Below are 53,516 nucleotides of genomic sequence, written 5' to 3'. Positions count from 1 at the left end.
CGGGTCTCTGCTCCCGCTCCCCATACAAGAACGCAGGTTATGGTGAGGCGAAAAAGGAACACCCACGGAGCCATAGGTAGGGGACTCATACCACTATATTCTCTCTGGCGGCACTATACTCTCAATAGAGGCTGGATCCACACTGTCCGCAAACCGCCATCCACGCTTGCCAGCCCAGTCGCCATCTTCTTGCTAGCCCCCATTCTTCCTCTTTCTTCTCTGCTAGCGTAGCCACAGCAGTTATATTAGTGGCCAATGGCTCACTGGTTACAGCTGACGGCCATGCAATCACAGTTGATGGCCATTTACTACCTGAGCCAGCACCTGTCTATGTGAGGCTGAGAGCCTGGAAACTATTTTCTGGGGCTCTGCCCCCACAGTGACGGTAACAGTGACGGAATCACCTAACAACAGCTCTCAGACCGTACCGCTGTCCTTAGCTGTATCCCTTCAGTGAACCTGAATTTGCTCAATTAGGACGCCCACAAAGTGTTGTTGGAAACAATAGAGAAATCAGCTGGGTGTGTGGGGGAAGGCGGCTAGAGAGCCCGGCCACAGCCACAGCCATCCCAGGGGGCCTGGGCGCCCACGGAAGGTCACCAGAAGTGTCACACGGGGGCGGGGGGCAGCCTTCACTACAGGAATCCAGCCGGTCACTAAGCAAATAGCCTGCGGGGTTCGCCTTTCTCCTTGGGTGTTGGAGCTGCTGCCTGTTTGGCCGGGGGCTGTGGAGGGCCCTGCGGGGCAGCTCAGCCCACGCGGCCGCCGCCTGCAGGGGTTTTCCCGGAGCGGAAGGCGGAGAGCTCGCCCAGTCCAGCCACGTGGGCAGCACCCCTGAGGGGCTTCAAAAGCGGCTACCACCACCCAGCGTCCTTCTTTACTGGCTCTGCGGCTGGGACAGAGGGATCAGCAGGTGCCACTGACGGCGCGAGAACAAACGCGCTGCGGAGAGGCCGCGACCCCGGACGCCAGCATCGAGACTGCGCAACCGCAGCCCAATGGCGGAGCCGAGCCAGCGGTGGGCGGAGCCTGGAGACGCCCCTCCCCTAACCCTTCCATCTCAGATCTGCTCCAGTCCGCGGGGCGGGCACGTGACTGTCCAGACCAATCGCAGCTCTCCGCACCCTGCCCCACCCCAGTGTTCCTCCTGGACACCAGCCCTGGCCTTGGGAAATGCAGCATTTGCATCCCTGAGGAAGCCAGGTCGCCTCGATTTTACTGTGCAGGTATTTCACTTGTACTTCATGTTTAATGGCTACGGAGACTTGTCACAGTGCACTTTAATGCAAAAACAAGCGATCAATTCTATGAATTTCCAAGTCTGTATCCTTAAGTAAAACAAACAGGAAGAGGGTGGATAAGATTAATTTGAATTTTCCTGGAAGTGATTTTTAATGTTTGTAACTTGATTACTTGAAACGTGATCTATTTGAATTTGTGCATACAAAAGCATAAAGTTCCGCTTTCTGCCTGCACTGACCACCAGCCGGATGAGCAGACCCTGCCTAGCACGATCAAGTCAGGAATGACATTCACCAACCAACCAGACACATCATTTCAGACAGGAGACTAAATTACTTGTAGTGTGGGAACCTCCAGAGGCGGAGTGGACACCTGGTTCCAAGCTGAGCCAGCCACGTTCCTGCTGCCCTCACATCCCACAGACAGCCACATGAGCCCTTCAGGAGAATTCCATCAAATACAGAATTTTGATTCTCTTCTGATTACTGTGAAAATTTCAGTACTTGTTGGTTTATGAGACACATTTTTCCATTTAGAACTGTGAGCGTTAAATACCAGGGGTGCCAAAAAAATGTCTACGCATGACTTGTATTCATCTTTTGTTATCAGTATATATTATTACAATTTTAATACATTTTTTTTCCTTTCTTAAAATGTGTCTACATCTTTTTGGCACCCTCTGTATTTACTCAGTAATCACAGCTCACCATAGGAAAAGGGATCTAAATGTGACCGTGCTCTGTGGGTGAGTGGGACAGCATTGTCACACCCTCTAACTACGTTAGGTGTCATTTGCACTGACGATGAACAAATTTAACGAAGGGCAGCCTTTCCAAAGGATGGTGGGTAGTGCTTTGCAATTTTAAATGTAGTGGAGACCTAAGGAGCCCACAAATGTCCACTTCGTTTTGGTAGTCAGCTTTGTTTTTTCTAGGTTAGGATTCTACACAGCCATGGCAGCCAGCATAGCGTGTGCTTCGTGACAGCACTGATTTTCCTAAGTGATTATTCCCAAGGGCCAGTCAGCTAGCACAGTGCCTAATACAGCAGAATGCCATGGGGCCATTGCAAACAGCCCCAGGAGAGAGGTTTCAATTTTTCATTCACAAAGCAAATCAAGCTCCCTAATTTGCTACAACAGGCGAAAAGCTCAGCTCCTAGTAGCCTGCACACGTCTGTTTCCTGCTTCCTCTTGTGACCTTCGTCTCCGCTGCAGGAACAGTATGGCTGCTTTTTCTAGTTCACTCGTGTTCAAAGAATTCGTGGCAGGCAGTGGTAACCATGGCAACAAAGGCCATAAATTCCTGGAAGTCACATTCGCCGTCTCCATCGTTGTCCAGTGTTTCCATGACTTTGTCCACAACCTCTTGTTCTTTGATTTCCTAAGACAGATAAGAGAAGTTGCCGGGCTTGTTTTAAAATGAAATTTAGGGCCATCAAAACAATGAAAAGTTGGCTGGTTTAAAAAATCTGTACAGAAACAATCTGAGATACAAAATGCAAAGCAGCATCGAGGTTTGTCCTGTGATGGACTTGGCAGGGGCTGTGCCTTCTCCACCGCACGTTAGGCCAGTGGGAGCCGGGCTGCTTGTGAAGGGAAGGGAACAGCCTGCAGAGCTCTCACTGTACTTAAAACAACACCTGGAAAGAAGAGCAGCACCTCGACCAGCCTGAGCAGATTGATGCAACTGTCTTGAAAATGAACTTTTGCCCCCAGGCTCCCACTGTTTCTGTGTGTGGAAGTCCCTGCATTGGAGGCTTCCTTGGAGTTTATGTTTTGAAAGTGTTTGCACTGAAGTAACTCTTGGGAACATGCCTAAATGTGTTAACTTCCTGTGTTCTTTTTGCCACTTGAGTTCCTTTCTAGGTGTCACAGGACTGTCCTGGTGGTTCTCAACCCAACACAGACACCAAGTGAACATTGTCACAAAGTCTCTGAGGAACACAGTGCGGGGCCGCAAGGGAAGTGGGAAGGACATGGCCCTGGACCCTGGGCCCTGCGCCCTGACAAGGAACTCCGGTGCAGCGTGTTCACCAGCAACCGGCCATAGAGCTCAGCCTGATGCGTCAGGTAAGATGCACCGGCTGCCAGTAGCAGAAAACGGGGAAGGCAGTGCGGTACTGCAGTTACACACTAGAGTCACCTCCAACCTGAATCACTGCTGTAAAACCCAGTGACATATTCTTGCAGTGCCCGACACACTTACCAGGAATGACTCGCCTTTTAGAAAGTGTGGCCCCCACACGCGGAGCTTTCGCTGTGTCTTACAATCAGTGATAATAGCAGTTACTGGTTACTGAGTTCCCACTGTGTGGGGAGCACTTGCTGGACACTGTGTTATCTCATCTTGGCCACCCTTTCTACAGAAGAAAATGGGGCTCTCCACTGGTTAAGTTAGAGGCGGAATTGGTGGCACTGGATGGATGGCTGACTGTGAGTGGGGCAGCCTAATGCCTGTGACAACCACCCCGGAATCTGACTTGGGGACGCCTGCCCCACCTGCCTCACACCTGCAGGCCACTTCCTCTGCTCTGGGGGGTGCCATGCACAGCGACGCAGTGTGTGGGGTGGGACCGGGGAACCCCACCAGCCTGCAGATGGCAGGTCAGCCTGCTGCTGGCAGGTGGGGCTGTCCTGCACTGAGAGGCTAAGCTGGCTGGGTATGCGGGTCCCCATCACCATACAGCAGGGCCCTGTCCTGGAGCTCTGGAATCTTCTTCCATTCAGCTCCTAGTGACACATGCGTGCACTGGTTCGCTGGCTGGCCATTTCCCCTGTGTGTCACTTCAATGACCTTGGTTCTGAGCACTAAGGGAAGGTCAGGCACCAGGTGGATTGTCGTTCATTGTCTCAAGGGCACAAGATGGGTGTGCGGTAGAGGCAAGAGGTGGCCAGTCCCAGCGCAGGAGCTGGTGGATGGGAAGTGAGTCCGGACATATGTCCGCCCAGGCCAGAATAGGACCTGCCTGCGGGCAGAGGCTCCTCGGGGGGCCTCCATGCAGCTTCCTGAGCTACGGTCTGAGCCTGAAGACGGTTCCTGTCCAATGTTCCGTATTCCAGGGAGCCCCCTCCCTCACGCCCCCGCTGAGGTGGCTGGTAGCCCTTCATTGATGTGCCAGGCTGGCTGCCTCAGACGCAGACGCCACGTCCTCGGGCCTGCGTGTCCCAAGAGTGAACGTGCCATGTGCTCAGTGAATGTTTGCTGAGTGAATGGCACCTTTTATCACTGCAGCGGATGCTAAACTTGGAATAAAGCCACAGTAGGCCCCTACCCCCAAACAGAAGCTTGTCTGGAACCACCTTCTTAGATGTTCACCGTGGCTGTGAGGAGTCAGTGGGTTTCCCACCCCCCTCCCCTCACTCCCACTGGGAAGCCTCAGGACCTTCTCAGGGAAGGCGGCGCTGTTTGCCATCTGTGCTCTTGCCTTTGAGGCGGGAGCTTGTCCTTGATGGCCCCACTGTCCACAAAATGGAAATGATGACAGTGGGGCCCGGTGGTGCTGGCCTTATGATGAGGACTCAGTCAAGCAGACAAATTTTCTGAAGCCACCTCGGGGTCCAGAAACGGAACGAGCCACTTTCAGGGCTGCTCAGAAGAAACTGTCCAGGTGGTCATATGAGTGGAGAGGACAGCACATAAACTGTCGTCTGAAAAGCAAGACTTACCTCCAAGAAGTGGGAAAGCTCATTGTTGATGAGCTCCTTGAGTTCTGATTTCTTCAGCTTGTGCTTGTCGCCCTCCCTTCCAGAATATCGATGGAAAACGTCAATGAGAGCCACCACGGCCTTCTCCAGCTCAGACATCCTAGGGGTCCACAGAGGAAAGGCGTCTACATAGAACAGTTATGGTGTTACCTCCACAGAGCTCAACCCACAGGAGGAGCTGGGCAGCCTTAGCTCATCTCCCCTTCCAGCCTCAGAGCTGGGCATTCTGGGAACTCGTGGGGTTGCTGCAGTTTCCCCAGCACTTCGGTCCCTCAGCTACATCGACAAGTTCCCAGGCCCTCTGGCTTCTGGTTGGGTTTGGCCAGTGGGAAACTTCAGCAAACATACAGAGACAAAGCAGTGAGTGAGTTCTGGGGTTGACCCCAGCCTCCCTGCTGGGCCACCCTCTGCCCCCGCAGGGCTCCAAGATGAGAGACAGTGCAGGGGAGCAGAGTGTCACTGCCAGCTGGTGACTGGGAGCCAAATGAGGCTGCAGACATCAACAGTACTTTTAGACTCTATCAATAAAGAATTAGAAAATGGGAGAAAAGTCCTGTTCACATATCAGCACACACATATTACTTAAAAGTAAGTTTAGTATGAAAAATGCAGGTCATTCCAGAAGAATTTGAGGATCGTGACATGTTGGAATTTGCTTCCCTTTGAATTTATATATAAATTGAACTCATTTGTAATAAAAATCTTTACTGGAAAAATAAACATGGTAGGATTGCCATAACCCTTTTAAAGAAGATCAGCATAAGGTACCTTCACCCACAAGAACGGACAGGCTGTACAGCAAGGCTGGCCCTGTGGGGACAGCAGACATGCAGCCATTGCAGGGCGTTTGTTTACAGCCGCTGGGGGGCTGCCTCAGTGGATGGGGACACGCCCCTTGGCCACTAATGACTGTTTCTCTGCAGTTGTCAATGAAGGAAACTTCCTGGTCCTCTCCTAACGTTCACCTTATACCATGGCCTGCATACCGCAGAAATGTCTGTTCTATCCTGAGGTCTGGACACATTTTACAAAGACACTTTTCAGTTGTTTCACAAAATAGACACAGCTGGAGAAATTTACCAACTTGTGGCCTTGAGTTCCAATCGGTAGAGTCTTAGCACTTTCATAGTTAAAAGTCAATACAAGAATTACATCTACTTGTTGAAAAATCATTCCTGTGTTGAATATGTCACATCTTAAAAATAAGTTGGAATAAAATGTTTAAGATTTTATTTATTTCTGATTTCCCAAGGAAAAGAGAATTGAGGATTTTTCATTGGCCCAATCTTTACTCAAGTCACCCTGTTAACCATCAATATGCTTTTCTCCTAAGTCCCAAAAAATCAGGTATGTCCCATGTAGAGAGAACATTTCAGATGGACTAAAATCTTTAACATTTCATACTTTCTTGTCCTTTGCAGTCAAGTTTTGAATTATTGATTTTTTTATTTTTTTTTGTAATGAAAAAAACAAAAACCTTTTCCTTCATTCTGGTGCTTCTCAAAGTCCATGATGATTTGGGGGAGAGGAGGTTAAATTATTATTATTATTTTTGAAGTATGACTAATGCGATTTTTTTAGAAGGAAAAGTATAAAAACATATTCCATATGTTTGAAAACACCATAAAATGTGATTTTTTTCATAACGATACTACAAATTAATTTAAAAATTTTCCTGTTACATTCTTTCCTTTGACTAACAAATGATGGTTTAAAGCTTATCTTTAAGAGAAATGGAAATCAAATATCCATGTTCCCTTTTCATTTCATCCTCTCATCATTTTCCTGCGTTAATCTTTTTATGTTGAAAATGAGAACTTTTGTGTTTCAACTCCTTGGAAGGCCCCATTGCGCATGATGTGAGGGTCCCCACTAAGGAAGGGGCACTACCTCCCTGAAAAATTATGAGATGATGAAATTTAACCCACCATAAACCCTGATTTCTCTGACCCAATTTGTAGTGTAAAGACCTCGCAGTTGTCAATGTAATTTCTGAGTGTTGTCCAGGGGACCCTGGCATGTCCCTTTGAGGGGGACTAGAACATGGAGCTCAATCACCTGCCCAGGACCAGGGCGGGACCACGGTGGAGAGAAAACATGTAAACGTGTATCGGCGAGGTAGGGCTAAACTGGCACCAGGTCGCTTGTCATTCTCAGCGGCAGACAAGGGGCCCCTTGTCACTCGTGTCCCCAGTGAGGGAACAGCCCTGCTGCTCCAAAGGGAAGAAGCAGTGTTTGTAGCACTTCTGGGGCAATGTCAGCATCCCCCCCCTCCCCCGCCTCCGACTTGGGGTAATAAACCGTGGGCTGAACGACCCCTAGCTGTCGTTTGAGGCCACCCGCACTTGAAATGCTGCCTTTATCCAAAGGCGCTTTTTAAACTCCCACCCATTCCCCACCCCACCCTCTCAGGCTCCTGTCCCCCACCCCCGACGTTGAAGAGCAGGGGCTCCCCACTCACGTCGTGGTCTTGGTGGCTCCTCCTGGTCACTCCTGGCTGCAGTGTCCTAAGTGGCAGGATGCTGGGCAGGGGCCGCATTTTATCCCTCCCTCGGGCGTGGGCTCCCGTGCAGCCCCACTGCGGGCGGAGGCAGCCAATGGGGGCCAAGGGCGGGGTGGGGGTGGAGGTGGGGGTGGGGGGGCGTGGGCTGCCAGGCCGGTACACAGGGCGCATTGACCAGGGGCCACCGGGACTCGCTGGGCCAAGGAAGAAAAGGGCCTGGGGGCAGGAAATGGGGAGTCAGCTTTTTGTGCTATTTTTGCTTTATTCATGAATATTGACGCTCTTCCGAAAGCGAGGTTGGGGGCAGGGGAGGAGAAAGACGGATTAGCTGATTCAAACAGCAAATGTTCAGCCAAGAACGGAGTGCAGGCTGGTCGCTGGTTCCCTGGAGAGGTCCCTGAGCCCCGCCTGTCCCCAGCTGGCCCGCCGACCCCACCCGCAGGCAGGCACCCCATGGACATCAGTGCCCGGAGTTGAGCAGGCTGCCTGGAGAAGCCACGGGGCCCCATCTGCAGGGCGTGAAACAGGTGGCCCAACATGCTTGAGGCTTTTAGGGGGAAATCCTTTAATGTGATGGAGGGCACAGCCCAAGGCCCCTCCTTCACCCAGGTGAGTCCGCAGACTGTCAGAACTGGATGCAGGTGCGCCAGACGTCCTGTCCAAACACTCCCACACAGGCGCAGGTGTTTGTGTCCTCACAGAGATGACGCCCCCCCCCCCAAGCATCTGTGTGGAACCAGTCCCGGACTGCCCACCACCCATCTTCAGTCGTACCCTGCCTGCCATTTCCTAGATGAAACCCAAAAGGTACACATTCTTTTAGGCAATTACACAAAAAGCATCGGCTCCAAGGTTGTCAGAGGATGCCTGAGGCAGAATCAGGGCCCTTCTGTGGATGCGGGTTTACAGTGGCCATGGAAAGAGCACAGAGCTGTCTGTGGACACCATTCTTTTGTTGTCATCTGTTTCCCTGGGAAATTCTTGATAGTCTGACACCCAGAAGCGTGCCCTGAAATAGCACAGAGCAATGAGCCTGGGGCCTGAGCTGTCCCCGCCTGGTCCTCCAGTCTGGTCCCCATAACCAGTTGACTGTGGAAGGAAAGCCCAGTTTCTGGTGGGCTGCAGGATATGCTGGCATCACCTCAAGTGGACAGATGCAGCATCTCGGCCCCACGCGATGGGACAGGGGACAACTGGTGAAGGGCAGGACTTCTAGCAGCAGTGGACTGGGCTGTCCACTGTCCTGGAGTGATGGGGCCAGGGTATGGATGGGTGTGAAGTCACGGGAGGTCACTAATGATCTGACCAGTTAGCAACTTAGAAGGGACAGGATTGGGAAACTGGTGACGAGGAAGGTCTGGGCAAGGCATGGGGACGGACCTCGAAGGAGCAGAGTCTGAGCGCATTTGTACCCCGAGTGGATGCCCACCAGCGGGCATGCAGGGGGAAAGTCACCGATCCTACAGGTACCAGCCAGTTGCACTGCCACAGCTGCAGGGCTCACTCAGTGTGTCCGTAGGCACAGTAGCGAGGTGGCAGGCATGGCCGTGTGCCTGTGCCCACAGCGTGGCTTACCCTGCAGCAGAACTGGCCTGGATGCTTGGTGGCCGGCTGGCTGCATTGGCCTCTTCCGTCGTGGTAGGGGCAGAGGCCTCCTCTCACTCTTGTGGGCTTGATGCCCCAGCCTTGCTATCCCTACCAGCACTGAGCACTCAGTCACCTGAGACTGGCCTGAACACTGCCCTTCACTGCAGTGGCATCTGTATGTCATCAGGGGACTCTTCACAGCACAGGAAGAGTGGCAGCGGGCTGGTGCCCTGACACTGACTGGTGTTCTCACCCCTGGCAACTCGGAAGCCGCAGGCCCCGCTGAGGGATGGAGTAGCTTCCCAGACAGTCATCCCAGCAGCTTGGGGTTGTGTCACAGATACAGCGGATACTTGGAGCCAGGGCCATCACATGTTGCTGTGTCCCCCACAGACACGCATCGGTCTGGGAGGTGAGCATTGCAAGTATGCGTGCTCCTGCCACTAGCACACTTAAGCAGCTCATAGAGTCCTGTGTCCTGTCCAGACTGATCTGAGTCTCCAGATAGGCCGCCTGCCCCAGGGGTCATAGCGATGCACCCGTTGATCGCTGACCAGAAGCTGAGACCACCACGTGTCCACCTGGGGCTCCTTATGCCTCTGAACCAGGCAAGCAAGGGTTGATCTGGCTTGAGTGATTGACCCCAGTTACTGAGGAGGCCACTGCAACACAGTGGAGGCGAGATGGCCTGTGGGCCTTTGCATCTCTGCACACGTCCATGGCCAGTAAAGGTTAATGGAAACTACGGCAACCGGAAAAATAAAACCCAGCAGGACTCAGGTCTCCGGTAAATGGAGGTTTGGGTCAGTCTACCCACTATGGCGCCCAGCCTTACCATCGACAAGGAGGCATAACATCAAGTACAGCCTCGTGACCAGTGAGTTCCAGCTTTTCAGGGGCTTTTCCTTCTTACCTGCGTGTTTTTCCTAACCACCTTCTCCTGTCCGTCCCCTGTGCTCACTTTATAACTGGTTGTTGGAGGGTCACACGTCAGCGTGTCCCAGGCGACTGACTCCCTGTGACTGAGCTGAGGAGGGAGCATAGCGGTTGCTGAATCTGTGCATCTTCTCATCCAGAGAACAATGCTTGTCACAAAGACGGCGGTGTCTTTTCAGGTAGGAATGCGACTGGATGGGGCTGCTGCAGGGAATCCAGATGTGTGGCTGGACACTGAGTGGCTGCGGCGCCCATGTGGGGACCATTGCCTGCCTGCATGGGCCATGCTCCGGGGCGCGGTGGGAGGCCCTGGAGCCCACGGAGGGGCTTCCTCCCACGCTCTGTGTCACTCCAGTGTCAGGGTCTGGCAGGGCATCCTGTGCTGCTCTGCTCTAGACACTTGTCCGCAGAGAGCAGCCAATGGTGACCGTGCAGCCGGGTGTGGCCCATGGCCACCTCGCTTGGCTCTCTGATGTGAACAGTGCATCTGCAGCAGCTGCCACTGCTCTGCATGTCCACCCGCAGCCTCGCCTGCCGGCCCTGGGGTGGCCACGGCATAGCCCCGGTTGCCCTCACGTGGCGCCCCAAGCTGGGCTCCCTGGGACTGTGTTTACAGCTGCACAGGGCTGGCTCCCAGCCTGCCTGCGAGGTAGCCTGTTACCTGTCCCTGCTTCAGAGGTGCTGGCAGAATACATGAGGCTCCTGGGTCAGCGGTTGCTCTCAGGAAAACCTACTAGGTTTACTACTCTTCTGTAAGTCTAAAATGACTTCAAAGTAATAGTTTTAAAACAATACTGTATGGGAAGACTAGACTTAAAAGAGGGGACACACTGGAGGAAAGCTATAGCACTGACGCCAGAAATCAGTGCTCATCTTTGGAATCTGTAAAATCCCCAAACTGATATTTCAGGATCTGGTTTGTTACCAGCACATACTTCCAACATCAAACACGGGTGTTTCCCCACACCTCCCAGCTCTGCGGCACCAGCTGGGGGTCACAGCTTAGCTCAGTCCTGACACCAGCCCCTGGAGCTTGTACAGAAGCCACGAGGGAAGGCTCAGTCGCACAGCACTGGCCCTCAGACATCAGCCGCAAGTCCTGACCACACGTACTTCTGACAGACTGCCTATAAATCAGGGGTCCCCACACCCCTCCTCAGATTCCATGAATTTGCTAGAGCGGCTCCCAGGCTCAGGGCACACATTTCTTAGGAGATTAGGGTCATAAAGGGTCAAACTCAGGAACAGATGGGAGGACGAGACGCAGAGGGTGAGGTCTAGGGGTGGGCTCAGGGTCCCTGGGGTACACTGCCCCAGAACCTCCATGCACTCACACACCGCATGCTCTCTGGACCCCGTCCTTTTGGGGTTTTATGGATGGAGGTCTCATCACCCAGGCGCGATTGAGTCAGTCACCCCTAAGGTTGGGGGTGAGGTGAAAGGCCCAGCCCTTTCATCCCTGGTTGGTTCCCTGGTTCCCCTGGCGACCAGCTCCATCCTGAAGCTCTCCAGGGACCTAGGTCCCCTCATTAGAATAATGTCAGGTGTGGCTAGAAGGGGCTCCTCTCACCCCATCACCTGGGAATTAGAGGGTTCTGGGAGCTCTGAGCCAGGAACCAGGATGAAGACCAAATAAATATTTCTTATATCACAAAATGCAATGTGATAAGACGTTCTAAATGTAAATAGCCTCCCTAGAAAAGGAATATGTACTATTGCCCAAATAATACAACTTAGGGAGACAGAACCAACAAGGGCTGGTTGTTGGATAGCGATCTCTACCTGGCTGTGCGTGACCCCTGGAAGAAAGGTGTCTGCTGAAAGATGTCTACTGAACGACCCCTCTGGCTTTGCCATCTCTACAGCCAAGAGCCATCTGCTTGGTGGGTGGTCATGGCACTGCTGAGAGTTGCGCAGCATTTCTGTCTGCAAAACTCTGGGGACAACTGGGAGGGGAGGACAGAGGCCCAGACCCTTCTGTGTCTAGGCCACAGCCGCTCCCACTGCCAGAATCGCCCATGTGACCTGCTGGGGGGCGCTGCTGGCTGAGGGGCAGACTGCCCCTCAGGGCCCAGCCTCAGTCATGGTCGGGAAGGGGCCCACTTCCCAGGCATTTGGTGGATCAACAAAGCTTCTGCCAGGTCTCCTGTCACTCAGGGACCCCTTCTCCCTCCAGCCCTCCCTTCATCGACTCAGTTAATTCTGTAACCAGACTCAAGCCTCGCTGAGTCTGTTCAGGGCCATGAAGAGTCATTCTGGCTTGAGTTTTCAGGAGCAAAGGCCTTGGGCAGCAACTTTGTTCTCACACAAAGGACAGTGCCATCCGCCACCAAGCTGCTCACGAGGTTGGTTACAGGGACCGGTGTCCATAGGGAGAGAAAGACGCCTGTGTTCTAAAGGGACGTGGGAGAAGGGACAAAGGCTTCTGTTGTAGCAAATGCCAGTGTCCAGGCGACGAGAATTAATCGCCTTTCCTGTTCTACAGAAGGCTGTTGCCAGACCGCAGGAGGCCGTGGGTGAGCCCTGGGGCTGGGTTCAAGTCTGCCTCTGCCCAGAGACCCTTGGGAAATGACTGCACCTTTCTCAGCCTCTGTAAAAGAGGAACCCTGAGGATTGTTGGAGGAGTAAATGAAATTTTGCACGCACACATGCACGCGTGCGCATGTACGTATAGTGAGCAGTGCCCGACGCACTCAATCGATGTTCATTATTATTATCAAACTTACTATCCTTGTCTATCCAAACACCTGCAGCTGGCAGGTAAACTCCTGGTGCAGAAGGCGGACAAAGCAAACAGGCAGATCGCTTTCTGAGCACAGAATGAACTCACTGGCTAATGTACAACTTGGCAAACTGTGCGTGAGTATCGCGTGTCGTTATGTTTATGCCACATCAGGTTCTGTGAATCCATTTGGTTGTAGCAGCCGTCCCAGGACCACTGCTCCCTTCCAAAGGGCAGCCCAGCATGAGCAGAACTGCCTGGCTTTGCTTTGGACCCATGGCCACATTAGGGCCCAGCTCAAAACAGCAGGGCTTTTGTTTCTGGTTTTCCACTTTTTCTTCTTTTCCGTTTTGAGAAGGAGCTGGACATGGGAGCACAGTGAGCACCCTTTCCTTGCTGGCTTCGTGTGTAAGCCTTTTGCCCAGGGAACTGCCTCTCCGTGCAATGTGAGAGGAAGTGTTGAATCAACGAAGGGAAACCGCGGCTTCCCCTGTGGTAGGACTGTTGCAGACTTTATCTGACTAACGCTTTTCACTTTCATGGACTTGGAAATTTGCCATAAAATCACATCAGGTTCAAAGTTTTAAAAATCACTTTATGAGCCTCTTTGGTGGTTTACTCAATTGGAACAAATTTTTTTTTATTTACTCTGTAATCACACATTTTTATAACTTCGTCCCACTGTGGGCCCAGAACAGTACAGTATTCAACCACATTAAGCCAAATTAACAACAACAAAACCTAATAAATTGTTAAAATTATTTAACTAATAAGGATTCATACACCTGGACTTAAAAAATGCCTCTGTGAGATTGAACCATCGCCAATAAGACTGACCCAGGAGGTGGGGATGAGTTGATTATTTTGAGATTTAAATAAAGAATGTACCAAGCAAACCAGAGACAATGAAAGCTAAGGGTGTATAAATCTGGAAGCCTAATTCCTAGTAGTATATAAGTTATGTTTTCCTTTCTAATAGTTGCGTTTTTTTATTGCCTACTTGCCCTATTATGCTGGCTAGGATTTCCTGTTGCTGTGTATTGGTTTGTTATGATTTGTTATGCCTTAAGTGAAGTTACTTTGATCGAAGGGTGAATTTCTTTACATGAGGGGCTGTGTCGGATGATGTCATCAGAATTATTGTGCTTATTGATATGAACACATGGAGGAGTGACTATGATGTAACGAACATTTAAACTTTGGTACCAAGAGTGTTCAGTCTGGGCAAGGTTACTCTTGGCTCATCTAAGTAGCTCTCTGAAGACCCTGGGGCATCAGCTCCTGCCGTGGCCAGGCTACTCTCTGCCGGCACTGGTGAAAACTGCAGCGGCCCGTGGAGGAGACCATCGTGCCCGCCAACACTGGTGCCTGTGTTCCACTAGCATCGCACTCCAGCAACAGGGACTTTCAATTTGCGCTGGCAGCTGGGTATCAGCTCTTGGTTGGCTGAGCCAGCTCTCCCAAGAACCAGCCCGTAGAGAGGTGCACCTCAGCTAAATCTGGACTTAATTTCTTTCATCTCCCCTTTGCCTGGAACAATGATATACTTGTCTATCATTGGAGTATATTTCTTTATTTGCTTATTAAGAAATATTATCCTGTATGCTGTTGGCTTGTGACACATTATTATAAGTTATAATTCCTGCACTGAAACTATGCTAAATCAATTATTGGCAAAGACAATCTCAGTGTCTGAGCATAATTTTGCCATGAACAAAACACCTATAAAATGTTGAAAAAAGTGGTGAAAGTGGATACATTTGCTTTGTTTCTGATAAAAAGTTTCAATATAACATAATTATGATTTTAGCAGTAGGGTTTTTGATAGATTTCTTTTGATAGATTATGTTCTATTTTCGTTGATTTAAAATGATTGGGTATTGAATTGTCAAATCCTTTTTAAAATTTATTGAAATAATTATATATTTTCCCCCATTCTATTAATATGGTGAATTGTATTAATTTTCAAGTGTTAGTCCAAGTTTGCATTACTGGGATAAACTCCACTTGGCCATAATGTATTACCCTCAGTATATATTGTTGAGTTTGATTTCTAAAGTTTTCTAAAGGATTTTTGCATAGATTTTTATGAATGATATTAATTTAGTCTTTATTTTTTGTGAGGTATTTTTATTAGAGTTATGTGTACCTCATAAAACAAACTGGGACGTGTCCATCCCCTATTTTCTTAAAATTTTAATATTGGTGTTACTTCTTCCTTATACATTTGATGGAATTCACCAGTGAAATCATTTAGGGCTGGAATTTTCCGTGAGGTTTTCTTTAAATAACAAATTTAATTGATTAAATATAAATATATAACATATAATATAAACCATATTTGGTCATGATATGCAATCACTTTATGTATCACTGGATTGTTTTTACTAACATTTTATAGCAGTGTTTATGCTGGCTGCATAGAACCGGTTAGGAAATAATTCACTTTTCTCTATTTTCTGGAAGAATTTGTGTAACATGCGCATGCGCCGGGCACCGGACCCAGGGTGGGGCCCCCTCCGCTGACGTCCTGCTCGCATTGCGCCTGCGCGGGCCGAGGGCGGTGGCTCCGGCTCGTGGTGGGCACCGTCCGCCCCTCCGCGCTGACGGTGTGGACCGCGCAAAACTCAGCGGACGAACGCGGCTGAGGTAGGTTTCCCGTGGGCAGCTCGGGCGGCTGAACCGCACGTAGGCAGGACATGCCAGGTGAGAGAGCCTCGCCCGGCGTGTGCGTGAGCGGGCTGACCGAGGCCTCCGCCCCCTTCCGAGACCACCCGCGTCTTCCCCGCGAGCTCGGCGCCCGCCCCTTTCCGCAGCCTTGGCCACGCGGCCACGCCCTTCCCCCGAGCCACGCCCCCAGGGCACGCCCACCTCCCGGCGCGCCCTCTCGTCAGGCCGGGCAAACCCTCACCCGCCCTAGGCCTACGTCACACTCCCTTCCCCGCTTACTCCCGCTGCTGCGTCAGCGCCCCGCCCCTCCACGCTCTCCACTTTCACCCTAATCTCGTTGGCCACCTGCCCCTCGTGATCTAGGGGTCGCTCCCCCCCACAGTGCACTGAGTCTGCGTCCCGTCGCGGTCCGCTCACCTGGCCCGCCCCGCTCTGGCCCCGCCCCGGCCCCGCCCCATCAACCCGGCCCTCCCGGTCCTCGGCCCTGTCCCATCCTGGTTCCAGTGCAGTTTTACAATGAAAATGCAACGTATGTATATTAGTATTTGTAACCACGGATGTCACAAAAATAAGTATTAGGTCCCGGTTTACAAAAGAAGCACTCATTTTAAGCAGACTTGCTATGTAATTGAGAAAACATCTCAAAAAGTACTGCAGTTTACACTGTCACTGGAAAAATAAGAATTGAGAATGAGAAGGAAAAGCCTCTGGAAGATGCAAACCTTGGCTCCTGTTAGTGGAAACACTTTAAAGCTCCAGGTAGGGAAGTTTAATTGGAATTAAAGCTAACAAGGTTCCAAGAAAAGATTTGACAGCGATTTGTTGTTTTAAATCAACCCTGTGATCTGACAGAAAACAACAGATTTTGGCCAGTGATTAAGAGTAACACCTTGCAGACCAGTGAAGAAAACACATACTTACTTCTTTGAAGTTCATAAATTTTAAATGCTTTCCATTGTTTTTGTAAAGAATTGGGTTTATAAATTTTATTTCTCTTCCATTCATTACACATAACACGTTTGAGTTCCATTTGGTAGAGGACCTGTATCACGGACCTTAGAAGTTAGCTTAATTATTATGCAATGTAATGAAGCATTTTCTCATTCTCTCTGTTAAAGCAGAAATGGAGAGGAAAATGAAACATTAAAAGTGGCAGCTATGCGGCACATCCTAAGAGAACTATGGCAACATCAGAGGACTGCCCCGGAAGTGAATTGCAGGTAAGTTCAGTTCTGGTGGTGGGAACATGAACATTACAGAGCTGAGATCAGCCGCAGTGATGGCACTTTCGTTGGGTGTATGAATGTGGCCAACAACCACATTGTAAGCATTTCCTAGGAATCTAGGTTCCAGTTTTGGTACCTGGGCTGTTTAAGCAAGCACATTTTCTTAGTTTTTCAATAAAGTTCCAGGCATAATCTATTAAAGGCAGGTCGAACACCTTAGAAAAGATTTATGTATTCATGCTGCTTTTCTGCCTGGGACACGTAGAGCTTCATTCAAGTTAAAAGAAAAATTTAAAGGAATGTTGATTGGGTAAAATTAAAAACCAAATGAATACTCAAGTAACATTTTTTTTTTTTTTTAATGAAGATATCATGGAGCTAGTTTACATTCTTTTTTTTTTTTTTTTTTTTGCTATTGCTTTTTTTTTGGGGGGTGGGGTGGGTGGGGAACAGGACTTTATTGGGGAACAGTGTGTACTTCCAGGCCTTTTTTCCAAGTCAAGTTCTTGTCCTTTCAGTCTTAGTTATGGAGGGTACAGCTCAGCTCCAGGTATAGTTGCCTTTGCTAGTTGCAGGGGCACAGCCCACCATCCCTTGCGGGAGTCGAACTGGCAACCTTGTGGTTGAGAGGATGTGCTCCAACCAACTGAGCCATCCGGGAGCTCAGCGGCAGCTCAGCTCAAGGTGCTGTGTTCAATCTTAGTTGCAGGGGGCGGAGCCCACCATCCCTTGTGGTACTGGAGGAATTGAACTGACAACCTTGTGGTTGAGAGCCCACTGGCCCATGTGGGACTCGAACCGGCAGCCTTCGGAGTTAGGAGCACGGAGCTCCAACCGCCTGAGTCACTGGGCCGGCCCACATTTTTTTTTCCAAAATTAAACCTTTTCGTGTCTGTGATGTTAATTTTAACATTTTTTCTTGTCATTCTAATGATCTAATTCCATTTAAGTGTATATATAGAGCAATTTTATTTATAGTTGGGTCATTTTATTCTTTCTTAAAATTAATCATAAAATGTTTTAATTCCATAGCTGTTTCATTTTTCTTTTGAGAAATATAAAAGATATTGGAACGTTTACAGAATAATATTGGAAATACCGAGTACATATTATACAGAAGTGAAAATTTGTTAATGTTTTGTCGTGTTTGCTTCAGAATACACACACACACACACACACACACACACACTCACACACACACACACACACACACACACACACACTAAAACAAATAACATTTGTTCCCCAACCCCAGTCCCATTTTTCCTCTTTCTCCACAGGCAAACACTACTAAAATTATGAATTGATCTTTGTGCTCTGCACCATTTTTTATACTTCTAGACCGTAAGGTCTAGGCATCGCCTAAGTGGCATCATATTCTGTGTGTCATCTGCAGCTGGCCTTTTGCACTAATGATACTTGCGGGATTTTTCCTTGGTGTGTGTGTAGAGCTGGTTCAGTCCTAAAGGGTGCTCCTAGAGCGTGTTCCTCATGTGAACAATATGTATTAATACATAGGTCTGTGTACACTGGGTATACACCACATTTTCTGTATTTCCCTGTTGTTGGACACTTACACTGTTTCCAGTTTTTTCTATTCCAAAGAGTGCTGCAATGACCGTCTTTGTACATGTCTCCTTGTGCACATGTGCTCTAGGGTATATACTCAGTAATGGCATTGCAGGGTGGAAGGGATTGTATCTTTTCGGTTTTACTAGATAATGATCGATTGTTCTCCCTAGTGGTCTACTAGTTCACAGGTCTGCCAATAGTCCACAGTGCTTGCTAACACTTGAGAGCACCAGACTTTTTTAGTCAATCTGATAGGTTAGAAATGGTACCTTGTTATTTTAGTTTTCTGATTACTTGTGGGTCATGAATTGACTCCTTATTGACTTACTGTCAGTTAAGTTAATATTGCAGTATTATTTCAATAACATTTGTGTTCATCCTGGTGATAGCACCCTCCATTACAGAAGAGATGTCTGATGGCCACAATTTGTGTTTTACCTTGTTTTTTCCCCTTGATCATTTCTTTTAGGGTTTTACTAATTTTATGTTTCCAAAGAACCAGTTTGTCTTTGTTGATTTTCTCTTTGTTCATTTATTTGCTTATTTCTGCGTAATCTTTATTTCCTTTGTTCTCTTTGGGTTTAATTTTCTCTTTTTATGGCATTCTGAGCTGGAAACGAGGATCACTGGCTTTAAACCTTTTTTCTGTAGTACATGTCTTAAAGCTAAAACTTTTCCTCTAATCTCTACTTTAGCTGCACCTCACACATTTAAATACATTGTATTTTCATTATTGTTCAGTCAAAATACTTTCTAATATATCACAATGGAAATTATAAATTTTCTGGGCTATTCGGAAATGTGTTGCTTTATTTCTAAACATTTAGAAAATTTTACTTATCTTTCTGTGATTTAATTTTATTTTGATTATATTTGGTCAAACTATAATATGCTCTGTACAGTTCTATCCTTTGAAATTTATCCAGTCCTGCTTTATGTCTAGTCACATGGTCTATTTTGGTGACTGTCCCCTGTACACTTGCAAAGAATATGTGTTATGTGATTGTTGGGTGTAGTGTTCTAGAAATGTCATTAAGATCAAATGGGTTATTCACCTCAATAAATTTTTTAAAAAATTTCTTCAAAAAAAAAAAGATCAAATGAGTTATTAATGTTGTTCAAATATCTATATCCTCTGTGATTTTTTTGTCTATCAGTTACTGAGAGAGATGAGCTTTAAACATCTCTGCTGTGATTGTGGATCTGTTTTTTTGGTTTATTTCCTTTTGGATCTATTGCTTTTTGCTTCATATCTTTTGAATCTCTGTTATTTGGTACATACATTTAGGATAGTCTTTGTTTTCTAGATTAATTTGCCCTTCTGTTTTTATGAAATCTTTTTTTACCTATTAATACTTATTGCCTTGCATCTACTTTGTCTTATATTAATCTTGCCAGTACATACAGAAATATGTACCTATATTTTCAACCTATCTAATTTCTCATATTTAAAGTGTTTTCTCTTACAAGGTGCCAATTAGTCATGTCTTCTTTTTTTTTCGGTCAGATAATTTCTGTCCTTTACTTGGAGTATTTATTAGTCCATTAACATTTAACATAACGACTGATGTGATTAAGTCTAACATCTTGCTGTGTTTTCTTTATGTCACATTTCTTCTTTTTACCTTCTTCCATTCTTTTTTTTCCTTTGGGTTAATAAAGTATTTTCTGTTATCCTACATTATCTCTTTGATTGACTGCACCTTTTTATATTAGTTTAGTGGTTATCCAAGAAATTGCACTGTGAATCCTTAACCTAATCCAGTCTTGTTTTGGACCACTTCACAATGTAAGAATCTTCCAAATTAGTTCCATTTACCAGCCTACATTTTTTGTGCTATTGTCGTAACTATTTTACTTCTATATATGTTATAAACCCCACAATAAATTACTGTTGTTTCTTTATACTATCACAAGTCTTTTGTAGGCGGTAGTTTCCACAGGCTCTGCCTAGCCGACCCTCCTCTTACTTTAATAAATCTTCCTTCTATATTTCCAAAAAAAAAAGTCTTTTTTGTAAAGTAGAAATAGTCTGGTTTTCCATATAGGTAACTTTTCTGGGGTCTTTATACCTATCACTCTGGAAAAAAATTAAAGACCGTGATAATGCCTGTTGCTGCTAAGTATTCAGGCAGCAGGTCCTCTGTGCCTTGCTGGTGAAGTGAGAAGTGCTACTGCCTTTATGGAAAGAATCTGACTAATATGTATTGAATAAAAGTTCTGGCAATTTGTCCCATAAAAGTGAAATGTCACAAGGGTAAATGTGCAGAGATGTTTGTGGCAGCATTGTTTACGGTGGCGGAAAACGGGGTACCAGGACACAGTCCATCAGTCATGGGTGATGAGTTTGGTGGAATTCCTGCCGTGCAATGTTATGTCACCATTGAAAAGTATGAGTCAGAATTCTAACTGTTAGGCAGTTTGTCACAGGGTCGTATGTGAATAAAAAAGCAAAATTGAAAAAGAAGGGTCTGTGATGTCCCTCACAAAAACTGTATCAAAAGAAAAACTGTGTGTGTGTGTGTGTGTGTGAGAGAGATGAGCAGGGAGAAGGTACGAGAAGGTTCATACCAGGTGATTACTAAGGATTGGGGATGGTGGTGACTGGGTGATGACATGGGTGGAGCAGGGTCGGGATGGAGGGCAGCCTGAAAAGAAAATTACACGGCTGAAGCAAATCACGTTATCATCATAAGAGGAAAATGTACAAAGGAGAGAAATAGACAATTAGCAAAATTGAAAAATGGGCCAATAAATACTTAAAAGACTTGTTGACCTCACTGAGAATCAAAGAAAGTCTAATGGAAGGAACCAAGACAGGTAATTTCTCCCCACCCGGTTGGCAGAGATGACAGTGATGAACGGCCGTTGTTGACAAGGGAGGGTGTGGGAAATCATCGCTGTTCCCCGCTGGCTGGGCCTGGCCCTCACGGGAGCCTGAGGAACCACCTGTCTGGTGGGCAGCTGATGGCACCTGTCATCCTGATCCATCAATTTCACATTCAGGAACTTAAGAAAGCTACCAGGGAGAGAGAAAATGATTTCTGTTTAGGAAAGTTCATCTTCATTTAACTTAGTAAAAACTAAAACAGTGTACGTGTCCAGAAGGTTGGATAAATACTTCATAGAATGGAATACTGGCAGATACTAAAAATGTGTTTAGAAGAATATTTGATAATGAGGGAAAATGCTCAGAACTCAGTAAGTGGAAAACATGTCTCAGGGCAGAATTGTATAACCCCAGTAAACACCCTGTATGCATGTGTGATATGTACTTTAGAAGGAAAGCCTGAAAGGACATAAATGTTATTAAGTGTTACTATCTCTGACCCGTGACAGAGATTACAGATAGCTTTAGTTTTCCTCTGTGTACTCTTGTGCTTTCACACGTTTTCTAAAGTGAACAGGAATGACATTTATGTTTAGGAAAATTGGATTAAATGTACATATGGCATCGATGGGCTGGCTCTGGTGATCTGGGGCGGTGGTTGGAGGTTCTGCCCCCTCCAGCAATGTGTTCTAGGCGGGTGGCTTGCAAGCCTCAGGTCCAGGGCCCTCTTCTGGGTCCTGAGCAGCCGTGCCGTCCAGTGAGTCCACACAGTGGTGCCAGGTCACCAGCACCGTCCCTCATTCTTCAGCAAGGCCCCCCAGCTCTGTGCTTGCATCTGATGAGTCACCCCGAGTTGGGACTTCTTTCTCCTGGTCCTGGGCAGCACTCACTAAAGGTCGGGGGTCAGTCACCTCTTTCTTGTTTCTTCCTTCGATGGTCAGTTGAGGATGCAAATCACATTGTACTAGAGAACAAGCGAAGGTGGAGTCAGGTGCACCCTCATTCTGCTAGTGAAGCCGACCAGACTGTTCATAGGGTCAGAGGGGGTCCTGTGAATCTGTATTGGAGTCCATTCGCAGAGCCTGGCGCCAGAGGAGGGCTCATCCGCGGTCTCTCCCTGGCTTGCACAGGAGGGAGCAGAGGCCGTGGGGTGCCGAGAGGAGGAGCCACTCCCGCTCCTGGAGGGCCTGCGCCCCGAGGAGTTCGTGGCCATCGCGGACTACGCTGCCACCGACGAGACGCAGGTACCTGGCATCATGCCCACGTTTATGCATTGACCATGTTTGGTGACAGCGAGGTGGGGCCTTGCAGAGGTCATGCCACAGCCAGTGGACAGCCCGAGGCCGGGAGTGGCCTGTCTGTGTCCCCACCTAAGGAACTGTGGCCCTGAGCTTGCTGTGCAGGGACCTGGTGAGGAGCATGGCGGCTGGCCCAGTTCCAGCTGGAGACCTGGACGGAGAGCCTCTCCTAGTTCATGGAAATCAGGGCTGTGAAACGAAGACGCCCACCTGAGTGTGGCTGCTTTACCTGGGAACAGGGATGCTGGAGCTGAGTAGGGTCGTGCGGTGGGCGGTCCATTCTGAGCCGTTTGAAGGTGTTTACTTTTTCTTTTAAAAATATCAGTTAAGCTGTGCTCTTTCTTCACATAGATGTCCCCCTAAAATCTCTACATCCTGGTGTCATTTTCATAAGTTGTCAGCTGGCACAATTACCCACTGACTCCTTTTGAAATTGCTGTCATATGGGCCCTGGTGATAGCGATTTATCACAGAGCCATGGTTGGTTGAAATGACACTGCAGGGTTTTCTTGAATTGTCACTTCTGTATATTTTTTTCCAGCTCAGTTTTCTGAGAGGAGAGAAAATTCTCATCCTGAGACAAACGACTGCCGACTGGTGGTGGGGCGAGCGCGCCGGCTGCTGCGGGTACATCCCCGCAAACCACCTGGGGAAGCATCTGGAGGAGTGTGACCCCGAAGACACGTGGCAGGACGAGGAGTATTTCGGCAGCTACGGAACCCTGGTACTGCGTTCAGGTTCCTGGGTCAGCCACTGGTGGGGGTTCCTTCTCTAATTCTCGGTTCTGACTTTTTAAAATAACTTCTGTGCTTCTGTTCACTGTTAGAGCAGCACTTAGCAGGCATCCAGTCAGTGTCAGCTACTGAGTCCTGCTGTCTTGTGCCAGCAGCCTCCACACACACACCTGCAGCACAGTGGGGTTCCGTAAAGCTCCACCTGTGACACTGAACTTGGCTTTCACATCATTTTCGTGTGTCATAGTCTTCTTTTCATTTGATTTTTAAATTTGAGTTACGGTTGACATGCAATAGTATTAGTTTCAGGTATGTAGCATAGTGGTTAGACATTTATATTAGTTAAGAAGTGATTCCTCTGACCAGTCTTGTACTCACCTGAGACCATATGTAGTTATTACAACATTATTGACTGTATTCCCTGTGCAGTACATATTCTTCTTTTGTTTTTTTAAAAACCATTTAAAAATGTAAAAGCCGTTTTTAGCTTGCAGGCCACCCAAAAGCAGGTAGTGGGCTGGACTGGCCCCTGGACTGGAGTGAGTTGACCTTGGTTTAGAAATAGAATCTGAGCAATGGGATGATGAACTTTTCTGAGCATTGAAAAAAGTAATAAATTTTACGTTAAATACAAAAAGTGATATAAATCAACAACAATATGTCAGAATAACCGGCTCATTCGTTTGCTTTCTTGGTGTGGATAACGACCCACGACCCTGTGGTGCAGACAGCCGTGCTGATATTTATACTAGATAGAAACGGATACTTGCGGGATGAAGGGGGCCAACATGACGTGCAGTGGAAGAAGCAAGACAGCAAAGAATACCCAGCGTTTGACTCAGGCACATGGAGTTCAGAGACGTGGCTTATGGGTGTACACAGGTCGGGGGTTCCCTGAAAGTCAGGATGGGAGGGCCTGGGTGCTGGCTGCTGTAGAATTGTGTTTGATCAGGTATACCTTTCTGGAGGTCTGTCATGTTTCACAGTTAAAAACGCTGAAGTGATTGAAGAGCTCTGATGCAAGCACAGTGATGCAGCCGGGCCGCATGTATGATGGCTGTGTACTGCGTGGCCATCGGTGTGTGTCAGCGCACTGCTGCTCGCGCATGACGCTTTCTCGTTAAATGGCGTGACTTTGCATGGTGAGGGCTTTCTGTGTAGTGAGAAAGGCCGAAGTCCCATCTGTGCTCACCCTGCACCTCACCCGACAGAGCCTGCTAGCCTCGCGGTTCCTCTCAGCAGCGGCTTAGGCTTCCAGAACCAAGGCTAAGTGACAAGGGTTTTAGTGTCTTAAATTTATGGGGAGGGAATAGTTCCACAGACTGCTTTTCACCTCGTTCTCTTCATGCAGCTGTACTGTTTTGAAGGTCTGTCCTTGACAACGGCTGCAGAGTGTTGTGTTAATTTATAAAGGACCATATGAGTGGACACTGAGTATTTAATGGCCTTTTCTCATGACAAGCCATGCTGTGCTGGACGTCCTCCCACACAGGTCCTGCGGAACTTAGCTAGAACTTCCACTGGGCACATTCGTAGGGTGTGCACATGTCTGTCTTTGGTGGGTCTTGTCAGGTTGCCTTCCACAAAGGTTCACTGACTGTACATCTCCAAGTATGTGAGTCTTATTTCCCTCCCTTAGAGCCTCAAGGTGGAAAAGCCCAGTCTTAAATGTGAAATAGGGCATCTCTTGATTTTGATTTCCATTTTTTAAAGTTAGGTCGATCATCCTTTATATTTTATTGGCTTTTTGTATTTCTTGATTTTTTGGAAAACGTTCATATAATTTGCACACTTTTAGAAATTTCTGTCGATTTAAATGTTAAATAAGCAGTTAGTTTAGCCTGTATTCATGACATGTATTAATTATACTTATGCCACTCTTTTTTCCCCTGGAACTTTTTATATAATCTAATTGTCTTTTTCGTTGTGGCTTCTGGGTGGTTTTTTTGTTGTTGTTGTTGTTGTTTTTAATGATTTTATTGGGGAAGGGGAACAGGACTTTATTGGGGAACAGTGTGTACTTCCAGGCCTTTTTTCCAAGTCAAGTTGTTGTCCTTTCAATCTTACTTGTGGAGGGTGCTGTTCAGCTTCAAGTCGTTGTCCTTTAAGTCTTAGTTGTGGAGGGCGCAGCTCAGCTCCAGGTCTAGTTGCTGTTTCTAGTTGCAGGGGGCACAGCCCACCATCCCTTGCGGGAGTCGAACCGGCAACCTTGTGGTTGAGAGGATGCACTCCAACCAACTGAGCCATCCGTGAGCTCAGCGGCAGCTCAGCTCAAGGTGCCTTGTTCAATCTTAGTTGCAGGGGGCAGAGCCCACCATCCCTTGCGGGACTCGAGGAATTGAACTGGCAACCTTGTGGTTGAGAGCCCACTGGCCCATGTGGGAATCGAACCGGCAGCCTTCGGAGTTAGGAGCATGGAGCTCTAACCGCCTGAGCCACCGGCCGGTCCCGCTTCTGGGTTTTGTCCTACTTTTAAACACCTTCTTCACTGCAAGATCATCAATACCGACGCTCTCTTTTAGGACTTCTTGGTTCCATTTTTTACAGTGAAAGATTTAAATCAGTCAGGAGTTCACGTGTTGTGAAGAAGGTAAAATTCTGACTGAGTTTCCCCACAAATCTCCAACTATTCCAGCAGCACGTACTGACTTCTCTTTTCCTGCTAATGTAGAAATGCACATTTATCACACGTTAAATTTTTAGGGTTTGTTCTGTTTGTTTGATCCGTTTATTTATTCTGCAGTTCCAGACGCTTTTCGGTATTGGAGCTTTGTAACGTTTGGGAGAGTGAGGGCTTGAGCAACTCTCCAATTTTTAGCATTTTCATGGCAGCCTTGGCTGTTTATTTTTTTGAAACTGATTTTATTATCATTTGTTCTGTCCCCTTCCCCTCCGTACGAAGTTGTTTGGCATTGTAAGTGCTTTTACATAGGAAGTGTACACTAATTTAGGGCGAAATGACATCTTTGTGATATTACACTAATGCTCCCCATTTCTTAAACCTTGTTTTATGTCTTGTCAGAGTTTAAAGGTTTGGATTGTACAAGATTGTGAATGTTTCTTATAAATCTGTTCCTGGATGTTTTTGTGTGTTATTACTATAAATGGTTAGGTGAAGTGTACACATCGGTCTAAGTTGGTTGATAGTGTTGTGCAGGCCTGACATTACTGATTTTCTGTACGTTTCTGTCATGGGAGGTGCAGAGAGAACCTGCAGGCAGCACCCCACTGAGCCGGAAGCAGTCTGCAAACGTCCAGTTCATTCCTTCACTGTCAACTCTTAATTCTCTGTGTGGCATGTTTTTAGGTTTGGGATGGAGGGGGAGCAGAGTTGGGTCACAGGCAGTGACTTGCCATGTGCTTTTTGTCCAGAAGCTTCACTTGGAGATGCTGACAGACCAGCCGCGAACAACTAAGTACCACCACGTGATCCTGCAGAACAGAGAGTCCCTCCGTGGCAAGGTGATCCTGGACGTGGGCTGCGGGACCGGCATCATCAGCCTCTTCTGTGCACACTACGCACAGCCCAAAGCGGTGAGTGCAGCCCTCGTCGTGTAAGTGGCCTCCGGCCGCGTCTCGTCTCCAAGCTGTGCCCTCTGCCCTCTGCGTGGAGGCGCTGTGCGGGCCAAGCGGGCAGCATAGTCCAGCCAGAGCCGGTCAGCGGTTGTGACGCTCATTCATTGACCCCGCAGACAGCAGGGAGCTGGACGCCAGACGGCCACACATGCTGATAGTTTCAGTTACATATAGAAACGTGTGTGCATGTGTGGGTCACCGTCCATGTGTCCATGTGTTGGGCAGGGACGGGACAGATCTCACTCTTCCTCTAGAGCACGACCGGCCAGTACAGACTCGCAGCCCCGTGCGGTCCTGACACAGGCAGATGATGCTCCTGGTTTGCAGGGACTGCGGAGTCCACATCCTGTTGGAACCAGGGCATGGTGCCCAGGGCCCCTCCCGAGCACCTGGAGTGGAAATTGTGTCAGGAGCCACCAATGTACTGAAAGCCCGACTGTCCTCAGTCAGGTGCCGAGGACCTGCGGTGTCCACGAAGGGGTGTGGCTGTGTGCACGGACAGCGGCCTTGGGGCACCCGCGTGGGCGGGAGGCCTCTGTGTTGGGGCGTAAGCCTTTCAGGGCCCCACCAGTATGGTCAGTGCTCCGCCTTGCTTCTGTCCCTGCCGCCTGCCTTCATCTGCCACACTGGGTCTGACTCAGCCCAGGCAATGGCAGGGCGTGGGGCAGGGCCGGACGGGCACTGAGGACACTTGTGCCACGCTCAGGTGTATGCGGTGGAGGCCAGCGAGATGGCCCAGCACACGGGGCAGCTGGTCATGCAGAATGGCTTCGCCGACGTCATCACGGTGTTCCAGCAGAAGGTTGAGGAGGTGGTGCTGCCCGAGAAGGTGGACGTGCTGGTGTCCGAGTGGATGGGGACCTGCCTGCTGGTAAGGGGCGCGGGCCACAGGTGGCTGTGGGGCAGCAGGGCCCCTGAGCGGTGGCTGAGCTGCTGTCTGCAGTCTTCACAATTCATGGTCAGTTCTGACCTACTTCCTAAGGTCAGATGTAACGGATTTCTCACATGCACATTGGCTCAATGTCTTGAGTTTTTTACTGATTTAAAAAATGTCATTACTATAAGAAATCTGGGTCAAATGGAACATTCTCACTAATGTTCACATAAACTGTTGTCCTTGGGAACCTGCAAACATGCAGGGCTCAGTGTGCCAGGCTGCGTTTTGACACCAGCGCAGTGTCTCCTCCCAGCCGGGTCCCCGTCCCAGCAGCCCCCGTTTAACGACTGAAGGAAAGTGAGACTCGGCCTGGCCCGTGTCATGCATAGTTTTGTGCTTCTGCGCACACCCAACCTGCAGTCGATCACATTACAGACTGAGCTGGAGGCAGCTGGCAGGTGGGTGGAGCTGGGCATGCAGGGGGTCCTCCGACACCTGCCCAGTCCCTTCCGCTCAGGACTTAAGACACTGGACTGAATGAAACCTCCCAGTCTGCAGCTTAGTCTCTGAAAACCTCGAAAAATGACATCTGGGTGAAGGTGAGGGGAATGTGGCCAGAGTTTCCAGTGAGAGACCCATTGAAATAATAAGCACGTACCTATGATTGTTGCCCGTGGCTTCTCAAAGATGCAAAGATGAGGGAAATGACAGCAAATGACACTGGGCCTTTAGCCCAGTGATGTTGTCTGAAAGTAAAGTGTGAGTAGACTCAGCATCCGTGTTGTGTTTTAGCTCATTAATAGCATCTGTGGACGCATGAAATGGTACACGGGGAAGGGACTAACCGCACTGTTAATCCACAAAGTGCACATCGGCCCTTGACCCCCAAACCCCAGTGTAAATGTTTATCCAGTTCCCTCTGGCCCTGGGGACATAAGGGGCCAGCCTGTGGTGGACATGTGTCCACGTGCCCAGTGCAGTTGCGGGGAGCCTGGCTGCCAGGGCTCCAGCTCTGCTCCTAGAAGGGTGGGAGGCAAAGAAGGGGAGGGAAAGAGGGAAGTGTCTGGCAGGGGCAGTGGCCAGGACTCCGTGTCCCCGCGGGGTGTTAGCTGGTTTCAGGTGCGTTGTGCCCACAGGACTTTGCCATGTGTTAGGCAGCCATTGGTGGTGTAGAGCTCAGGTCCTGGAGCGCAGGGTCTGGGGGCCGAGGGGAGCACCTGGCAGAAATCTGAGGACCACGGGGTGCGGGGAAGTGGGGTGGGGCGGGGCCTGGCTCCAGTGCTCAGGAAGTGCGGCGTCTTCGCTGACTTGGGTGGAAACTCCCAAGTCCCTTAGGTGGAGGAGCCGTGGTGGGAAGCTGATACTTGCGGGTGTGGGTGTGGGCTGAGGGAGGGGCAGCAGCACTGGTCTTGAACTTGTAAGGTTGGCAGCTCCATTCCACGTGCAGGTGCAGGCGTGGACCCAGCCTGAGAGTGTCCTGAGTAGAGAACCCACAGGAGGGGTGTGGTTGTCACATTAAAGGAAAACCGCCTGATGCTCTTCCTGGTTCTGACCTGTCCAGCATGGGGCAGGGGTGAGAACAAGTAGGGTGGCACTGAGCTTAGGACCGGGAGTCAGGAGCAGTGGGAGAGCGCTGGGAGGCCCAGGGACATCTGCCAGAGTAGCCCCTGCGGTGCCTGTTGACGGGGGCCCAGAATGGGTGAGACTGGAGATGGAGGCTGTGAATTTGGGAGTGGTCACAGCGTCACCCACCTGGCCTTCCCTGTGTCCCTGCAGCCACCCTGTCCTCCTATGTCTCTTGCCCGCCCAGCATCCTCTGCATGGCTCCCTGCCTGTTCTCAGAGCTCCTCAGACTTCAGGTCCCCGGTCTCTCCCGCCCTCCTCCCTACTCTGTTGTTGATATGTAGAAATAAGATAGAGATCATGGAACAGAACAGAACAGCAAGTCCAGAAACAAACCCAAATACACATGCATTTAGTTTATAATAAGGAGAGCTTTCTAATCAGTGAGGCAAGGGTCTATAATCGTCCAAAGAAGCTGCTGAAACAATTGATTATTTTGCAGAAAATGGCTAGGTTCTTCTTCACACTGTATGCTAAACTAATTCCAAATGGGTTATAGAGTTAGGAGTTTATTTAAAAAAGAAATAGAACAATTACAAAAAATTTATGTGATGTCAGAATGAGGTTGTCTTTGTAAGAACCAAGCCCATAATGAAACTACAAAACTATAACCAACCTATAGATTGTTAAAAGGTAGCTGAAGCTATGAACAATTGCATCGTATATGACACAGGGCTAATGTTCTTAGTTCATAAAGGCTCCAGTAAGGCAATAAGAAAAGCATACAATAAACAACTGCAGGAAAGTGGCAAGGGGCATGAAAAGACAGAAGCAGACACAGGAACATTGTCTGTTGTCACCAATAAAGAACTAACTAGATGCCTTTGAGTTATCACACGTAGAGAAACCGTCTGATGCCTGATGACACCAGTGTGTGGAAGTTTTGGGACACTGCCCCACTTCCTTTGGCACTGAGTTGGTATAACTTTTCCAAGGGAAACAGGGCAGGGCATGTCAAGAGCATTAAAAATTATAAAATGAAATTATCTTAAGGAAATAATCAGATTGGTACAGAGATATATGCTCAAAAAATGTTCATGGCAACACCATTTAAAATGGAAGAAAATTGGAAAAAATAGAAATAACTGTGGCAATCCATATAAGAGAATACTCTGAGGCCATTAAAAATTATGTTTTAGAAAGATTCTTAATAAACTGAAAAGTTGGTGACAGTTTGTTGATTTTTTAAAAAAGCACAAAGGAGTGTTGTGGTGTGATTCCAGTTCTGAGTTTTAAAAGTGCATCTAGCACTGACCTGGCCTCAGTCCCAGGTGGGGCTAGTAGGCACCCCGCCCCATGGCTCCTAGAATGCAGCTGTGCACCCAGGGCTGGATGCAGGAAGGTGCTATTGGAGAAGTCTGAAAAATGTGTATTTTAGCAGGCAGGTTGGGAAAAACAACCAGGATTTGAAGTACCACTGACCTGGTCTTGATTTATCACTATTCCTTCTCTGGTTCTATCGCTACATACATTACTTCAATAATTTAAAGGAATAGGATTGTTCACCTTATAAGCTAAAAGTCAGTTATTTTGGCAGCAAAACAGATCTATTCAGGAACAAAGAAATGAAATTTGGGACAACCAAGCTATAGCAAAGCAATGGGCAAGTCTCGCAAACACAGGAGAAAAAGGAGGAAGTTGGGAGTGGTTGGATTTACTGTAGGATAATTTAAAAAATACAATTAAAACTTACAGAAAGAACTTTCACGTGTGTGTGTGTGTGTGTGTGTATGTATGTGTGTGTGTGTTTGAAGAAAAATCCTGGAAGGTAAACTGCGCAGCGGGAATAATGGTTCCTTCTGGGTGCTCGGTTTACTCGTGATTTTTTTTTTTTTTTTTGTGCTTTTCTGAGTTTCCTATAGGTTTTCATACTGAGCATGTAGTATGTGTATAATCACACCTGTCAGAGGTTATTTAAAGAGAACAAAGCCCTCTCTGGCTTCCCATGCGCTCTAGGACGCAGGGCTTCTGGCCCCCACCCCACTCGCTGGCACGGTCTTTGGTTTGTAGGTGACACATACCACCTGTGCCCGCCGTGTTCTGAGGGAGGCAAGGTGGCATTTGGCCGCTTTTCTGACTTAAGTGTACTCCTGCTTTGACCTTTTATGGTTTTAAAAAGTGATTGCTGTCAAAGGGTTGAGACTAATCTGAGAAGACCCCAGACCAAACCGATTTCATCTGACAGCTGAAACCCGCAGCACTTAGGGTTCTTAAAAAAGGGAGGAGCAGCTAATTCCTGAGTGACTGAGGTGGGATAGGAGTGAGGCTTCCCCTGGCCTTTAGCCCCAGGTCTTAATTAAAATGCAAACTGCTGTGACCAAAACCAGGCTGTGATGGGAGGTGACCGTGAGTGTGTGCGTATAAGGGAAATCCTCCAAGGAGTGCCAGCTGGCAGTGCTCTCGAGCATGAAACTTGTAGGGTCCCATACTGGATGCCATGGGGAGGCCTTGCAGGCATGGCTCCCGGTCACCGTGGCTCCTGTGTGTCTCCTGCCTGTGCAGTTTGAGTTCATGATCGAGTCCATCCTGTACGCCCGGGACGCGTGGCTGAAGGAGGACGGGGTCATCTGGCCGACCACGGCCGCGCTGCACCTCGTGCCCTGCAGTGCGGACAAGGATTACCGCAGCAAGGTTCTCTTCTGGGACAACGCCTACGAGTTCAACCTCAGCGCCCTCAAGTGAGTGTGCGGGGACGATCCGGCCCAGCCTGCGCTGCTGCAGAACTGGCTGCCATGCACGACTTACTCATGTGCCTGAGAGTCGCGCATGCTGGCATCTGTGCCTGTTAGCTGGTAAAGATGTCATGGGAATTGCAGTGCCTCTGGCAATGCAAGTTCCCAAATATAATAGGGAAAATAAGGTCATGTTTAAAATGCAGCCAGCCTATATGAGTGTGTGGGCCATTAAAACACAAATGTGTGTTTCCAAGAAGAGCTATACATTTATAATACGGACCAGGAAATGTATTAGTGAAGTCATTCCTGGCATTGTGCAGAGGAAGCAAAGCTTCAGAATAGCTGATGTCTTTGTTTTGAATATATGACACACTTGTTCAGCTGGGATGTAGGTTTTAACATAAAATGATTTCCTGATCAGGCCTTCACATTTTCAGATTTGCCTCCTCTGAGGATGGCGTAAGCTGGCCACTTTCCCATCTGAGAGTGCCGTAGGAATTAGGGCAGGGCCCCGTTTGTCAGAAGCTGGGAGGAACTTCCGTTGGTGCAGTGAGGGCCAGCTGGGCCTGGACACCTGCTGCACATGCAAGATGGGCTTTTGTGCTGTTTTGGTTTTTGTTTAAAAAATTGAAAAAAGAACAATAATGTCAACTGAAAATCGCAGCTGCCAGTTCAATACCAATGGGAGTCCCCAGTTTGGGGTGCGTCATGGCAGAGACTACTCAGTGAAACAGCTCAGTTTGACAATTGGGGAAAGGTGACCATGGCGCTCCGGAGACAGGAGAGGCTGGCTTATATAGAGAGAAGTCCCGTCCCAGCCCATGATTAGTCCCTTTTCATGCAAATGAAGAATCCAAATTCTCACAGTGTGACTGGTCCAGATAGCACTGTCTTGATTGGTTGGCTCTACGTATTCTGATTGGTGGGCAAAGATGCAAATGAGGATATAGTTGCCCAACTCCAATTGGACACGGCAGCCCTTCAGCCCAGTGTTTTGGCATTTCCATCTTAGGCGCTCTCTTATAAGGGTTGACCCAGCTCGTAGGAGCACAGTGCAGGGGGCTGGCAGCTCAGCCTGGGGCTTTTCCCTGAAGTGCAGCCTGAGCGAGAGGCCTATGTCAGCAACGACTGCTAGAGTCTGGTTATGAATTTGGGCCTAGTCAACTGTAAGGAGTCCTTCTTGGCAGGTATTCTTTTCGGGGTCAACAGTAGTGTAAAGGTATGAAATCTTCACCATTTAAAATTGAATCCCAAAGGGACAGGAGAGGGAAGGTCCTTGACAGTGCTGTTCTGTAGGTTCTCTGGGCAAAATGGGTAGGAAGAGCTGGGAGGTTATGAAGAGAGCAGTGAGGAGGTTCTTATGCTGCTGGGTGTCAACGGCTATGACAACGTCACAGTAACCTAAGCAGTGTGGTCCTGTGTCAGGAAGAGACAGGACAGGAAGCTTGGTCTGTGGAAGCACTGGCTGTGAGGGCTGAGGCAGTAGGTCTCCCTGGGACAGTGCTGAGCCCCCTCGAAAAATTCTTGTCTTCTCTCACACCGGACATTGAAACTTAATTCCATGTGGGTTCAAGAGTTTTGTGTTAAAACAGCATATCAACTACAGGAATCCATGGGGCGCCGTGTGTCAGATCCTAGGTGGGAAAAATAGAAACGAAGAAAGAGGTGCTGGACTTCAGTTTATGAAAATAGACAGCATCTGTGTGTCAGAAAACCACAACAATACAATTAAAAAAGACAAGGACTACTTAGAGAAAGGGACTAGCTGACCTTGGAGTCAACGAGAAAAAGGTGAATATCCAAATGAAATTATAGGCAAGTCACACACACACACACACACAAATTATCAATAAGTATTTTAAAAGAATCACTGCAACATCATTAGTAATTAAAATGCAACTTATAATGAATGTGATTTTTGCTACCAGATGAGCAAAAATTAAAGTAGCCGTCTGTGCTGCGTGAGCTCAGGTGTGATGGCGCAGCATGAGCACCGTCTGCCCAGACCTTGCAGGCCAGCGTCCGGGCTCCCATTCCCATCAGAGCCTCTTGATGGGAAGCTTCAGACTATTCTCCCCAGGGTCACTACGCAAAAACACTGGAAACAAATGGCTCTCATAGGAACGGGGTTAAATTGCCATATATCCACCCAATGGAGTATTGTGCAGCTGTTTACAAAATAAACACAACTGTTTTTAGGAACATCTAATGATATTAGAGTTAAGAGACAGTGAAATTGATAGAACACAAACTGTCTAAACAGAATGGCTCCTGTTTTGCACAAATAATGTGTATTAATATGTGTATGGGGAGAAAAACGACTATATCAAAATGCTGTGACAAGAGTATGGGGGATATAAATTTTTTCTTTATACTTTTCTATATTTTCCAAATTCTTTATAAGGGCATAATTATTTTTATCAGAAAAAAATTAAAATATGTACATACAGTGGAATCTTTATTGAAATATGTACTTTTATTTGCTATTTCAGAAGTTACTGCTGTGGTTAATTTTTGAAACATTTCTGTGGTGAATAATCGATTACTTTCTGTCAAGCACAGGGTTCAGCCTGTGAAACAGGGTATGAGACAGGGGATGACCCACAAAGGAGCCATGCAGGAGGTCCAGCTGTGTTTCTCCTGAGAGTCAGGCTCAAGTGGGTGCCTTCCATCCTGGAACAGGAATACCTTCTTTATTTGCTGTGTAATAGATATGGATTTTGTAATAAAATAGGTTATAAAAATAAAGAACACACTACACTAAAGCAGCCCCATATCTTGTAGGTTAGATGAAGGTTGGTTTCCGTGTGCCCAGACGCCATGAAGAGGACAAAAGGGAAGTGCCCCGTTACTCCCACACTTGGGCTGCACGTTGCCCAGGTTGGGTGGGATGCGGGGACCCTGAGCTGGGCCCTCAGGGCTGCAGACGGGTCTGGAATTCCTGCTGATACAGAAGAGAAAAAACACATCTTCTTGTCACACATGTGTTTCAGAGCCTGAGATGTTGGTGGTGATTTTGTGCAATTACTTTGACCTTCTCCCTAGATCTTTAGCAATTAAGGAGTTTTTCTCGAAGCCCAAGTATAACCACATTTTGAAACCAGAAGACTGTCTGTCGGAACCGTGCACCATATTACAGCTGGACATGAGGACAGTGCAGGTTGCAGATCTAGAGGTGAGAAGAGAACGCTTCCTCCCATGTCAGATAACTGGAGTTGTAAAAACACTGTGCTATTGATTTTCCAGTCTCTCTTTTATGTCTATTCTGATTTCGTCTTTTATATGTTTACATTGGTTTCTTTATAATTAACCTCTTTAACAGCTTCAGTTATTTTTGGATTTATGTTTAATGTTACCAGCATCTTCAGATTCAAATAAATTTTATCCCACTTCATGAAATGCGAATTAAAAATTTTTTCTAAACTTTTTCAGCTTACCATTGATGAAATTTTCAGTTCTTTCTGTTACTTACTGTCTCTTGCCACAAGGTGGTGCGTGAGTTCAGGACGATCCCAGTTTAAAGAGGAGCTGAATGTCTGAGACCGGCTAGTTTGTATAGACCCAGCCTTGCACTTCCTTTTTGTGCAAAGAACTGGGAAGAGAAGGTATTGCATATGAATTTGGGGGCAGAAAATTAGGCAAATGAGGCCCAGATTATTTGAAACCTTTTCTGATTATCTGCTGCATTTGAATTTACGGCACAGGTTTTAATACTTTGCCTGGGAGGAAATTTGGTATGTTTTTTGATGTGTTCAGGTAAACGAGCAGGTGACATGTTCGTTTCATGGTTACTGGAGTGGGTGGTGCAGTTCCCAGTTCAGTGCAGTGTGGTGGGGTTTGTGAAGTGTGGCCACGCGGACCAACATTTGCTGAGTCACGTGGAGTCCCGGGCTGGCCTGGAGTCATTTGCTTATGACGCCATGTCCATTTGCTTGTCCATTTGGTTGAACAGACAATGAAAGGCGAGCTGTGCTTCGATATCAAGAAAGCCGGCACTCTGCACGGATTCACGGCCTGGTTCAGCGTCCGCTTCCAGAACCTGGAGGAAGGTGCACCCCAGCTGGTGCTGAGCACAGGACCGTTCCACCCGTGAGTGTCCGCTCCTCCCCCAGCTGTGGAGGCTTGTGCATGGGCCACGGTTTGCCTTCCCACTGTCGTGCGTTTGTGTTTGGGGCCTAGTCCTACTGAATACCGACCTACGATCTCTCCGGCCACCGGCCCCGGGCGGGGGCGGTGCGGGTGAGTCCCGGCTTGGCTGTGTGAGGAGCTTCAGGCCTGCCTGGTTGTCCAAAGCGCTGCTGCAGCTTGTCATTCAGCAGAGTCTGCGGGCGCTTTCCTCAGACTCTGGGGAGGCACATGTTTCTTGAGGCGAATGCTGTGTGCAGTGACACTGTGGCTGACACTGGTCCACATGGGAAGCCTGCTCTGTGTTTGATGGCCCTAGACACAGCTGCCGGTGGAAGCGCTGGCTTCCTTGGGCCTTGCACGGCCCCCAGGGACTGCCCGCCCCTTCGTGCCCACCTTGGACGTGGGGGTGGGCGGAAGTGGGCAAGGCATGGGGTGGGGGTGCTGGCTGCGGCATTTGTGCCTGAAGGACCCCGGCTGTCGCTCTGTGACAGGAAAGAGGCTCAGGAGCTGTTTGCCCAGAGCGCCCTGTGCAGGTGTCAGGGCTGGGACTGCGGCAATCCTCCCTCCAGGGACCACCGCGCAGATGTGAGCGCTCCCCTAGAAACCAGGCCAGCGGTGTGTGCCTGGGCGTCAGGGACAAGGTGGGGTGGGCAGGGTGCAGAGCCAGAGGACACATGCTGGGAAAGACACCCCCCCCTTATGGTGGTGGGGGGTGAGGTGGCCCAAGAGTCAAGGAGGGGAGAGGAGCAGTGGGCGCCTCAGTGGGATGTGACAGGGCTTCACCAGGTGCTGGGGGTACGAGGATGGTGGGTATGTCGCAGCCAGAGTTTAGAGAACCTACAGGGTCCCCAATGGTACGGCTCCTTCTCCCAGTGGTACAGCTGTCTTGCTCATAAGCACCAGTACTTTCACAGAAATAACAGTGTTTCATTGGCGTGTGTTCTTAACTGGGGAAACTAGAACTGCGGGCATCAGCGGCTTAGAAGGAGCAGCATGACTTGGGGTGGACACCTGCTGTGCCAGGATGGGAGGCAGCTGACCATTGGAAGGGCCGGGGAATGGGCACCGCATGGGGCCCTGTGTCTGCCATGCACCCCGAGCACCCGATGAGCTGCCCTTGCCCCTCCTGGGACCTGAGCAGTGCCAGGAGCCATGTCCTCACTGGGCCGGGTGTGTCGTGGGGCCTGGGAAGGCTGCAGTGATGTCACCTGTGTCTTGCAGCACCACCCACTGGAAGCAGGTATTGTTCATGATGGACGAGCCCGTCCCCGTTTGTACTGGGGACGTGGTCACAGGCTCGGTGGTGCTGCAGCGGAACCCGGTATGGAGGAGGCACATGTCCGTTGCCCTGCGCTGGTCCGTCACCTCCAGGCATGACCCCACGTCACAGAAGGTATGATGTTCGGCCATAGTCGTGCTGTGCAGCTTGCCCGGGGCTGGCCTGTGCAGGCAGATCAGAGTGGCGGTCGCTGGTCCGCGCCCCTGGTCTGCATCAGTTTTCTAGTCCTCACGGGGGGACCTTTGGTCTTTTTCAGGTTGGAGAGAAGGTCTTCCCGATCTGGAGATGACGCAGATGTTGTTTGGGAAACTGAGTGTGAGCGTCCTGGAGGGACAATGTGCGTGAAAGGAGTCGCACTTAGATGCGAATGCACGTTCCGCCTGTCCCACTCTACCTGGCTGTTGGCCGCTGCCTTCCCTGCGGGCTCCACACACCGACGTGCTCGGGTTGCCCTCGCCACTGTCACTGCCCATGTCTGTCCTCTAGAAGTAGGCTGTGTTTCCAGGTGTCCCCTAGTGGTGTCCACAGTGCCGACCCGTGACCGGTTGGGGGCACGGTGTGCCTAAGCTAGGTCTAGTTCTCCACCCATAGGGCACACACGTCACCCCTGTACTCCTGTGAAGTGACCGTTGTGCATCGTGTTAGTGGTGTCTTACTGCCCTCGGCTCAGACCGTGGGTCACACAGAGCCGTGCGTGACCAGAGGTGGCAGTGCATGTGCTGGGACCGCGCATGAAGCAGTACAGCTGCCGAGACGTCTTCCAGGTGATCCCGTCGGCACATAGTGCATCTCAATAAATCCTTTTAAATGGATGTTGAGTGTGTCCTTCTGTGCACGTGCACTGCTCGTACCAGCGTGGGTCACAGCATGTGCATTGCTTCGTAACCTTCCTCATACGACGAAGAAACTCCCATGATAGTAGACAAACATCCGCATTTGTGTGTTTTAATATATAGTTACCTTTTTATTGAAATATAAACCATATACCCCAAGCCGTGTAAGTCATGAGTGTACAGAAAGGTGAAATCTCACAAAAGTGGACACACATGTAACCAGCACTCAGGTCAACACTGCCACACACCTGTGTCCCCCAAATGCCCCTTCCACTTAGCACCCCTCCCTCCCCCTTCACCCCCCCCATGATGCTGACCTCTAACGCCATAGATTACTGTTGCCTGTTTTTGAACTCGGTGTGGATGGAATTCTACACTGTGTTTGTTGTGGACCCACAGTGTGATGGCGTTTGGAAGCGGGGCTTCTAGGAGGCGACTAGGTCATGAGGGTGCAGCCTCTTGAACAGGATTAGTGCCCTTGTAGAGGATACCCCAGAGGGTCCCTGGCCTCTTTGCCATATGAGGGCACCGCGAAAAGGTGGTCATTTGACACAGGAAGTGGGCTCTCAGCAGACACCCAACAGGCCTCCAGGACTGTGAGTAATGTCTGCTGCGCAGCGGCCTAGGCCCCCAACACAGTGTTCCTTAGTGTCTGCCGCCTTCCGTTCACGTTATGTCTGAGAGATCCATCCACGAGCTGTGTGCAGTGTGGTGTCTTCTCACTACCGTGTGAATGTACCACAACTTAACGTGTCTCATTCCACTGCTGGAGGCGGTTGGGTTGTGTCCAGTGTCCAGCGATTTTGATTGGTGTGAAGATAAACATTTCTGTGTGTAGGTGCACATTTCTGCGGAGTATACACCTAGGAGTTCAGTGTCACTAGAAATGACCGTACAGGAAGAGAGTGTCGTGTCTGCTCCACACCCACCCTCCACATCTCACCGGCGCTGGTGGGCATTTCCCAATGCCTGCTGCCTCTTCACATGTCCTCTCGTTGTTGGTGGCCTACTTTCGAAGTGTTTGTTCATGACTTTTGCTCATTTGACTATTAGGGTTGTTTGTTTCTAATTAGTTTTGCTTGCCTTCTGGATATCAACTGACTAGAAGTCCTTTATCATATTTAGTATGACTGTGTCCTATTCTGTGGCTTGTTTTTCGCTCTCTTTAGAGTATTTTGATGAACAGAAGTTCTTAAATTTTATGTTGTCCCATTTGACATTTTTATGGTTAGGACTTTTTGTGTCCTGTTTAAGAAATTGTTGCCTATTCTAAGATCATAACAATATTCTCCTATGTATGCATATTTTTAAAAGATATTATCGGGGAAGGGAAACAGGACTTTATTGGGGAACAGTGTGTACTTCCAGGACATTTTCCAAGTCAAGTTGTCCTTTCAGTCTTACTTGTGGAGGGCACAGCTCAGCTCCAGGTCCAGTTGCCGTTGTTAGTTGCAGGGGGCGCAACCCACCATCCCTTGCGGGAGTCGAGGAATGGAACCGTCAACCTGTGGTTGAGAGCCCACTGGACCATGTGGGAATCGAACCAACAGCCTTCCGCGTTAGGAGCACGGAGCTCCAACCGCATGAGCCACTGGGCTGGCCCTCCAATATTCTTTTATAGTTTATGTTGTCTTATCCTTTACACTGAAATCAATACTCTACCTGGAATTGATTTTTGTCATAGATATGAGGAAGGGGTTAAGATTTATTTTCCCCCATAAGGTAGAAGCTTAGATCATTTGATGTTCAGCTGTTTCCTTTTCTAATACAGTCATCAAAAACTGAATTTTCCTCTAGAACTGCTTTAGCTGCGGCAACATTACTTGGACATATTTGCAGTATGCAGTTTGAAATATTTTCTGGTTTCTGTTATGGTTTCTTCTGTACCATGGATTATGTGTACATGTGTGGCTTAATTTCTCCCCCCCACCCCTTCTTCTGTCTCCCCTGCCCGACTCCTGTTCAAGCCGTTGTTTCTCAGTCTAGTTGTGTAGGACACAGCTCCCTGGCCCATGCTAGTATTATAAGCCTTCCGCTCGCCCCGGCTGAGGCAATCTGTTGCTGGTCATCGGTCGGCTGCTCACAGCAGCGCATAGCAGCTTTTGCTGGCTGCTGGCCACTCACGATGGCTGCCAGCCACTCTGCTGGCTGCTGGACACTCACACTGGCCACCGGCCACTCCTGACAGCACACGGTAGCCCGCGGCAGTACACAGCAGCCCATGGCTGCTCACAGCAGCCCAGCTCCAGGGAGAGCCATTGTTCACAATCTTAGCTGCAGAGGGTGCTGCTTACTTGCCCCTGTGGGAATTGAACCGGCGACCTCGGCAGTAGGAGCATGGTGCTCCAACCACCTGAGCCACTGGGCTGGCCCCCTAATTTCAGATAGTTATTTTTTCTTACTAATCTCTAGGTTAATTGCACGGTGGTCAGAGAAAATACTGAGTGATTTCATTCCCTTGAAATTGCTGAATCTTGTTTTATGACTCACCGTATGTCAGTTGTAACCATTCGCACTTGAAAAGAGTGTGTGTCCTACTGCTGTTGAGTGCGGAGCTCTAAAGGTGTCGTGTAGTTCGTTTTTAATCGTGTTCAGATAGTTGGACTTGACTGATATTTTTGTCTGCTGTTCTAGCTACTGAGAGGGAAGAGTTAAATTCTGTGCTTTCATCTGCTCAGGATGCCATATCAAAATACCATAGGCTGGTATTTTGAGATGGCATAAACAACAGGAATTTAATTCTGGAGGCTGGGAAGACCTACATCAGGGTTCTGGCCAGTCAGGTTCCTGCCCATTCCCTAGCTTGCAGACAGCCGCTTCTCACTGTCCTCAAGTGGTGGAGAGACAAAGAATGAGGTTGCCGCAGGGGTCTGTTGTTACAAGGCCATTAATCCTGTGGGATCAGGGCTCCACCTCTATGACCTTACTTAACCTTAATTCTTCCTTAAAGCCCCCATCCCCAAATACAGGCACATTGGGGGTTAAACCTTTGCTATATGAATGGCTGCATCGCCCCCAAATTCATATGTTGAATCCTGAAACCCTCCCCAACTGTGATGGCATTAGGAGGCGGGGCCTTTATGAGGTTGTTAGTTCACGAGGGTGGAGCCCCCATGATGGTATTAGTGCCCTTATGAAAGGGACCCAGAGAGCGCCTTTGTCCCTCCTACTATGTGAGGACACAATGAGAAGGTGCTATCTATGAACCAGGCAGTGGTCCATTACCACGCACCAAATCTGCTGGTGACTTGACATTGACTGCCAGACTCCAGACTGTGAGATACCAGTTTCTATTGTTTATAAGCTTCCCAGTCTGTGTTTTGTGTTGGAGCAGCCTGAATAGACTACGAAAGGCCTCCACATACGTCTTTTGGAGGGACACAGTTGAGTGTATGGCATTCTGTCCACGTCCCCAAATTCATGTCCTCCTCACATGCAAAATGCACTCGTTCTGTCCCATAGTCCCCAAAGTCTTAACTCACGCCAGCATCAACTCTGAAGTTCAGTGTCTCTTCTGAATATCTAAGCCGGATATGTGTGACACGCCAGGCATGGTTCACCCGGGCCAGCGTTTTCCCCCATCTGTGAGCCTGTGGAACCAGACGAGTTAGGTGCTTCTGAAACACTATAGAACTGGGTAGGACAAACATTCCCACTCCAGAAAGAGAACTCGGAAAGAATCAAGGGCAATGGGCCCTGGTTTGCGGCTCTACTTCCAGACCCACTGGGCCTTTCGATTCAGATCCCCCCCCCCCAAGCAGCTCTGCAAGGCCCCCCCACCTGGGACACTCAATGGGGTCATCCATGTACCTGGAAACCAGAGGGGCAGCCCCAGCCTTTGAGGGAAAACAGCCCAATCTGCTGGGCCTGTGGTGAGCGGGGCAGCCCTTTTGATCTCAAGGGCGGGATCTTCTGTTTCCTTGAAAGACAGCTCCTGTTCACAGCTGAAGAATCCAAAGGTGCTATGTCTTTTCTTTCAGCTTTTAATATCTGCTCCTGGTTTTTGGTTTTCAGCCGTTGTCTCTGTGTCTGGTTTTCTTTCTAAATAGCCGGGAGTTCACAGAACTCTGTGGGTTGATACCATTCGTCAGTCTTAGAAAATTCTTGATTATTGTTTTACGTGTGTTTCTGCCCAATTTTCTCTCTTGTCTGTATTAGCTCCAATTATGAATTTGTTACAAAACTTTTCACTGTGCCCCACATGCCTCTTAAGTCTTTCTTCTTGAGAGCTGTGCCTCTATTTTGATACTTTTTATTGGCCCATTCTCCATTTCTCCTGTTCTCTCTCCTGCTGTGTCTAAGTCTGGGCTCCTGGGGCACCACCCTGGTGACTGCCATGGGGCAGATGGGTACTCAGGACACAGAGCTCCTGCCTTTTTTATTCAACACTTGGGAAACACCAAGCAGATGTTTCAGTGAGCTTTCAACCTAGGGGACAGGTGGGGACAATCCAGACTTGAGTCAGCAGGACAGAACTTTTCTTGGAGCTGTGAGCAAGAGGCACAGCTTAGAGGAGTTACCTGAGCTGGTGTGGACAGCCACCTGCTGTTACAGGACGTCTGAAAAAGCTATGTGAGGGCCTGTCATTGTGACCCCTGGAAATGTAAGTAGTGGAGCTGCCCCCTGGTGTGTAATCATAAGGGGATGGCTGGGGACCTTCCGTAGCACCACCAAAAGCCAAGTGGGGGTGGCGGGTGATTCAACAGGGTACCGGGATGGAGATGGGACTGTCAACTGTACTTGAGTGATGTGGACGGGAGGAAGAGTCACCTCTATAGGTGCAGCCAGAGTGTGTGTGTGGAGGTTGGAGGTCTTCCAGAGAGAGAAGTTGAAGCTTCCTGAGGGGGCCGGGCGGGAGCTCAAGAAGTGCCCAGTCCTCAAGGAGTGACAACAACATGCAGCAAGCAGGGGCTGTGCTTAGGCACATGGAAGCCTCATTGGAGGTCTGTGTCCCTCTGGACACAGCAGGGCGAGGCCTGGGAGAAAGTTCCAGGACAGGGGGAAGGTCGTCATATCCCAGGAGCCAGACAGGAGCAGCTTCTGTCCAGCGGGCTCAGCCTGGGTGAGTGTGTGTGCCGGGGGCAGGAGGGAGGACAGGACCTGCACTGTGGCTGGTGCAGGGGGAGTGGGCAGCGGTTGCGGAACTGGGGGGTCTCCTATCACCACTTACCCCACAGCACGTCCAGATGATCATATCTTAAATGGAGAAAAGTGGACATCAAAGGATTGGGGGAGTTGTGAAGGGCGTCTGCTTTTGGAGATCTTGTGACATGAGGTTCTTGTCAGAAATCAAAGACGGGAATGCTCTCGCAAGACTGAGGGGGACATGTCTCTTGTGTGAAACTCTGCTCCTGCGAGATTCTGGTGGCCATGTTTATGAAGAGAACCATTGCTCTCATGAGGTTGCAGTGGCCATGTTTGTTTATCGCGAGAACCTCTGTTCTCGCAAGATTGTGATGGCCATGTCTGTCCTGCGAACCGCTGCTCTCGTAAGACTCTGGCAGCCATGGCTCTCACATGACCCTTTGCTCTCATGAGATCTGACCACTGGCTCTTTCCTCACCTGTTCTTGGTGGAGGCTGCTCCCCCACCCCTATTCTGGCACGAAGAGTGGCTCTTTTCCCAACTTTCATGTGAGGTGGGTCCCTGTTTTCATGCTGGCTCTTGATCCTGACACTTGAGTGAGGCTCTGCCCTCTGTTCCCGCAGGAAGCTGGCCCCCGGATCTGTGTGAGGGTCTCACCTCAGGCTCACTTAGTTCTGTGGGAAAATGGTCCCACAGGAAGTGCTCACTTAAATTGGGCCTAGAGGAAGTGTACACGGGAAACAGGTTAAGAGGATGTACCCCCGTGAAACCAATCTGAAGAAAGTGCGCAAGAAAATTAGGGCCAATGACTGTAAGTTGACAGACACTTGATGCCAGAGCCAGATTCAAGACACAAACCCTGCGTTCTAGAACTTGGACTGCGGACCTGACCATTCTCCCAAAGCCAGACCACAGACCCTTAACATCAATTCTGGAGCAGAACCCGGGCCCCAAGTCGAGCCAGTCCCAAAGCCAGAACACAAGCACGGATGCTAGACACCAACCGCCAGAGCCTGACATGTGATGCTGGACCATGGATGCTAGATCGTAAGCATCAGACCTTGGAGCCAGAGCTGGACATATCCCACATACATGGGCCCCAGACCTGAAGCTGGACCCAACCAGACTTGAACCCCAGATACTGGATGCAGAGCCCGACTAGGAACTGAACCCTGGAATCTGAGTGCAGAGAGAACCTACCGCTATTGAAAGTTTTCCAGACTTTTGTAATTACTGAATAGGAATCTAACTTGAACAACCATGTCAGTACCACACCTGAAAACCAGAATACATCCAAGTTTGTTACAGAGGACAAGACCTATGGAGACCCAGCTCTCCCAAAGAGGTGACGCTAATGAGAGGCACTGTGGGGAGACTGTATCAGTAGCCACCGTGCCTTGGGTGACATGGATGACCTGGGATGTGGTAGACATAGCCAGATTTTTAGTTCCAGATTTCCGGATCACTACTCCACAGACTGTAGTAGCCAAACCAGGGAGGCATAATCCAAACACGTAGCTCAGTATGGAGCCCATCATTGAACTCATATAGATGGTGGCAGGAAGGCTGGACAGCCACATGCAAAACAACGGCACTGAACACTATCTGATACCAGAGGAAAACCCCGATATTTCACACCAAACCCTTTCTCTGCGTAGTTTCCTGATAACTGACACTTCTCCCCCAGCTCTCAGCAGATTTCACGCACAGGAAGAGTCTCCTTACCTTTTCCTTTTTTGTCCATACCTCCTGGGGAGATACTGAGGCAAAGCAGGTACAGAAGCATGTTCCACCTTGTCTTCGAAGCTGTAGTAAGAGGTTTCCCAAGTTCCCTCAAAACATAGGCCGGCTCCTTATGTGAGAGGCGTGATGGCGGCTCAGGCCACCTGGCTCTTCATGATACTCTGGCCTCCGGCTGTCAGGCAAGACTCCTGCCCCTGGCTCTCATGTGAGCGAGCCTGTGGCCTCTGGTCCCTGGCTCTTATGAATACTGACTGGGTGCCTTCTGTGTCGCCAGGCTGGCTCCTGAGTCTCCTGCCAGACTCACCCTTCCTCCTCACCTAATGATCTGAAAAAGTGGTACCACAGGAATTGATCACTTTAATTTGTGACTGGAGTAAGCTACAGCAAAAACCGGTTTGGAGGAAGTACTCACATGAAAGCAGGATGAAGAAAATGCTCAGGAGAACTGACAGCTGCCATGCGACACTTATTTCTGGCACATCCTCTGTTCCTCATACATTGGCTGAAGCTGGGATAGAAATACAAACCCCAAGTTTCAGCAGTCCCCTTACTCTAGGCACCCCATGTGCCTCTCACAGGCTGGTTCACGCTGGGATGGGAAAATCTCATCTGCGTCTATCATACCCCATTCCCCATGCACCCCTCACCCTCCCCTCACCTGCTGCCAGGAGCCAGGATGGAGACATCACCTCCAAGGTTTCTCCACGCCTCCTGCCCAGGACCACCTCTGCCCTTCGCACCCTGCTGGAAGCCAGAACTCAGATTTCCAGCCAGGTCTCACTTTACCCATTTCTCCAGGTGCACCCTCTGCTCCTTACATGCTGGATGGACCTGGAATGAAAAACTTACCTCTACCAGGTTTCTCCACCATTTACCTCTCTGCCCCTCACTCCAAACAACACACGTGTGAGCTCTGATAAACAAGACACCTTCTAACGGCTCCGGCTGACTAACTGCCCAAAGTAAAACAGATCCTAGCAGCCATTTGCACCCAGGGTCTTCTCATGCAAACTGTACTTCGGGGAGAAGCTTGCACTAATAGTCCTGCCTCCCCAGCTGAACGGCCCATCGAAGGTGTCTATCAGGGGTAGAGTAGAGCATTCAGGACTGGACAAGACTGGCCCTTGTGGAGCAATGCAGAGCGGCGCTGTCTAGTAAGAGAGGGAACTCGCCCCACGGTCTCACCCCAGGGCCCTCATGCTCCATAATTGTGCTGTCCTCACAGCCATGCTGTATGAAAATTTACCTGTTTGTACTGCTCAGTTGCGACTGTTTCCATCATCACTGCACCCCAACTTGGGGATTCCTGTTGAAGTCGAATTGGAGTCAATTAACCATCAGTGGATAGACACCAGATGACAGAGCCACAATCAGGACCCTGGACAGACCCTGGGTAATGGACTGCGTATCCTACCCTGGACCCAAAGCCAGACCACAGACCCTGGGCCCTGGGTCCTGGAGCAGAACCAGGACCCCAATCTGAGCCACAATCCCAAAGCCAGAACCCAACCATGGACGCAGGACACCAGATGCCAGAGCCTGACATGGGATGTTGGACCATGGATGCCAGATTCCTGACACCAGACCCTGGAGCCAGAGCTGGACCTGTCTTCCAGACATGGACCCTGGAACTGATGCTAGACCCAACCAGACCCTGAACCCCAGACACCAGATGCAGAGCTGACTATGGACTCAACCCTGAATCCCAGGTCTGGAGACGGACCACAGGTCATACCCAGGACCTAGGAGACAGACTAGAGAGTGAGACTCAGACAGCAGACCCCTGTGTTCAGATGACGGAAGACACCAGAGCTGGACCATGGACCCCAGATCCAGACCTCTAAATGGACCATTGCCCCATAGCCAGACACCAGGGCCTGAGCAGGACCCCTTACCAGGGACCCTGGACCCTAATCTCTAACCCTGACTCTTACCCCAGCCCCCATCCCCAACCCTAGAGCTGTAAATCTGTGAACCGTTAAACATTTAACATCCCTGAACATGAACTATTACTGTGAAAAACACCATGAGATCAAATACTTCGGAAGAGAAAATGATACCATCAAGAGACAGAGTAGATGTTAGATGAACGAGGCTGCTGCTGGTGTAACCCAGTGTGTTACAGGAAGTTCTTACAGCGTTGTTCTCTATACAGTAACAGAAAAACCCTGCTACTCAGCAGGAACCTTGAATGAGTTGTCATTTTGGTCTAGGTTCTCAAAAGGCACAGAAAAAAAAGAGTGATATTTCTTCTGGTTTGGATATTCTCTCAGCTAACAGCTCAAACTGGTGTCTGCTCTGTTAAATACACAAGCAGTTGTGTCAGTTTTATGCTGTAGGACAGTGGTCGAAACTGCAGAATCCTGAAACTAAAAGCATTAAAATTCAGATGCCCTTTGTAGGAGTCCCAGAGAGCAGTTTCCAGGCTCTCGGCCTCACGTGGAAAGGTGCTGGCTCGGTTATTAGATGGCCATCAGCTGTAATCAGATGGCCATCCACTGTAACTATTTGGCCATGAGCTGTAACCAGTTAGCCATTAGCCACAAATATAACTGCCTTGGCTACGCTGGCAAGGCAGGTGGCAGAGAAGAAGCGGAGAGCAGATTGTGGATCATTTGGATCCTGTTTCCAGTGTCTCCAACTGTCGGGACAGAGTCCCAGAGAGTTAGTTTCCAGGCTCTCAGCCTCACATGGAAAGGTGTTGGCTCGGGGAGTAGATGGTCATCAGCTGTGACTACTTTGCCATCAGCTGTGACTGGTTAGCCATTAGCCACTGATATAACTGCCGTGGCTACGCTAGCAGTAAATGTGGGCTAGCAAGGGGAGAGTGTGGATTGCGAATTGCAGAGAGGCGGATGCCGCCAGCGAGAATATAGTAGTATGACTCCCCTATCTATGGCTCCGTGGGTGTTCATTTTTGGCCTCACCATATCTTGTGTTCTTATTTGGGGAGCAGGACTAGAGACCCCACCTGATACCCCGTGTGACACCAACCCAGCCGCCAACGAGAATATAGTGGTATGAACCCCCTCTCCATGGCTTCATTGGTGTTCCTTTTTGGCCTCACCGTGTTCTGTGTCCACCTACCAAGAGCGCAACCAGAGATCCTGCTTTACACCTCTCTCTACCTTTTGACTTAAAGCTGTAGCTGATCTATGTTTTACGTTAAGTGTGTAACTAAAATATGTTATTAAAAACTTCCCCCTTTCTTAAGAGTATCTCTGTTATTATTGAGGTCAAACCACCATTTAAATGCCCACACTAAGTACACGTCAGTTGCCAAGAAAACAGTAACAGCAGACATTCTTTTCACAGATATTAATATTAGAAGTTTAACATTTTCCAAGTCCAAAAAGAATAAACAACCCATGCTTCCTGCTCTGTGCATGGGGTTCACCAGAGACAGTTTCCATGGGAGTCACAGAAAGACCACAGAGCATTTTACAATTGTGGGGACAGAGCCCCAGAAAGCAGTTTCCAGGCTCTCAGCCTCACATAGACAGGTGCTGGCTCAGGTAGTAAATGGCCATCAACTGTGATTGCATGGCCATCAGCTGTGGCTAGTTGACCGTCAGCTGTAACCAGTGAGCCATTGGCCACTAATATAACTGCTGTGGCTACGCTAGCAGAGAAGGGAGAGAGAAAGAATGGGGCTAGCAAGAAGATGGCGGCTGGGCTGGCAAGCGTGGATGGCGGTTTGCGGAGTGTGGATCCAGCCTCCAGTGAGAGTATAGTGCCGCCAGAGAGAATATAGTGGTATGAGTCCCCTACCTATGGCTCCGTGGGTGTTCCTTTTTGGCCTCACCGTATCCTGCGTTCTTGTATGGGGAGCGGGAGCAGAGACCCTGCAGGCCACCCTGCATGACAAATGGCGCAGTGAGCAGGGTCTCCTGCATGACAACAATGCACACGCATTGGGTCCTATTTGCCCCCTGTGCACTGAGTTGTGTGTGGGATACTGGCAGCAGTGACTGGAACTTATTTACTATAATGAAAGGATGAGGCAGTGTTACTGCATATGGGGCCTGGGTCTGCAAACATCCCATCATGCATTCCTCCCACTGCATGCCTCTGTTGTAAGGGTGAGACTCAGGGAATCAATACCACAGGTAGACTTAGCTACTTTGCAGTGTGATTCACAGCATAGGTCGCTATCTAGCCACCTGTAATTAAACCTAGTTACTGATCCATCCTGATACTCAGTTGTTTTCTCTTTGTTTCTCCCCTCAATGATTAACTGTTTGTTCCCTTTCTCAAGTAAACGCATACCGCATACCTCGTTAACTAACATCCTAACCTGGGAAAGAGCAATTTCTTAATCCTCAGGCACCCGGACACTGGAATCCAATTTAAAACTTCTTGCAGTTTTTCACTGGTGATGCATTTGAGTCCCAGGCCACTAAGGCTAAGTCCGAGTTTGGAGTCCGGACATAACATCGTCGTCAAACAGACCAGACCCCAGGAAGGATGTCAGCCCTCAAACCTGCCTGACCCACTCCTCCTTTCCTACGTAAGAAAAAGCTAACCTGAAGTTAGGTGCAGCTGTCCACCCTCAGACACTGGACTCTGCCCTGGCAACTCCCCCTCACCGCAACCAACCCCCCCCTCCCGTGTTTCTCTCCCTCCTACCAGAGGCAGCCCTCATTGTTGGACACTGCCCTGGGCATTCTCTCTGCCCTGTCATAAAAACTTCCTTTGTGGAGTCTGTGTGGAATGTTTTCACCTTTTGTAAATTCCACACCACGACACCTATCTGTCCACATGGCCAACTTTGGAAATAGGTGTATTTTTACAACATGTACATTCTCAGTTCTTCTGTCTTATTTAGGTTGTACATGTCATTACATCTGATATTCATGTAACTACAGTGCGATGAAAAAGATTTCTGTAACAATATCCCCTGAAAAAACTACCTTGCTGAGTGGGATGACTTGTATCTCACATTAGTGGGCGTTCACTCAATTTATAGGTCCTTTCAAGCAAGTACACGTTTACTAAAGTAAGGTGCATAAAGGCCCATCTAGCATAAAAATAAGGATAAAGTTGAAATCAATACATTAACCATGAACCCGATCATTTATTCCTGTCAAGTATTATGAACTGTATATAATTGCAGCTGTTGTACTTTTAGACGACCGGCATGTGTGAATTCCCCATGCGTGTAGGTTAAAATTTGATTTTACCTTATTAATCTGATTCTTAATTTGATGATTAGCTCAGCTAGAAGAAGTTGTTCTTATAGGCAGAGAGAACAGTGCCTCAGGGAGAGAGGGGAGGAAAGGAAGGAAGATGTGAGGTGAAACAAAGAGATGAGATCACTCCTCACAAATGCTACAGCTACAGCTAATTGTAATGGGTTGTAACACTATTAGCATTGCAGGCTGGGAAAAATCTCCACCCCTGTGTCCTCAGGACAGTTCCCACAAGGAAATCCTTCTTCCTGATGGGAGGGAGTGGTCATCAGAGACACACCCTGGGAACGCCTTGGAAATGCCCTGGGCTCACCTCATTCAAATATAATCCTAAATTTTCTTTGTTTTAGCACAGTCGCTCTCCTCCTGAGCCTGTGCACTCCTGCATTTTGGGAACATATTTTCTTTTTAAAAATAAATCCTCTGCCAGCTTGCCTTTGTTCACAACGAGTTGTTCCTACGTCCTGGAATGCCTTCCGGTGATGACTCTGACCTGCTCTCCGATAACACACTTACTAGGTTAGGGCAAAAGAAATAATTGGTAAGCCCCCACAGTATTGGGGGAGCCTGCGAGGAGAATTACTGGCCGGGGCACTGCTGGTTCCTGGCAACCGCTGCAGGTGGCAAGGGAGTCTGCCGGCAGAGGTAAGCGGTGTTTTTGTTCAGCCTGTGAGCCTTTCTGGTGTATTTCTGAAGGGCTTGAGAGAATTTAGAAGTGCGGTGTGTTCTTTTCCCCTCCTCTACATGTGGACTTGCAGGAAAATGTGAATCTAGCTTCTCGGGAGTAGCGACTCCCAGGTCTTCTTTATTGAACCTTCTCTCCCAGAGATGGTCATTTTTTGTGTCTCTATGTCTCTTGTGTCGTTTGTCCTGACAAGGAAATATCATAGTGACAGAAAGCCTTTGGCTTCCTTGGTTAAGCTGTGGCTTTTTGGTTTGAGTAGCTATTAAAATCCTACCATCAGTGGCCAGAGTATGAATCCTTTGAATTGGAAAAACTTCTATATTGGAAAATGTGTTAGAGAACTCTCATAACAAAGCTGTTTTTTTGGAACCTAGAGAAAGACCACATGTTTAATACAAACAGATACAAGGAAATTTAAGTATTCTGAAGCTTTTGAATTAGTTCTTCAGCTTCTTGTGTCTTAATAAATGCTAATATCGACATTAGATTTTAAAAATGCAGAAGGGAAAATCAAGAGATGTGCAAATGTTAAAAATCTTTATGGAGATTTAAGATTTTGAGAACTGGTATGTTGAAACCGGCTTTAAAGGATTTAATAACCAATCAGAAACTTGAGAAAAATGGAAGCTGATTTTTCTGTCTGATAGAAGTGAGAAAGTCTCACCATCACCCGTGGGCCCTCTGCAGAGTAGATCTGAAATGTAAACACAGCCCACAACTGCCCCAGGCCCACTGAGGTAAATAAAAATTTCAAAAGGGGCAGTTTTAACAATACAAGCCTCCCTCAGGCAGCCTGGCTCCCATTTTCCTGTCTCCTTAAAGACTGTGAAACACGAATAAAACCCTGAGCACAATCCCCTTAGCAGTAGACAGGAGGACTCCATGCAGGATCCTCACAAAACTTTACCTGCCACGTGTGTTCAGGTTTTCCTGAATTACATGTAAATCTCCCATTTTTACATCTAAAGCCTAAGAGCCCACTGCCACCCTTGTCTAAAATGTCATATTTACCTGAATTCTCCTGTCTTTGGAAATTAATTTTTTGTGTGAATTCTAGGTGCTCATGTATTACAATTCCTGGTCTCTGTCAGCAGTTGGGCAGAAGTTAGAAGGGGTGAGAGGCTTTTGTCTGCTTTCTGAATTTAGATCGGCAGAAAAAATATCTGTGCAGCAACTTCTTGCACCTAGAGACTCTAGGGTTTTCTTTATTCTTTCCTCCCAGAGATGTTCTTTGTTTCCTGTGTCTGTGTCTTGCGTGTCTTTTGCCCTAAGAAGGAACTACCACGGAGACAGAACACAGGCACAGGCTCCCCTAAGACTGTCCTTGGAGCCGGCCCCGCAGGCTGGGGTTAAGCGGTTCTCTCCAGACTTTGCTGTGGGTCCGTCTCTAAAAATCTCTTCAGGTTTTTCTTTTCCTTCTCATTCTGTGTCCCGGGAGCTTGGCTTTGTGACCGAGGAAGCTAATCCTCTCTGGTCCCCACCATTGGCCAGGTGCACTTACTCCATTGAGCCTGGTGGCCAGTGGGAGAAGCTGGGGTTCCCAGTGCCCCTCTGCCTGGCTGTGCCAGCACCAGGGGAGTGTGTCCTGAGGGGCTTCTGCCCATAAGGGGCATCTGTCCCCCCAGCCTTCCTCACCCGTTAGTGCTGGACAGATCCCGATCCAGTAGCACCTGCTGAGGCCACAGATTAGTGGGTTTGGGGCTGGAGGTGCCTTAACATTTTGTGGGAGACCTGAGACACCCTGTCCACTCCACCATCCCGACTTCCTGTGTGACGAAGGTCGTGCTTTCTCTGTCTTTGGGGGTGACCCTTTGGCTGTGGGAGGGCTGCTTTCTCTGCACTCGGTGTGGAGGGGCCTCTGGCTTCCTGGCCTGAGCTGTAAAGAGGCTGCTTGGTGTGTCTCACTATTTAGACCTCACTGTCCATGTACAGACGATGGGTCCTTGGAATGGGGAAAAGCTTCTAAAATGTGTTATAGAGCTCTTGTGACAACGAGCTGTTTTCTTGGTAAAACATCTTATTGTGTTTTCTATAGTTATTACTAATTCTGTTAATTTGTGATCTCTGTCTGAAATGGTGTTTGAATGTGGTCAGATGTTTTCTAGTTTCGGATGGTGTTACCAGTTAGTGATATTTGATTGGCTTTAACAAATTAAATGCTTGTATAAACTAAGAAGTAAAATACAAACTAACCCAAACGCTATTCAGGAGCAGATGATCTGGTAAAATATTTGATATTAAAGCTGGTTTTAGCTTGGTTTGATTACACAATCATGTCTTTGAAAATTATTAACCTAAAATACATTTTTTAACTGGGTTTATAAAAATAAGTTTGTTATCCATGTTATAAACTGTCAAGAAAACAGCTTCGGTAATAATTGACTTTGAAATCTCTAAGTTTTAACTAATATATAAAATAGATAGAATTAAAATAAAATATATTTAGGTAAACTTTTTAGTGATAATTATATTGTATATATACATTGAAAAGATTTTCTAGGTATCTTTGGTAATTTGAAACTTTAAAGTTTTGTTATCAAAATTCAGTGATGGATATTTATTGCATGTCTAGACCATTTTCAAATAGGAGAATAATGAAACACTAATTACTGAACATAAATTTATCAACTTTTTGCTATTGTAGAGGAACTAAATACATTTGGGTGTATTAGTAAACATGTCTTCTGCCACATTTCAATTTTTTTGTGTGCTATGGGGAAATATATTTCTAGAAATTATTAAATATGGTCATAATTATATCAATGTAAAGAATCCTGGTGTAACCGCACAATTG

At 48.5% G+C, this 53,516-nt stretch overlaps 2 protein-coding genes and 2 long non-coding RNA genes across 9 annotated transcripts; 1 reads left to right on the top strand and 3 right to left on the bottom strand.

The window, feature by feature from the left end:
* Positions 1-1,247: 1,247 nt before the first annotated feature.
* S100B (S100 calcium binding protein B) lies at positions 1,248-7,547 on the bottom strand. Of its 2 annotated transcripts, none has more exons than XM_019717062.2 (3): positions 7,410-7,547; positions 4,910-5,048; positions 1,248-2,624 (listed from the first exon to the last, which is right to left on the bottom strand). In XM_019717062.2, the coding sequence occupies exons 2-3, from the start codon at positions 5,045-5,047 to the stop codon at positions 2,484-2,486; spliced, it is 279 nt and encodes a 92-aa protein (XP_019572621.1). In that variant the 5' UTR covers position 5,048; positions 7,410-7,547; the 3' UTR covers positions 1,248-2,483. The 2 variants fall into 2 exon arrangements, with proteins under 2 accessions (XP_019572621.1, XP_019572622.1); XM_019717063.2 differs by having other exon boundaries at positions 2,328-2,624; positions 4,910-5,073; positions 7,410-7,519.
* A 7,662-nt stretch (positions 7,548-15,209) lies between these two features.
* Positions 15,210-37,996, top strand: PRMT2 (protein arginine methyltransferase 2). Of its 5 annotated transcripts, none has more exons than XM_019717069.2 (11): positions 15,210-15,345; positions 16,488-16,586; positions 22,125-22,238; positions 22,834-23,016; positions 26,402-26,560; positions 27,309-27,473; positions 31,605-31,780; positions 34,823-34,952; positions 35,730-35,866; positions 37,127-37,298; positions 37,441-37,996. In XM_019717069.2, exons 2-11 carry the CDS (start codon positions 16,548-16,550, stop codon positions 37,471-37,473), a joined length of 1,308 nt encoding a protein of 435 aa, XP_019572628.2. In that variant the 5' UTR covers positions 15,210-15,345; positions 16,488-16,547; the 3' UTR covers positions 37,474-37,996. The 5 variants fall into 5 exon arrangements, with proteins under 5 accessions (XP_019572628.2, XP_019572627.2, XP_019572626.2 ...); XM_019717068.2 differs by having other exon boundaries at positions 26,399-26,560; XM_019717067.2 differs by having other exon boundaries at positions 22,834-23,037.
* A 3,249-nt stretch (positions 37,997-41,245) lies between these two features.
* LOC141568666 (uncharacterized) lies at positions 41,246-44,910 on the bottom strand. Its single transcript, XR_012491876.1, has 3 exons — positions 44,828-44,910; positions 41,828-42,084; positions 41,246-41,607 (listed from the first exon to the last, which is right to left on the bottom strand). It is a non-coding gene; the product is annotated as an uncharacterized LOC141568666 (long non-coding RNA).
* Positions 44,911-44,922: 12 nt separating this feature from the next.
* LOC109437696 (uncharacterized) lies at positions 44,923-46,572 on the bottom strand. Its single transcript, XR_002136284.2, has 4 exons — positions 46,092-46,572; positions 45,504-45,676; positions 45,258-45,353; positions 44,923-45,170 (listed from the first exon to the last, which is right to left on the bottom strand). It is a non-coding gene; the product is annotated as an uncharacterized LOC109437696 (long non-coding RNA).
* Positions 46,573-53,516: the final 6,944 nt, after the last annotated feature.

This window comes from Rhinolophus sinicus, linkage group LG01 (genome assembly GCF_036562045.2).
Source record: "Rhinolophus sinicus isolate RSC01 linkage group LG01, ASM3656204v1, whole genome shotgun sequence".
Lineage (NCBI taxonomy): Eukaryota > Metazoa > Chordata > Mammalia > Chiroptera > Rhinolophidae > Rhinolophus > Rhinolophus sinicus.
Note: the sequence above shows the minus strand (reverse complement) of the source record. Positions and strands in the feature narration are given on the sequence as shown.

Bases quoted from the DNA above. Each gene is read 5' to 3' on its own strand.
- PRMT2 (XM_019717065.2), top strand. From the start codon at position 16,548: ATGGCAACATCAGAGGACTGCCCCGGAAGTGAATTGCAG. The intron at 27,474-31,604 runs GTAAGGGGCGCG...CTGCCTGTGCAG, and splicing joins GGATGGGGACCTGCCTGCTG to TTTGAGTTCATGATCGAGTC. The intron at 35,867-37,126 runs GTGAGTGTCCGC...TGTGTCTTGCAG, and splicing joins AGCACAGGACCGTTCCACCC to CACCACCCACTGGAAGCAGG.
- S100B (XM_019717062.2), bottom strand. From the start codon at position 5,047: ATGTCTGAGCTGGAGAAGGCCGTGGTGGCTCTCATTGACGTTTTCCAT. The intron at 2,625-4,909 runs GTAAGTCTTGCT...TATCTGTCTTAG, and splicing joins AGCTTTCCCACTTCTTGGAG to GAAATCAAAGAACAAGAGGT.